The sequence below is a fragment of the Stegodyphus dumicola genome, chromosome 4 (assembly GCF_044657685.1).
Source record: "Stegodyphus dumicola isolate Sdum_Otavi_A_Nest chromosome 4, ASM4465768v1".
Lineage (NCBI taxonomy): Eukaryota > Metazoa > Arthropoda > Arachnida > Araneae > Eresidae > Stegodyphus > Stegodyphus dumicola.
In genome coordinates, this window is record NC_140771.1 from 261,371,635 (window position 1) to 261,443,723 (window position 72,089).

The 72,089-nt window shown below is 32.8% G+C and overlaps 1 long non-coding RNA gene across 1 annotated transcript; it reads right to left on the bottom strand.

Moving 5' to 3' along the window:
• Window positions 1–18,381: 18,381 nt before the first annotated feature.
• On the bottom strand, window positions 18,382–29,642 carry LOC146997875 (uncharacterized). The gene is made up of 4 exons (XR_015040557.1): window positions 29,628–29,642; window positions 28,433–28,542; window positions 20,564–20,606; window positions 18,382–18,453 (listed from the first exon to the last, which is right to left on the bottom strand). It is a non-coding gene; the product is annotated as an uncharacterized LOC146997875 (long non-coding RNA).
• Between the last annotated feature and the right edge of the window lie 42,447 nt (window positions 29,643–72,089).

Genomic DNA, 72,089 nt, shown 5'->3' on the forward strand with positions numbered 1-72,089 from the left:
TAATTAAATTCAAAAACACTACTTAAAATATAAATGAGCACATACATTAAATTAATACAGACATAAATACCCATTTCGAATTCACTTTAGTTACGGCCATGGGATCCAAAAATTCACGAACACTGTTTCACACAACACAGAATAAAGCCAAATACAAAATTTCCAGATTTTTTGCCGATTTCCCCCCTTTTCCGATTAAAGAACCGTAATTCGTCCATGTCCCATGATCTCTCATTTCCCTCACACAAAATAATGCGTAATCGGAACTGAGTACTGCTCACATTATTACCAAAGTGCCAGGTTACCTTTATCGCCTCCAAAATGTCGCCAAACTACCAGTTACCATATTGTAAAGATCAATCCAAAACTCTAGCTAAAACCCTACTTTTATTTTATTTCTAAGGTCCGCCTACTTCTTAAAACATATGCGGAGCATTTGAAACAGAGAAATCTAAAATAGATTAAAACTTTTAGAGCGATATTAAGATGATTTCTTTAACCACATTGTTAAATTTGTAATAATTATTAATTATGAAATCAAATGCGGAGAAAACGTATATGAAATTCTGAAATAAGAAAAATTTAATATGTCCCAGTAGATTTCACCGAAAATAGTTTTAAAGGTTCAAAATAATTAAACTACTTTGTACTTTTTATTTAGATTAAAGAAACACAATATAAACGCAAAGCATGTTTTTGAAATGGAGCGATAGCGTTTATGAAATGACAGAGAATTTCGCAATTTATGTAGTTATTTAAAGCAAGGGTTTTTCACGTAATGACATCTTAGCTTTGAACTATGTTTCAAAGTGATAGCCGAAGGAGGAACCTACTTGTATTTTTCCTCCTGAGTTATCCTGCAACATATTTATTTAAGACTTGTGAAAACAAATATTTCTATATATATTTAAAAATGTACTAAACAACGCATTCATTTTTCAAAAAGAAGGAGAAGTAATTGCTTTAAAATCTGCGAAAGTTCAACGCGAAACGCAAAATTTCGCTCTAGAATGAGGATTATAATAAAACTTTTATATAAATCTCATTGAAAATATATATTTCCGCTCTTTGCGATGCCAAATGAATTTTCGTTTGTTCTTGAAATGAAGATGTTTGCGAAAATTCGCAAACACCTTCATTTTCACATTTTTCCTTCACTTAATTGGCTTTATTATAATTTAATTATCATAACAAGAATTTTGAGAACTTTTAAGATTTTACTGGTTTCAAGTCCACTTTTATATAGTTCGACCGTCTCAAGCGCAACCCTGGTTGGCATTCTGCTAAAACACATAGACTCGTCCAAAAGGGACGGTATTACTTGCTGCAACGTGATATGTCTTCTCTTCTCCGGAAAGAGCTATGCTGGAGGGAAAGAAAGTTCCCTTCCTTCCACTCTATTTTGAGAATAATTCGGTCCGAATGGCGCATGCGTGTTTGCGCTGATGGTCGCGGATGAGGGGGTCGAACTATATCATTTTGATTATATTAAAAAACGAAAATGAGTGACTTTTCTGAAAGTCTACAAACTCTGATATAAATCTTATTGAAAGATATGAAGTTACAGTCTTGATCATTCATATGACTTTGCATTACAATCATTGTTAGTATATCTTACTTTCGTAATTTTGCTTTACCTATATTGCAGCTTGTATAATGATGAATCGAGTCCCAAAATTTAGGAGAAAATCTGTAGTAACAAAATGCAGATCAAGATTTCGCAATTTTACTTGAGTCTCGTAAATTATATCAGGCATGCGTAGATTAATACAAAGAAATCTCAAAAATATTTCGTTTCAGTTTCTAAAAAAAAATGCATGACATTCTTGTTCATTGCTACCGATGAATATTAGCATTTTGTTCATTGCTATTAGTTCATTGCAATATTAGCATTTACCTCTGATAACGCTTTTAGAAAATCTGTCAGAACATTTTATTAGTTCTAAACAATTAAATACGTAGGTTCGACTGTCAAAATACTAGGGAAACGTACTTCTCCAAATTCCAATATTGTTTTAAATACTTTTCGTAAAATGAATCTGCCATGAAAACTGGGCTCGATTTGAGGATAGTGTAAATTTTTAAAATTGTAATTGCAGTTTGAGATACTTATTATTAAAAAACAGTTTCCAAATTATTACTTGCTAGTTTTTTCACATACTCTTACGGTATATACATTTTAAAATGCGAAAAGAGCAATTTATAACGATCGCTTGCTTACAGTATGTTTGTTCTCTTGTCGTTTTAATCTTTTTGCTTTTAAGTTGTAAAATTCATACCTGAATACAAGTGATACCAAAGAAAACTGCTCGCCTATTTTAGGCTGAGTGGTGGCTTTGGAATAAATTTTAGTTCTCTTGCTTTTACTTAAATTCTGTCTTCCATTTGGTGCGTACCGCAAAGACGGTTTTAATTTATCCCTTTAAAGCCCGGTGATCTACTTATAGATTAGCTATTAGAACATGAGAATACTATCTTTTAATTACATCTTATGATTGGCTCATTTCTTTACGCATGAGGCCACACCCCCAAAAGCGTTTTGAAACATTCTTTTCCAAATCTGTCCAGCAAATAACATGCGCCGGAGTGAAGAAGGCAGTTGAGTGTTCCGCCCATAGTGCGTGTGATGACATCTTGGCCTTCACGATACAAAAATTCGACGATTGAGGGGTAGCGAAGTATGTTTAGATTTCTGACTGTAAAAGAAGTTAAACCGACGGATATTCGCGGCAGGAGCCGAATTTGCAGTCCAATTTCTCGCTGACATGTCTAATTTAGAAAATAAAAAGATCGAGAACGTGTCTTGAATGCAAGCAAAAACTAAACAAAGACAGCAGGTCATCAAACTCTGGCTGCACCTAATTTTTACAACTAATTTCTAAACCCCACCTATTAACTGAAATGAATAGGCGGGATTTGGAGAGTTATACAGAGTATTTGTAATAAACATATCTAAAAGTGTGTGAAACATCAGTATTGATATTAAGATAATTCCCTTAACCACGCTGGCAGATATGCGACGAAGAGTAAACGGTAATAGCTCGTAATTCATTTAATTTTCAGTACTAACTTCTTGTTTGTTTAAAGACATATTATTACTCTTCTTTAGTGCATTTACCATTCCTGATTAGGGTACAGGATCTGGATATAGATATGTGTGTGTGTGTGTGTGTATTTAATTATGGCAAAGCACACGAGGGCTATCTATTGAAAGATAGGTACTTAAACTAGGAATGAAATTACTCGAAGTTAATAGTATTAATAAAAAAAAAAAAGAAAAGAGCTAATTCACTACAATATGGTTTTATTAACTTTTATTTGCTTAGACAGGAAAAGTCATTATGCGACATTCTTTATCAAAAATCTTCTTGATTTGAACTCTAAAATCCAAGTCACTTCGAAATTTGAAACTGGCATATCACTACCATTGGCAATCAATTACCTTTTTTAGTTTTAGATTAGCCATCCATTTCCTGTCAATTAAAATGCAGTGACTCTTGAAGCGAACAATTCTGAAAGCGAGAAGCAAAAATTCCACCTTACACCTTCAGTGACTAAAAGTTATTTTTTTTATTGGAATCACCGGTTAATGTGGTTACATTATATTTGCTTTCCATTTTAAGCAATTTTACTGCGTCGTACTGGTAATTTTCCCTGCGACAAAGAACTTCTCCAATATTAGTAGCTAAGAGAAGCAAAAGGTCTCAGTTCTTGAAATTTCGAGTTCAAGTTCCGAATCAGCTACGTCTTCAGTGTTACGCAAGCCATATGATATGGATTCATTCACAAATGACGCAGCCTAAAAAATTATTACGTATTTTAGAATAGAGAGAGGTGGTGTGGTGTGGTGTGGTGTATTTAATTACGGCAAAGCACACTAAGGCTATCTGCCAAAGGGGAGGGATGCCTTTCGTGGAGGACTTTCTAAGGGAAACTGGCTCGTATACACGTTATACATGGGGAAAACCACGAAAACACCCATGCAGCCAGCCCGTTCGCGGGATTCGAACCTCGGACCGAACTAACAGTGTTCAGCGACTTTACTGCTCGGCCGCTGGTGGGCCAGAATAGAGAGAGGAAATTTAAAATTATTGCTAATTATAATTATGATTTTCATTTATATATTTTTATCTCATAATTTTTATTTACATATTTTTTTAATCTTACACATGAAACCTCCTTGTTACTGCATTAATGCTTTCGGTAAAAAGTATTTTCTGTTGCCAAGTCTGTTTCTCTTTGAAGGGTGGATATGTAAGAGTCAACTCATACTACTGAGATATCTCAGGGCTATGTTTCATAGCTCATTCAAAGTGCATGAGATGGATACTTCGCATAGCTTTTAAAGAAACCGCTATTCTCGGTGACTGTCGATTTTATGTTAAATGAGCTTTGCATTACATTGTGTTTAACATTCTTAGTTTAAATACTGATTATACTCTGTGATACCGTGAAGAGTTGTACAACTATGTTTTTTGGAAACTTAAAGGATACTGAGGTGTTTCTTTTGGTAAAATAAATTTTTTCAACCTATTATCAGACCTGTGTGCATTCAATCTATTACGAACCAACAACAACATTATATTATCAGAAACAATATATACAACAACGAAAATATATATCACGCAACAATATATTATTAGAAGAAAACAATATGTAAAACATAGTTGAATGCTTTTGAGCAATATTATGCTTTAACTAAATTATATTTGAATCGTGAGATCAATATGTTAATCAGCTGTTAATTATATTTGAATTGTGATTTCACTGTATTAATCATGTGTGAGTTATGTGTTAATTATGTTTGAAATGTAAGATAAAATAATGCTTCTTTGTTCTTGTGCAATATTTTATGAAATGACTGCGATTTCGAAATAAAAGTTAATTTTATCTTTTGGAGTGTTCAAAATGTCTGAAAAAATTTATTTAACGTTACACGCGTTCATCTCTATTACATCAGTATCACGTCTCTATTATTTTACTATTGATACCTCAAAATTCCTTTCTCAGGATTTATGGGTACGTGTTGCTGCTCGAACAGAGGATATTTGTGTACATGCTAACCATTCCCCCCCCTCTCTCTCCTTCTCTCTTGCTCTCTACATATGTATATATAATGACAACATATATATGTAATAAAAAAGGACTTTCCCATACTGATGGTATTGAACGTCGAAAATTGAATTCGTAAAGAAGAGCAAAAATTTTAATTGTGTGAAATGCTTATCTATAATGAATAGAAAACTGGCAGCCGAGGCAGATTACATCTTCATTTTATTTTCAGTAAATATATTACGGCCGCAAACAACTTGGAACATTATTTGTGCCTATTTAAAAATATTTGTATTTTTGATAGATTTGCAATTAGAAGAGAGCAGCAGATAGCAAACCAGCTACGCGGAAGAGTAGAAAGCGAGTGTCTTATGTTTAGGATGAAATCGTAATTCAGACTGAGTTGCATATTTAATTGCTACATTGAGAATGATTTTTTTAGCTTAATACAAAATGAATCCACTTGATCTTTACAGAATGAAATACTTTATATTGGTTCTAAATATCTTCAACGGAGTTGCAGAAATACAGTATAAAAGCAATTTGTTGATACTTTTTTGCAGGGAATTTAGAAAAAAGGTTAGTAGTCATTATGCAGATTTTTGCAAAAAGCATATAAAACCATAAAAATGACGTGCGGTCTCGAAACGCAAATCTCAATTTACATTAGAAGACTTACGAAACCTGTAAAACATTATGAGACGATTATGTTTTATAGCTCATCCAACATGCATGAGATGGATGCTTCGCATAGCTTTTAAATAAACCGTTATGCTCAGTGACTGTCGACTTTAAGTGAATGTTGTAATGTGTTTGAGTAAAAAGTGGTGTTCCAGATCTAATCGACGGAACTACAACACCTACCAGAACAAATTCAAAGAAAACTCTGCAAGAAAAAATTTGCGAGAAATTTTCTCGTATAAGAAAAATATTAATGCATTTTCTTCTTAGAAGTGTTACACGTTACATTTTTGTAACAATGAAATACGAATTGATGTATTGATTTCCGTCTGTTGTAATGCACTTACAAATTAAGCGCTTACAAATTGCCTAGAAAATCCAAGCGGCGGTGATGACTGGCTCTCATCTGTCTCTTTTTAATCTGATTTTAATCTATTGTTATATTTTCTAAGAACAATATTTTCAATAAAGATATCGATTGAGTGAAATCAGAAGATTAAAGGAGCACATCTCAAGGTGAAATGCATGTAAGTGAAGAAAGGAAAGTTTCAAATTTGCATTTTATTGCGGAAGAAATTCTTGCCCCGAAACAGATCATGCATCGTTGACCTGGCTCTTAAATTTCAAGAATCCCGAATCTAATAGCCAAGTAGCCATGTGCATGTGGAGAATCCAAGAGTATGACATAAATATCCATCATCGGAAGGGATCATCACATGGAAAGGTCGATGCCTTGTCTAGAAGACCCTGCCCAGAAAACGGCCGATGTTTTTCGAGGGTCGAAGCGAAATAGGAGCTGCTTAATCCGGTTGTACGTCAAGTTACAAATTTAAAATCACGTGACCGAGACCAATGGAGGGATGAAGAAGTCAAGAAAGACAAGCTGGAAGCAGGCGGCATTAAACTCATAATCGATTTAATGGAATCTTTAAATATAATACCTATCGGGCAGCACATTTCTATCTAAAAACCTTTTAAAAAATCTATTATTCAGAGTACTTATTGTTTTATTTCTCATTTTGCAGTTTGTTTTCCCCCTTTGAACGAAAAAAAAAAAAGGAATATGTGCAAAATAGAGGTTTTTTTTAAATGATTTTTAATAATATATATATATATATAATAAAACGATATTCCGCTCTCTGGGACTCACTCCATATTGAAAATGGTGTTTTGTACCGGAAATTTGAGTTAGATGATGGGAAGGCATACCGATGTGGCTGATGCTTCCAAGATCCTGGATCACTAACGTGTTTAAAAATTGCATAGCAGTCCAACAGGAGGTCACTTCGGAATAATGAAAACTTTGTACATAGTTCGAAAACCGTTCTATTGGAGTAATGCAAGGGCTGACGAGCAAAATGGGTGTCTATCATGCAATATGCGCGCAGGTCGGAAAGGACCATTGAAACGCAGCCGAGGGAAGCGGCAACGTTATAGTGTAGTAGCGCCTTTTGAACACATTTGTTTCTGACATCCTGGGAACTCTGCCACGAATAGCTGATGACAACAAATGCATCATCTTTGTCATTGATTTCCTCTCCAAGTGGCCTGGAGTGTATCGAATTCCTTATCAAAAGGCTGCCACTGTAGTTTCAAGTGACGACTGACTCCACTCTGTAATGCTGGGAAAACGTGGTACGACTATTTTTGTGGAATATTCCAGAAATCTGAAGTTTTTCTTTTGATAACATAAACTTATATGTAGAACTATAAATGTCCGTTTCACTTTTCAAATTGTTGCCGCCAAATATTATTGCCATGAATTATATTTGAAGAAATTAAATAAGGAAGGGCCTGCATGAATTTCTGTATGTTCTGACACTGAAAAAACAAAGGTATCTAGAACCATCGAATTTTGAATAGCGTAGACTTTCCTCTGAATATAGACACGTGGAAGCCCGAATTTAGAAATTGTTTTATTGTCAATTTCACATTTTGTAATTTATTCTTTGAAATTTAAGTCGAGATATGCGTTTTTAGTTTAGTTCAAAAATTTGAAATCGAACTTTTGGAAGCAAGCTTTGCTTCAAAGAAGTAATAAATTTAAATTCAAATATAATCCAATCACGTACCTAATATGAACTACTAATTCAAAATTGATGATCACCAGTTTTTTCATCCCCTTCCGTAGTATAAATTCTGAAAATTTTAGGAACTTTCGCTACTTACCCCAATGCTTCATTATCTTTAAATGAAACTGCATTGTCTCATTGAGGCTTAGCGGTGGTTGTAAACATATATTTAAGATCACATTTTCCTTAGCTGCTGAGCTGCCATTGTTGTTTGATATTTGCGTTCCCAATGAGTTCCGGAACTTTGTAATTAGAGTGAATTTTAAAAGTTTAGTTAATTTAATTTTGCGAGTTCAATTAATTTTAAAACTTTTACTCAGTTTGATCGGTTTGTAGAAGATAAAGCTACTATAGTAGACATTTTCAAATGGCATTGTCAAACATCAAATTGAAGCCATGCACAGTCAAAAAGAAGTTTTAACACAGCACCCCGAAATAGGAGTAGCAAAGGTTTCATAATTAGTGACTGTTGTTGCATTTTCCTGTTTTAAAGATGAAAGTCTTTCAACGATGTGTTTAGCACTGAAATAAATTTAGGGACTTAATAAAAGCTGTTATTATTTTAAGTAGCTGGCTGCTGTATATCGCCTATTGCCTTTAGAGTGGTCAAGCTTTTATAAACTGTGGGAATGAATATTGTTCTCGTAAAAATATGTGAATCGAATATTGCGTCTTCAGAATTTCTTTATTCAACAATAAAAATATGTTGAACCCGGCCACGTCTGTTTGGAAATTCATCAATCCATTTACGCAATAAAGCCTTCACGGTTATTACAATGGAAAGAACCATTGCCAACGCATTGCAGCTATTCCTAAATTATTAATGGATATTTTCTCACATACCTATTTCCAAACGGACATTATATCACATTCCCAAACCTGTATTTTATCTAATATCCGCCTATTAAATTTAACAACGGGTTCCGCTTCAAATTCAGAAAGAAAGTCGGAAATAATAAAATAGAGTTTTTCTCTTTATATCTCAAATGAAATCATTTCCATTATAGTGATGATTTCAGAAGATTTCATATATTTTCGCATTTAGAATAAAGGGCTAAAGCGATGCATTATAATTACAATTTTTCTCGAATTAATAATCCTACCCGGTTTAGAATAAATATTTCCTAATTATGTGAAGCTATTATTAAAAAATGATAAGATATTTTCTGGTTATAGAAAATTATATTTATAATCACGGTTTTCAAAGAAAAGAGTATGATCAAATATTTCAAATTTCCCATGCTTTTGAAGAGAAACATCCAGCGGAATTAAAATTTCCGTTATACTACCACAAAGAGATGCAGAATGTCAATTTACAAAGGTGTCAAGCAAGAGAAATACTACTTAAGTATAAAGTACTCCCTAAAGTACTGAAAGGAAATAAATTAATACCGTATTTAATTTATGTGCAGATAAATTCACAAAGATGCATTTATAATTAGGTCATCTATCGGGATCGATCGACATTTATTATGGAATTTTTAAAATTTCAAAGAAAGAATTAAACACATTATTAGGACTTTACATGAGATGAATCTTTTTTCTACACTGTGAGCAACAAGTTAAAATTGACATACATTTTATTTTTTAATAGATAAGGTTATAATTGGAGTCTATTGTTTTGTTACTACATTTCGGAAAAGAACTAAATATACACCTCATACATAAAAAATATAATTCTTTTCTATGCCTCCAAGCGTTTCACAAATTCGATATGCGCCATAATATGCATAGCAACTTACTCGAAAACAATTTTTTTTGAGTTTCTCAGATGAAAGATCTTAGATAATGAATCGAATATTCAGATATATGACAGATCTGAATAATGTCCTATTGCTCGAGACATGAAACATACAAAATAGATCGCATAACAAGATGATGTTGTGCTACGTTCTGTGAACTCAAGTGAAGATCAAACTAATCTCTCGGCCATTAAATAAATATTTGTGTAGAGTAAAATGTTTAGTAACAGTTGGTTTAGGTTCTGAATACACTACACGGAATTCCAACCATTTGGTAACCAACACCATTTCCTCCGGAGTAAAATATATTTATAGAGGTGGAAGTAAAGATCTAGACTGTGAAATATTTATTGGATCGCTTAAAATTTCAGATGCCTAATTATTCTCCCTGATAAATGTGTGAAACGTAAGTCATTTAATTTTTTTGCTCTAAATTGTACTTTAATTTCATCCTCCGAAAGAATAATCACAAGTGTGAAAGAGGTGGCTAAACATAGAAGTACTCCTTCGCTCCATAATGTAACTGATAAGACTTTTGTTTGCAGAACACGATAACTAAGAACCTGTTAACTGCATTTAGTTAACTGAGAATCTTTCATTTTTTGGCTGCGGAGTATATGATTCCTTAAATACTGTTTTGTTCTAAGATGAACTGAGTATCTACGCATTCCTCTGTAAAGGAGAATTTCACCTTCTCTTTTTTTCCTTTTCGACTGCAGGGTTTGATCTTGTTATATGAGTTGATATTTTTTGAATAAAATTTAAAGTCTTCCTTTCAACCTAAAATAGATATTTAAGTATAATAATAAACTTGATATTTCGATTAAAGTAACCGGTTCTGCACTCAGATTTATGATTCCTTTAAGATAATTTCACAAACTTTTTAAAATACACTCGGTGCAAAAGCAGCTGCGGACGTCTTATGATATCCTAGTAATAGCCTGCTTCATTTCTCTTTTCGACCTTTAAACGTTCAAGCACTGCGTTTTGTGATGGGATTAGTCCTTTATTGTGATAGTACAGACGATTTAAAAGATTACTTTATTCCCCTTATGAAATATCTTATCGCCTTGGTATTTTCAATTGAAGAACTGCTGAGGACTGTAATGAGGGGATAGTAATCGAGGTTATAATTATTTTTCAACTTCTCGCAGTATATACCTCAGTGAAAAGAAACTTTTCCAAGTGTGGAGAAGAAACAAAATGAAAGGAAAAGTATCAGTTTGTTTCTTATGTCCACTAAAAGTGTGCAGATACGAGAATTTTTTCCTTTGATGGTAAAAGTCCCTCCCGAATGACCGCAAATCTTTTGCTTGGATTGGAACTAAATTTAGGCGTAGGAAAAGTATGTAGATGAAAGTATGTAGATGTAAGTATGCAGATGTGATTTAAAGTATGCAGTATGTAGATGACACAATAATTGTTATGTCATGAATCCACAAATTGAACCTAAGGAACCAAAACGAGCCTAAGAAAATCCCACGCCAAATTTCATTTCTACCGTCACCAACACCAAAATAACCAAAACTAAAAAAAACACACACACAAAAAAAGAAAAAAATGAAAGGTTTTCAGATTTTAAATTACGTCCAAACATGAGTTTTTTTCAACATTTTGCGTGTTACCTTTATTTTTTAAATTCCATGTCTCTTCGCACTTAAACCATAAAATTCAGTTCATAAATAATGATATGATAATATGATAAAATAATTTTACATTGACCATATCTTTAGAATTCCCTACGCAGTCTCAAGCGCTGGAGATAAAAAATGCTTTTTTCGGTAAGCGTTGCCATTTCTCGCTTTGAACTCGTTTAGTTTTTTAATCAAAAATTCGTTAAATTGTTACAAAGTATGAAATCGATAACAAAAAAAATTCAAATTCCAATTAGGTCTTCCACATGCCCATACTCTGTGGAAGATTACGTTATTCAAATTTTGATGGCTCTAGGTACCGGTGTTTTATCACAACGCAAGAAACATACATTTATTTATGCAGATTCTTCATTATTTAATTTCTTCAAATATAATACAGGGCGATAATATTTGGTGGTAACGATTTGAAACGTGATACAGGCTTTTAAAGGTTTCGACTCAAAATCTGAAAACGAAAACAATAGTCCTTCAGGGAAAATTCGCCATTTGGACTTAAAGACATCAATAATAACCGCAGACCAGCCGCAGCTCTTAACGCTAGTAATATACCTTCCGGAGTCTCAAATCCAATGTTTTAACAGGGGAACAACATGTTGCTCTCCCCTCTCTTATAAATTTATCGGTACCCAAAGAACGAAATTTTATTCTAAATTGTAACGATATTCTTTCGGGAATCATACAAATTTCTAATCAGTCTGGTTTTGACCAGAAAGTGCTGCTGTAACTCTCAAAGCTGCTCCTCCACATCTTAGAGTGGCTCACTCTGGTGCTGACACAGCCTACTATAACTCTAAGAACCATATTACGCTCCAATTTTCCGATTCCGCTCAATATGAAAATTCAATACTTTTAACGACTTCACAAAACTTTGTTTATGGAATACCAATGATATCATACCTAAGCTTCCCGAATTCAGAGAAAATCTGTATGAAAAGCGTTTTCACCTTATTCTTATGCAAAAGACCAAACTCCAGCCAGCTCTCTAACGGCCAGTGGCAACAGTCTTTCGCGTGAATCTGCCGGATAACGCAAAACAGAAAACACTGATTCCGTTCTTTTTGTAGTTGTAGTGACAGCTCACACAGACACGAAGAAAGCTGAGCTTATTGTTAACAGTCTCCAAACCCAATTAGCACTCCGTAGCGAAGATACTATATTCGCCAACAACACTGATACCTCCCCACAAGATGTTGAAAGTTTCTTAAACCCATCTTTCAAGGGGACTAGTAGTTAATTTCACTCTTTTGAGGTTAGCACTTATATTGCTAAACCACAAGCCTAAATATGCAACTTGAGTGAACTCTACCTCCAATCGTATGATCAAAAACGTTCAGTCCAAATTTGTTTTTTCCTAGAATAATGGTAATTGCTAATTAACTTTATGTGCACATTAGCAATGAACATTATTATTGCCATAATAATGTTCATTGCTAATTAACTACATCGCTATATTTAAAGAAAACAAGAAACGTGAATTAATATTGCCTATTCGAAACCTGACCAGTACCATTCAAACCCTCAAAATTAACTAACTCTTATCGTCGTTATCAAATGCAGTCAGAATTTATGTTTCCTGAACACATGAATGTTTTCCTCCGAAACGAAAATACCAATATTAATAAAAATGTTGGTTTCGAAAAAAAATACTGTGCAACTCACCAGCTTCTACGAACAGTGGAGTACATTCACGTAGGCTTCAGCAATAAAATGCTTTAAGTTTCAATTTTTGTATATACTATATATACATAAGATTTAAAAAATATAATTTATTTATTAATATATAACGAAAGAGAAGCCAGCTAGCTCTGTTTGGTGAATGAAAAACTGGCAAAATTATTTTTAATTTATGCTTCCTTACTTTGAATGAGTAATGTAAAATTGAATTTTTCCGACCAAGTTTTAATTCAAAGAATTCAACAATTTCATAATCAAATTTAATCCAAGTTTGCTGACCACCAGTTTTTTTATACTATCTTGCGTTATAAGAATTTTAAAATTAACTTTTGATGACATGTGTGGATTCTGATGATTTTTTTTTAATAAAACTGCTTTGTTTCTTTGAATCAAAGTGGTGGTTTGGAAAATATATTAGCTCATAGTTTGCTTTCTAGCTAGGTTGTTTTTAGAATGATTTTGTCTGCCAAACGTATTCACGTTGCGTTTTGTAACTTTGGTTTGCAACGTGAGTGCCAACAATTTCATTAATATAAAATTGACGAAAATTGTAAGAAAAACAAAAAATTCTAACCTTAACATTTTTCTGAAGAAATATGCTTAAACCAGCACGGTTCTTCAATTGACAAACAATAAGCAATTTGAGAGTTTGGAAGCTTTAGCGAAAAATGAAGTTAGGCCAGATACAATAACGGGTTGCATTTTATTCTATGATTTACACAACGCCTTTTAGCATTAAATAAATTCCTGAATAAAATGGTATAGTTATTAAAATATCTCTTGTTATCTATGTAAAGTACTCTTTTTTTTATTATTGCTCAATACATAATGTGTAAAAACGACCCACCAGCGGCCGAGTGGTAAAGTCGCTGAACACTGGTAGTTCGGTCCGAGGTTCGAATCCCGCGAACGGGCTGGTTGCATGGTTGTTTTCGTGGTTTTCCCCATGTGTAACGTGTATACGAGCCAGTTTCCCTTAAATAGCCCTCCGCGAAGGCATCCCTCCCCTTAGGCAGATAGTCCTAGTGTGCTTTGCCATAATTGAATACACCACCACACACCACCATAATATGTAACATACTTTCATATTTTATGCTTCCATTTCACTTAAATCATTATTCGCACATCATACGGAAAGCCTGTATTATTGCCAGCAAACTTTCGATGCTCGTAAGAATTTTTTTTTTCAAACACGAGTTAAGGATACATGCATTTTAAGGCCAACTCTATGTTACGCTTCTGTGACTTTGCGTATAATTACTATGAATCAACGATTCACCTGAAGTTGCTTTTCAAAATTGCTTCTACGGACTTTATGTAAAATTGCTATGGTTTAAGTAAGTGCCTGACTCAGTTGTGCAGGCAAGCCTCCGCATTATTTAGGCATCGTTTTTGTTAATCGCGACCGTACGAAGACAACGCCTGAAGGGATGCAACAACCGGTTTCTCCCTCTATTTTTTTTTTCTGCTGCTGGAGCATGGGGGTGACGGACGGTCTTCTGGCCTGTTTCTTCTTCCCTGCCGACGTCATATGATATTTTTCTTGTCATCGAATGCTGCCCGAAAAAACCATGCAAATTTTAGTGAGATTAATTCAACTTGCAGGTAAATCGTAAGATGACTGATACTCCTAATACGTATAAGATTGCTGCTGATATGTTTTCTACCGTCTAGCAACATATAGACACGAATTACACATCCACTGGTACTTCCTTGTTCATCGGCCTCGTGAATCCTCATTTTCAGTTCAGCGTGAACGCGCTTCCTCTCTGGTTCATAAAATAAGTTTCCTACCCTTTATGCTGATCGACTACAAAAATTTCTCACGATTGAGTTTTTTCAGAACTTTTAATTTGGACAGATGGACAATGATTTACTTGTGCCGATGAGTTCAGCAGTTTTTCGCGATATTCATAAGTCACGTGTAATGTAGATCTGGTGTCAATGACGTATAAGTACCATTTTGTTCAGTTTAGTTTGTCTTGCGAACACCATATTTAAAATTCCTTAATGCTTATTCTGAAGAAGTGATGCTAAAAAATAAGAAATAATTGATTCTCTTGTGAAATATTTTAGTTATCGTCATTCTGGGTAAATTTTTCTAATCATATTTTTTCCCTTCATAGAACATACATTTGTATTCTAACATTATATATGTATCTATGGATTGTTATGGCTACAAAACAAACTAATTAACCATTTAAGAATTTTTATTGCAACATAAGTCAAGAATGATTCTCTCCTCCGAGTGTTAGTTTTATTACACCATTTCTTATTTTACTACCGCAAAAGGCCTAGGGAAGCTAAAGACATTTACTGGTTAAGATTCTCAGAGAGACCAGCAGAAAAATGAGGTTCAAAGTTCAAACGCTTCTGCAGCCTAGCCGTCAGACTCAAATGCAGAATTCCACAAACTTCATGTAGTACAGAATAAGATTCTGAGAGAAAAAAACTGATAAATGCTGATTTACAATTCGACTCTATAGTGGAACACAATAAATGAGCGTTTATTCAAAACAGGACTAGCTGTAATGATGCAAATGTTTCAGAATACCTTAGTTACCAAGTCATTCCAGAAGATGATTGGATCAGAATTCCTACTAACACAATAACTTAACGACTGGAACTTCGTAACCTAGCTTTGACTGCCGATTTTCATTTAACTTTCTTCGCTGCGTTACTTTTATCTCTCGTGGCTTTTAATCTGATTGGCACATATGCAGTGCAGGAGAAAACGGTGTCCCCACTTTTACCTCACATTCTCGATAAATGTTTTATCCAGAAATGTTTTTATTAATGATTGTACGATTTGCTTCGTTCATCGAACCTGGCGAGCAATTTCGCTCGTTCAAAGAAGTTTTGTTAGTGCTACGTTTTGATAGTTTTGGATTGTGGACGTTTATTTAATTTTATTTTATAGCTTATAATTTCTAATTGTAAATACATTATTAGTTTATTTTTTCACATTTTTAATTATTTTCCAAATGTATCGGAGAGGTTTGACCATTTCTTTTGTTGTGTTTTTTCAAAGGTGGTGTCACTCTCTTTGAAAAGTTCCACCATGAAAAAATAGACGAAATTGTAAATATGAAATGCAGATAATAAAAATATCCTATACCCATGTTACCTTTTTTTCATTTATACGCATGTAATCATCATATAACCAAGACGAACGTTTTAGGGCGGCGTAGACCCAGGCAGCAAGCATTCGTAAATTGAAGGAGAAAAATACGCGCAATTTACGAATGGCCTTTTGTATAAAAAACGTTCAAGTTGAACGTAAAAATATCATAAAAAGTCTCCAGTGGCAATTACTAGATATTTACGTATATTTTTACGTTATACTATATGTAACTTTTACGAAACATTTAGGTATATTTAAGCGAGAGACTGCTGTTCATTCGCAACTTTTACGTATAATATAGGTAAATTTCAGGGATTTACGTATATTTTTAGTAAAAATTTACGTATATTTATCGCATATACGTAAATCTCAATTTTTTGCTTCACGTATGCGTATATATTTAGTAAAAATTTACGTAAGTTTCCCCGATTTTTTGCTGTATATAAACGTATATATTAGGTAAAAATTAAGGTAGATATTCCCCGTACTTTACAGTACAAAAACGTATATATTTCCCATATTTTACGGTACAAAAACGTATATATTTGATAGTAATCGACCTAAATCTTCCCTATGTTTTCTTTGCATATGCGAATGACTGGTAAAAATTTAATCCGATGTCTTCTCCACTTTACTGTGTATAAATGCACATTTTTTGGTAAAAAATTTGCATAAATCTCCAGTTACCTTTTCACTGCATTTTTCGTAAAATGTACTTATTTTAATCGCATATTTTTTATAAAAATCTATGCAAAAACTTTCTGCATACTATGATTAAAAGGTAAAATATAATTTTTATATCAAATTCTTACATATCTGCCTTTTAGTTATGTACAGCAATATGGAAAATATATAACTGGAAAATTTAAATGCACTAGTAAATGAAAAAAAAAATTCTATTAAAAAATTACGTAACACTTAAAGGCTGAAAATCACTTTTAATATTTCATTTCAAAGTGACTACAAAATATGCAATACATTTCGCAAAAATCAATTCTGTGTTTTAAATCAATTAATTCTATCGTTCATTTGCATTTTTGTTTACTAAATTCATTTCATAAATTTAAATTTAGTAAACAACTGTAGCAAACAGTTGTTTACTAAATTCATTATTACTAAATAACACTTTAAATAAATTATTTGCTTTTCCGAAGGACATTTTCTTATGCCATGTGAATGAACGATAGCATTAATTGATTTAAAACATAGAACTCAGGTTTACAAAATTTATTGCATATTTTGTAGTCACTTTGAAATGAAATATTAAAAGTGATTTTCAGCCTTTAAGTGTTACGTAATTTTAAAATAGAAATTAATTTTGTTGCTTTTAAATTTTCCTGCTATATATATTCCATATTGCTGTACATACCTAAAAGGTGGATATGCAAAAATTTGATATCAAATTAACATTTTATCTTTTTCTTTTTTATATGCAGAACATTTTTGCATAGATTTATGTAGAAAATATGTGATTAAAATAAGCACATTTTATGAAAAATGCAGTAAATAGGTAATTGGAGATGTATGCAATTTTTTTACCAAAAATGTGCACTGATACACAGTAAAGAAGAGACATCGGGCAAAATTTTTACCAAAGTCATTCGCATATGCAAAGAAAACATAGGGGGGATTTAGGTCAATTATTATCAAATATAACGTAAGTTTTTGTACCGTAAAATACGGGGAATATCTACGTTAATTTCTATCTAAAGTACAATATAGTTAATTACGAAATTCAGTAAACGACTGTAGCGCAAAAGAAAACATCATACATTTAGATTATTTGGATGAGGTTGCTAAATTTAAAATTGTTAAATATAGACCAGGAAATTGTAGAAAACTTACCTTTTCCAATAATTACGAAGTTGACTTTTTGTTATTTTCTTTGAAGATGAATGTTTAATGTCACAAATATTGCGTTCATGTCTTCAGATAATACACAAATATATACATATGTGGACATACAAATTATTTTTTTCATCAAATAGCTTAATGTATTAAATGATTTAAAAGCAGCTGGATAAAAGAAAGAAATTAGAAGTTGGCTAATTTTTTATTAATTTGTTGTCAAATGCTGTGCATTTTATATTACGCTCATATGACGACATTGAGTTATTTAAATTATAAAATTATTATGAACATATCCCACATAAATTAACAAGTATCAAATTTCAAGTTGTTTGAAGTATTATGTACTATAATACTTGCAAAAGAAATACACATGAAATTAATTTACGAATTAGGTTTATTTTACAGATATTCGAAAATTGCAATAACTGCTAAACAATAAAAACTAACATTAAATCTGAAGAGCATAATTTTTTTCAATAATAAAATTCAACATAGATTTCATTCAGCTTCGCCATATTTGCTCTATATTTTGCTGTCTTTAATATCCTGCTCGATTTTTGTAAAAGTGAATTCTTTGTCACCCAATGTTTTGAGAACAGCTCCTAAACAAGAGAAAGAAAAATTTGTAATAATTTCACACTTTAGATGTTTTCAATTTTTAAATATAGTTGAAGTATTAAAAGATGCATATAAAATGTACTGAGTATTTCATATTTAAAAATTTACATTTCAGTAATTAAAAATTTAAGTTCACACTATCACACAGTAAACTTCAATTATATACCTTACACAATGCCTATAATTTCAAGTAAAAAATACCTAAAGATTTGTTTAGAACTGCAAGGTTAAGAAAGTCTTTAATGGCTATGTTTGTATTTAAGTACACGAGAAAAAACTTAATTTTGTATTAATTATATTGCATTAGCCTTTCCAATTTTACTCCTACATATAGTAAAGAATATTCGCTTTCTTACAGATATCTTTTTCTTAAATAAAGAGTAAGCAGAAAACTAATCACAACACTATATACATATAACAGAATACTTCATAAACATAAAGATGTTATTAACGTATGTATATGCATTGACAGGCTATTTTACACATTTCAATAAACCAATACACAATTAAAAGTATTATCAGTAAATTCCTCCAAAATCAGAACACAAATCTTTAATTATGATAACAATGGCATCTCAGTTTGCAATATAAAATATTTTAAGTCTACATTCATGTGCATTCTAAGCAAACAGAAAGCTGAATAACAATAAAATTATAAATACCATAAAAAAGTTAAAAGCCACGTAGAATGATAGCAAGACTAAATGAAGTCTTCCTTCAAAAATCAATTTAAATTCAAAAATTTGCCTTCCTATTTAACATCCCAAAATAGGGTTACTGCTTTCACTAACTAAATTTCCTGTCTTGGCAAAATAAAAATTGTCACTTCTGTTGCAGGAAATATTTGCTGCAAACTTTGTATGCAAATAATCCAGTGAAAAACATTTAATTGTGGCTTGAATATTTTCTTTATTAAATAAATGAAAAATTCCCACGTAATATTAATTTATGATCCACATGAAGCTTTTTACCTCTACCGTATCATGCAGTTATTTTAAAATATATACTGTCATATAAAAGCCACAGAAATTTTTTTACCAATATTAATATGGTATAAATCATTAATAACTCTTCTAAAACAGCTCAAAAATTTCTAAATTTGATACCCAAAACATAATTCTACGTAACTGTTAATGTATGCATTTGCTTGCACATACTTAAAATGAATTATATACACAAAAACTTAACATATTAACTTTAATAAATTCTTAATTAGCAGGTTGACTCAATTAAGGCAAAATATGAAAACAATCTACCTGATGGAATAGTTGTAAAAGATATATTTAAATAAAGCTAATAATTTTTATGGCAGAAATTGAGTAAACTGTATGCAGCTGGATTATTTATTAGGAATAGAAGTTAGATCAAAGTACCAGTTCTGGAAGGCTTTAACCATTTGGGTGCAAAGAAGCCTCTCAATTTAAAAAAGAATAAAAGCTAATAGAATTTTATAACTTTTACAATCTAGTACAAATATTAGACACATAAACAACACTAAATGCCATTATTTACTTGCATATTTTCCTTCTTTGTGTACTTTACTCCTTAATTTTTCAGGATATGATTTAGAAACAGAGTTATGGTAAAAATGTATACTGGTAAAAAAAATATTGCTGAAACTGATAAGTCCTTTGAATTATATACTATAGTGCAGAGGGATGGAATATGTGACTAAATATGATAAATCAGATTACAATAACATTAAACAAATAACATGAAAAACTGAAAAAAGAAATTTTATTTGAAATTATTTTTTAACTCATGGAAAGACAGACAGTATTTCCAACTTATTAAATTCAATTATATTTTACCTTCGTCAAACCAATATTGGTAAGAGAGTTGTATTTAAAATCGGTGCTAAGCTAAAGCTGCTTTCTTGCCTAATTTTATACTATTGAAAATACCGGTAATTGTCAAAGTTATTCGTACTCAATATGTGTAAGATTATTAATGAGCTGCCAAACCGCAGTTAACCATCTAATATACTACATTCAACGTTATTATTTTTCTTTTTGAATGTCAGGTTTTCATTATTTCTGCCAATATATCTGTAACAGGACATAAAGATTGAGTTAATGTAGAATAGAAAATTACCTTGCAAGTTAGCACCTTTACCTTAGTGGCAGTACTTCATTCTCTAGAAAAACCATTTTAAATTATTATACTTAAACAAAAAATTCATATTTGTTACAGCAAAACATCATTAACACAATAAACCAGAGTTGAATGCAAATCTAGTTTAACTCCATTCTTGAAAACTAGTTTATTACTTTCAATTTAATTTAAAAATAATAAAAAATAAGGTACGCATTATGATAACTACCGAGATATCTCGCCTAAACTGGTAATCCTTGTAGGTTATACAGGTTAACCCTAACATAGGTTATAGAGGGCACTAAGAGAGTATTAATCCCACACTAGGGACTCTAACATTTGGTAGGAACAGTTTGAAAAGTGAAACATATTTATAGTGAACCAATGCAAAACAAAAACAATAGTCCTTTAGGGACAAAGCCCTTTTGGACTAATAAATAAGAGTAAATTAACAGCTTTTAGCTATTTTTTCTTCTTGTAAAAAATAGACATACAGAATATTTTTAGAAAATAACAGTACTTTAAGCATGCATTTTCCACATATTTAACACAATAATTCATTCTAGCTCTGTTGCAATACTGGCAAAGGTACTCCTCTGTTATTAGGACGGGATTCAGAAATGTACAATGAAACCTCGAGATACGAGGAAAGTATGAGCAAAATACGAGCATTAATTCGAGTAACGAGCCAGGCTGTTGGTACGGGTGGCGCCATTTCCCTATCCGGCTCAACTCAGGGAATCCCCTCGACAGATCACTCAGTGTTCTTTTATATACGTGTTTGTGCACTTGTAAGTTAATTGTTTTGACATTTAACGTGAAAATAATTATTTCAAGATGCCTCGTAAGAAGATTGTTGCCTCAGATAGTGCTGCAAAGAAAAATAAGGAGGCCATGGCCATCGATATCAAGAAAGAAATCATAGATAAACATAAGCATGGTGACGGAATTGGCGAAGACTTGCGGCCTTTCAACATCGAAAATCTATACTATTCTGAAGAAGCAGGAAGAAATTAAGAAACCTGATGTAGCCAAAGGAATTATCGTTTCTTCCAGGCACCATAAAAGTACTCCTAAATGTTGAGAAGCTGTTGTTGGTGTGGATTAATGAGAAGGAGTTAAAATGTTGGTAACAAAGTTAAACTATTGTTATATTATTTACCAGTGTTATTTATTAGGAAAAATTGACTTGATATTAAAATGTTGATATTTTTTGGGGTGTGGAACGGGTTAACTGAATTTCCATTATTTTCAATGGGGAAGCTTGTTTCTAGATACGAGAAATTCGCTATACCAGTTGAATGCTGGAACGAATTAAACTCGTATCTCGGGGTTCCACTATAGATATGTAAGCATGTGTATATGCATGTATGCGCATATATGTGTAAAGTATACACATACATACATTGTGATATCTGGCGACTGTTTGGCGATCAACAGAGCATGCTTGGCGCAGGTAGCTCTTCTTCGAGAAGGGTTAATGTATTTATTAGGAGTTGCATGTTAGCCTCGGAAGAGGAAGGTAGTAGATTGTACTATGCGGTAGGAGCGACGTACTGCTCTGAGTAACTATTATATTATGCTTTGAATTATATATTTAATAAATGTTTGTTTCGTCTTGCTAAATGGTGCCTTATTAAACCATGAAGTCATCACAACACGCTCTCTTTCGAGAAAACCAGAGAGGTTAGAAGCTTAGAGCGTTGAAAACGGAAGAGGCGTAAAGTTAAGCCTAACTAACGAAAGAAGTGTTCATTTGCAAAAGAGAGTAGAAACGTGAGAATTATTTAATCGAAAGTTTGAAAGGCTTGATTCTAAAGGAAAATAGAAGAAAATGTTCAAAAACGCAAAGAAAGAGGATTTAGTAACAGTTCTATTGGAAATTGGCGAAGAAGCATCCCCAGATTTGAAGCTGGTAGAACTGAAACACAAACTCCAGAATAGCAAGGAATACATCGAAGATGCTGATTTCGTGAAAGAAATTCTGATTACTACAGTGGAGAATAGAAAAAGAAAAGAAGAAATGGAAAGAATGCAAATGGAAGAAGAAAGAATAAGAACAGAAAGAGAACACGAAATAGAACTAGCGAAGATTCGAGCAACTCAAAATGAAGGAAGTAGAAGTCCAACACCTTTAATACAAAACACAGAACGAGAAACCGAAATTTCCCTGGACAAGCTGATCAAAGGAGTAGAAACACTGACTATACCAGTACCGAAGAGAGCAGAAGAATGGAATATATTTTTCGATTCTATCGAAAGAGCATTTAAGCACAAGAAGGTTCCTGAAGAATACAAATCAGAAATATTATTGAAATTAATTGGAGAAAAAGCTTCAAATGTTCTTGTTTATATAAAGGAGGAAGATCTGCAAAATTACGAAAAAGTGAAAACTCTTGTTCTGAAGGAATATCAACCTACTCCTCAAACCTGTTTAGAAAACTTCAGAAAAACTAAACGTTATTCCGGCGAAACGCATATCCAGTTCGCTTCAAGACTAACAGCTACATGGGACTATTACTGCAAGTCAAGAGAAGTAAAGGATTTCGAAACACTCAAGGAGTTAATTATTTCCGATAAATTATTCCAAGCATTAGATGAAGAAACAGCTGCACACGTCGCAATACGCCAAGGAAATAAATGGCTGAAGCCTCAAGAATTAGCTACAGAATGTGATATTTATTTCACGGCCAAAGGAAAATCTTTCGACGAAGTTCGAAATGGAATTAAGCGATCACCGAGATTCCTGGATACAACATGTGCACACGACAAATATATTCCACCACCCATGAGAAAAGAATATCCAAAACACGAAAGATTTCACGCGAGAAGAAAAGAATATTATATTTGTGGAAATTATCAACACATCGCGAGAGATTGCCCAGACAAAAGAAGAAAGAACGAAACTGCAGTAAATAAGAAGGGAAAGGATGATTCCAAAACTCAAAAAAATTCAAACAGAACATCAAAAGAAGAAGCCATCGTAGCTAAAGTAGACTCATCCCATCTACGATCTGAATTCGCAGAACGCATCGTTCAACCACTGCAAAAAGTAGATATTTTTATTAACTCTGAGAAAATCGAAGCTATCGTAGACTCTGGAACGCAGATAACGATCGTACATTCATCGCTCATTCCAAATTTAGAGGAGAGAGAAGGAGGTAAAATATTGCTAACACCTGCTTTCGGACAACCAATTGAAGCAAAAGTTTGCCGTGTACCTATTTACCATAAAGATCATGGAAGCAATATATTTAATTTTGTGGATACATTAATTGCAGTGACTGATAAGCTAAATGTGCCTTGCCTAATAACTCCAGAAATATACGAACTGTTGATTAATCCTGCGGCAGAAGAACCAAACGCAGAAAGAAATAATTACGGAAGTGAAAACTTACAAACTTTTTTCGCCAATGCACAGTCAAACGACAGCGTCGATTCCCCCCCCGCTAATGCTTATGGAGGAGAAAAACGAAGAGGAGGAAGGGAAGAAGGCAGTGTTTATGTAAACACAGACTTATCGTCTGCTGAACGCCTACGCGAAGAGCAAGTTAACTGTCCCTCGCTGAGAGAAGCATGGAAGCTAGCAATAGAAAAAAAAGGAAATTATTTATTTATTGATCATCTTTTACATCACCAAGAAAAAATATTAGGACAGAATGTTTTTCAGTTAGTGCTTCCACTTAGTAGAAGAGCACAAGTGTTGGAATTAGCACATAGTTCCATTTTCGGTGCACATCTTGGGATAAGAAAAACAAAGGAGCGAATACGATATTCATTTTATTGGCCTGGATTAGCACAAGATGTTGAAACCTTTTGTAAAACGTGCAAAGATTGTCAGTTGAAAAGTCCAGAAAAGCGATCTGACAAGATTCCCATCACACCGGTCAGAAGGCCAGGATTACCTTTCGAAACAGTTAACATCGACATTATTGGACCTATTGAACCTCCCTCTGCTAGGAAACATAAATATGTGTTATGTCTGGTAGATCAACATTCCCGATGGCCAGAAGCCATTCCACTGAGAAGCTTGACAGCAAAAGCCACTTGCGACGCGCTTTTGGAGATTTTCATGAGAACAGGAATCCCTAATACAATAGCTAGTGACAACGGAAGTAACTTCGTTTCAAAATTAACTAAAGAATTCCAGAAAAGACTAGGTTCTCACCCTAGGTTCTCTACACCTGCTTACAGTGCTTCAAATGGATTAGTAGAAAGATGGAACAAGTCCTTCAAGCAAATGTTACATCATGTCATCAGGACTGATCCTTCGAATTGGGATAAGCACATCCCATACCTGCTCTTTGCATACAGAGAAGTACCAAACTGCACCACGGGTGTCTCACCATTTCAGCTGATGTATGGAAGACAACCAAGAGGTCCTTTAGCAGTACTGAAGTCTTCATGGTCAGGAGCAATACCTATACCACCTAATCTAAGTGAATCGGCAGTGGATTACTTACAACTTTTAAAAATAAGGTTAGAACAAGCAGCCGAACAAGCCAATTTAATTGCAAGTGATAAACAACAAAAATATGCTGAGTACTTTAATCGGAGAACAATACCAAAAAATTTCAAAATCGGAGAACAAGTTTATTTACTCATAGCAGATTCAAATAACAAACTCTATGCACGATGGACTGGTCCAGGAGAAATCGTGAATCATTGCCCACCTCATTCCTATAAAGTAAAACTACCTGATGGAAAGATCAAACATGTTCATGCAAATAAAATTAGAAAATTCCAAGCTAGTGTCAATGCAGTTGGAGTGATATTTGAAAATGAAGAAGAATTTGGAGAAATTATAACTTTACCAGGAAAAGATCTCTCGACCCCCCTGGAAGATTTTAAAATAGATGCAAATCTGAATTTAGAAAATTTGAATCCGCAGCAGAGAAGAAAATTGATAGCTCTTATCAACAAACACCGAGCACTATTCACCGGAAAGCTGAAAATAGCTAAAGTTGAAGCTCATAAAATTAGATTAATACCCAATATGGAGAGGAAGAAACCTTACATTTATAGGATTCCTGAAGCATTGAAACCCAAGGTCGATGAAGAAGTAGAAGAATTATTGAAATCGGGACTAACAGAAGAAAGTAATGCAGAAATAGCTCATCCAGTAGTTTGTGTAAGCAAAAAAAATGGAGATATCAGATTGTGCTTAGATTATCGAGCTTTGAATGCAGTGACGAAGCCAGATGACTTTCCTATGCAAAATGCCATTGATTTAATGTACAGTATAGGAAGAGCCAACGTCATAACAACTTTAGATTTGCTGAAAGGATATTGGGCAATTCCCATGGAGGAACAAAGTAAAGAGTACACATCGTTCAAAACTCATCGAGGTCAATATCAGTTTAAAGTGCTACCCTTTGGATTAAGGAACGCAGCAGCAACTTTTCAGAGAGTAATGAATAACGCACTGAAAGAATTTCAACAATTTTCAAGAGCCTATATTGATGACATAGCTATATTTTCCACGGATTTCGACACTCATCTCCGACATCTGGATAAAGTTTTTACCAAACTAGAGTCACTTGGATTTACTATCAATTCGAAGAAATGCTCGTTTGCAAAACCTCAAATTAAATATTTAGGACACATCATTGGATCAGGAAAACATCAACCAGATCCCGAGAAAATAGAGGCAATCAAGAAGCTGGAAACGCCGAAAACGAAAAGAGATCTTAAAAGTCTGTTAGGACTATGTAATTATTATCGCGATTATATCCCAGGGTATGCAGAGATCGCCTACCCACTCGCAGAACTCACGAAAAACAAACAACCGGAAATACTCGAATGGAAAGAAATTCATGAGTCAACATTTCAACAACTGAAGGAACGATTAGCGATGTCAACGGAGCTGATCACCCCAACACTGCAGGATCCGTTTGTCATTCATTCTGATGCATCCCAAATCGGAATAGGTGCATGTTTGTCACAGCAAAGGGGAGAGAAGCAATTTCCCATCTGCTACGCGAGCAAGAAATTATCGAAACCTCAACAGAGCTGGCCGACTATAGAGCGAGAAGCTTATGCTATAGTATGGGCATTGAAGAAGTTTGAACCTTGGATATTCGGTTCATCGGTGAAAATTGTGACTGATCATAATCCTCTAGCCTTTATAGTGAGAAATGCTCCGCAATCGTCCAAATTACAACGATGGGCCATAGCTTTGCAGAAATATAATCTCGAAATAGAACATTGCCCTGGAAAAAAACTGTCAAACGCGGATGCATTATCCAGACTTCCCACTTGTGAACTTTGAACATTAATTTACTGTTCATCTTCACGAACATTTTGTATAGTTAATAATTATATAGTTTTCTTTGCTTTTCATAATCATTTTACAATTTTGTGCAAATAAGATGTTTATGTAATTTGAAATAGATAGAGAAATTATTGGATAACAAATATTCGAGGTAAGTGGTAAATTTAGATATTTGTCTCCCAAGGATTTAAATTATGCTGCAGCATCATTAATTAAAAGGAATGTTAAGAATATAATTATATATATATATAAGAAACTTAATAATTTTACTGTCATCATTGGAATAATACTAGGGTATATTTTAACATGTTTATAAAAGAAAATATCAACTTGGTTTCTTTGAATTAAGAATTGATAAATTGTTACAATAATAATAAGGTTCGGAACAAGTGAAGTTAAAAATGATTTATCTATGTTTATATATAAAAATGTGTTATCTATGTTTATGTAGTAAATTGAGGTATGTCTATAGTAATTGAGATTTGAAAAAAAGGATAGAATGTATAAAAGTATATGTAGTTTTTTTTTTCTTTTTCACGTTGATCGCAAACAGTTGCTAGATTTTAGTTTCCAAATTGCTGATTGATTTGTAAATAATATCAACAACAATCTTACGACGGGGGTGTGATATCTGGCGACTGTTTGGCGATCAACAGAGCATGCTTGGCGCAGGTAGCTCTTCTTTGAGAAGGGTTAATGTATTTATTAGGAGTTGCATGTTAGCCTCGGAAGAGGAAGGTAGTAGATTGTACTATGCGGTAGGAGCGACGTACTGCTCTGAGTAACTATTATATTATGCTTTGAATTATATATTTAATAAATGTTTGTTTCGTCTTGCTAAATGGTGCCTTATTAAACCATGAAGTCATCACATACATAAAGAATATACACATGCACACACGAGCACCTACATTTAAAAATTTATGCATACAAACACACATTTCTGAATCTGGTCCTGATAACAGAAAAATACCTACATGAATCATAGGATTTACATTAATCAGTTTTATTAGAATTTTTAAATACAGAGGATTTAAATTAATCAGTTTTATTAGAATTCTTAAATGAAATCTTCACTATCCGAAAATTCTGTTTCATTTCCAGCTGAAACTGTATCAGGACAATCTCATTTATATTATTTCCCTCTAACAACTGAACATTTTGAAAACCTTTTCTATTCCATGGAAAAATAATGGTAAATTAAACATACATTTTCTAAATCTGAAAATTTTAAGTTAGCTTAGGAACTGTAATCATTCTTAAAAAAGTTTGATTAATGCAGATGTTAGATCAATAAAATTACTTTCCTGTGAAAAAGTAATATGGCATTGAACAACACGATTTTACACATCAAGATATACTGAGTGAAAATTCCTGAAATGTTTTATTTCTGAAGAATCTCTGCAAGGTATCTCTGCAAGAATTGTATAAATAAGACTACCTCCCTTTTTTTAAAAAAAATGTTTAGTAAATACTATGAAGAAAATTGGTTACATTATTTACAGTTCATAATTAATAGAAAATAAATCATTTCTTAGCTTATCAGAATTTATTTTTATCACATTCATAAACAGTACTAATTTAAACAAACATACCATTATGATTTCAATAACTATGAAATAGAAAATCCAAATCTGCATCTTTGATGGTCTAGTAGATTGGACGTCTCGTTTACTACAATTCAGCAGGGTGCTGACTCCCCAGACTGTAATATATATATAATTAATTTACAAGGGAAAAAGCAATAAAAATATAAACAATTTCTTGGTTTTATATAAGCATTTCTGCACATTTACAATTTTAATTTTTTTAACTATCTAGTTATATCGAAATACATGATTTATTAAAATATAATTCAAATAATTTAAGGTATTTTAGATCAAATACTAATTTTTTCATGCAAGTCTAATAATCAACATAACTATCAAGTTTTGACTTCGAAAATTACATTTAGAGAAACTTGAAGCTGCAGTAAATAGTAATAAATTTATTCAAAACTGAAAGTAAAGCATTCTTACTTTATTTTCTTTCTTTAACTATGGCAGATCTTTTAAAACAACAAAATCAAACAAACAAAAAAGAAATGCATTCATGAAAGGACTTAGGACTTACTTATTATTCATGAAAGGATATATTTCAGTAATTACAAGTACATATGAAAATTCAGTATATATAAAATAAAATGAACAAAGTACCTGTGTTTCTATCGCATAAAATTTCCTGTTTTAATAGCACAATATCTTTGAGGTTAAAGATTATATATTAAAGTAAATTTATAAAACTAAATTCAAAAATAAGAAATTAAATTATTTTTAGGGAAAACACTAAGCAAATAAAAAAATTTTGAATTTCATAAATAAATGAAAGTTACATGCTTTATTTTTTGGCATAAGGTAGATAATATTTCCAGAACAGATTTCTGAACAATTAGTTATGTTAATATTGCCTTCCTTTTTCCATTAAAAGCTATTTCCTGCTTAATTACAGTATGCTTTAAAATAAATATTAAAACGTTTGAGTAAAAATAATATAACTATAAAAAGGTGAGACACATACAAACAGGAGTGACACAAACAGTAAGAAACAGACTAGTGCAACATTTTTTCAATTTATTGATTTGGTATTCTATGTCATTAACAGTACCAAATCCTGAAAATGAATCATTAGGCACGTACACAAAAGAACAACACATATAAAATCACATTTCCTACACAGACGCTATCTATAAAATTTTATATAGGTGAAGAAAGTACGAGTATTAAACACTGAAAATATAAAATATTCACTTACTTTCTTCAAATAATTTGTAACATCAATGGATTCAGTCACAAACGCCAATCCACGAACAAACAGTATTCTTTGCGACTTTAACCATTCTTTTCGACCGCCATTGCTGACTTCACAAATATCCCGCCACAACCGGAAGTAGAAAGTGTCTGCTTTGCTATTGATCAGTGAACAAGAATTGCAACGCTTTTTTTTTCTTTATAATTAAACATATTAAGAAAGCCTCTAAATTAGGATATGGAATACACTTACTTTTGCATTATATAAATTTATATTCACAGCATCTCTCTTTAAGGTAATAATTAAATTTTTCTACGAAAAATAGAAATGTCTGTGTATGCGCATGCTCAGTGTATAATCGTAAATCCGGTTAATTTTTATAAGTTAGCGTAAAATTAACTATGCAAATTTTGAGTTCATTTAACTGGACCCTTGTACTTATTCTGTAGATCTCCATACTAAGAATGTCTTTAACTGTTTCAGGAAAAATATAAAATATAATATAATTATTTATTTACATTATTTATTTATTTTTCCCTCATATAAAAATTATTAAAATCGCTATATCATTTTCCCCGTACATTAAACAAAATTAAAAAATGTTAGCCTCATGTGATTTTTATAACAAAGATTAAAGGAATTGAAATATATGCAAAATATCAGGATTCAGCTTGCAATTTCGTAGATTATTATTATTAAATAAAAATTTATTATTATTAAATTTTTATTTAATAATAATAATCTACGAAATAATAATAATAATCTTTAATAATAATAATCTTCCATTTATTATTATTAAATAAAAATATTATTATATCTGTGATTATAATTAATGATCCTTTGGTCTACATTAAACTATTGTTAAAGAAGTTAAACATTTCCAAGCATCGTCTGCTCTATTTATTATTCTATTCCTCGACATGAAAGATTTGCTAGTCTTATTCCAATTTAATTGCCCACATTTGATAAATTAAATAAGGCGAGAATTGTACCAAACTCAGTAAGTACACAAATTTAATATACAGGTTATTCCAGTTAAATGGGTAATAGGATTTTCATAAAAGAAATTAAATTGTGGAAATTAATGTAAGTGTTGATATGAATAAAAATAACAAATTTGATATAAGGAAATAAATAAGTTATTTTGAAATCTTTAAATTAAGAAAATACAATTTTTTGAAAAAATGCACGTAAAGATTTAGCTCACACGTTAAAATTCATAGAAAAATTTTAGCCTCATATATGAATGTCCCTTTTTTCATGTTCGTGGAAAAGGAAAACAAAGTAAAATGCCAAAAATGCACTAAATATTTTCAATTAATAAACTTCATTTTCAATCTTTTTAGACTTCGTATAATATCCCTAAAAGTGACGAATGAAATATACCATAAAGGCAGTAGTTTCTTTCAGAACATTCGGATTCGTATAATATGCGTAAAAGTGACGAATAAAATATACCATTATGGCGGTAGTTTTTTTAGTACATTCAGATTCGTTTAATTTTCGTAAAAATAACGTGTGGAAAATAACGATAAAGAGTCAACAGTAACTTCAGCCTTTTCATTCGTATAAATTTCGTAAAAGTAACGTGCAAAAAATACCATACCCTTATTTCACCAAAATTATACGTATATTTTTGGAGACGCGCTGCCCCTGGGTAGCTATCACCACCAAACTTTCTACAATTCTTTTCTCGGTTCCGGAATAGTTCGACGTCACTTTTCTCCAAAAAAAAAAAAAAAAAAAAAAAAAGTACCTAAAATCAGAGCTATAAATTAAAAACTCAGAAAAACATAATTTTCTTCCTCATTTTCCGAGTGGCAACAGTCTCGCAAGCTGGAGACGAAAATCTGCTTTATTTCGAAAGTTGTTACCATTGCTTTCTTTCAAATCCTAGAGTTTGTTAAAATACGAAAATAGATAAAAGATGAAATAAAAATAACATTGCCAAACATTAAATACGTTATTCCCGATTCCGAAAATTCGAGGGAAGCCATTTCGACTATTCTCATCTTTACCACTTTCATGAGCCAAAATACTAATTAAAAGTTCTGAAAGTTCTAATTTGTTCTAATTTTCTAGTTTAAATTTAATTTTTCCTAGTGGTAACAGTCTCGGGCGTTGGAGATAGAAATGCTTTATTTCGAAAGGTGTTGCTCTTGCTCGTTTGCAAATCGTACATTTTGTTAATAAAAAATTTGTAAGTTTTACATAACCTATACATATAAAGAAGAATGTCTGTTTGTGTGTTTGTTTGTTTGTTTGCGTTATTGATTTCTGATCAATTATGATAAATGTTTTGCGACATTGAATCGACTAAAGTTGAATATAGGTGAAATATTGGATGGAACTTGAGCTGTTATGACCATTTGATTAAAAAGACGAAAATCACTAAAAGCTGAGTGGCATTGCTTCTGATACAATGAGAGAGAATTATATTTTTCTATCGAAATTTTTTATGTGGGGTTGCATATCGCACCAGACTGAAAAATGTATAACTATGAATCGTATTTTTTACATCGTTAGAGAAGGATTACAACGGTATCGTTCTCTCAGTTGTTAGATACATTGCTTTCAATCTAACTTAATTGACATCGGATACTTCCGCTAATAAAGAAATAAAATTAGAAAAAATTCATAAACGCACGACCAAAATTGTGCAGTATACGTAATTTCAAAATCAGCAACTTTCTTTTAGGAATCGGGTATTCAAGTTTGAAAGAGCAATTCGAAGAAATAAATTTAAATGATCAGCAGCAAAAAGTGTGTATAATTTAATAGGCCTTATAAGGAAGTTCACATAACTTATAAGAAAAAGGCCTTATGTGTTGTTCGTCTGAGATTTTTAACTTTAGTAAGCATTTAATTTTTCGATTTTTTTCATTCGAAAAATATGCGTCTGTTTCTCGTACTTTTCTAATATATAGTGAATTATTTCATAAGGGCATTACGGGGAAGTTTCTAATAATTAGTTTATATATAGTATATAGACATTGTCAAACATTCGTTTCCTCCAGATGTAAACCACCTGTTTCTCGACCGGGCCCAAACAGCTTTTTACATATTGTTAACTGCAAACAATCATTCGAGTTACTGCATAGTTAAATGGAATGTATTCCGAGAGCTGAAAAATGTCATCTAAGCAATTTGCAATTTGATTCATTTTTAGTAAATCTGAAATCAGTTTCGTTATTTTAACAAGAAAGGGCATTTTTATGCCTAGTGCTGGAAATAGATTAAAGATTTAATAAAAATTAAATTTTAAGTTCGAGTTCCATTTGACGAATATCAAAATGTTTACCTTGAAAAATGAATAAAAGTATCTTGAAAATAGGAATGTAATTTTTAATTCTTTTAAAACTATTTACTCTAAAGCAAAATGCCGTTACATTAAATATCAGAGGCACAAGTAGAAGATATAGAACTGGATATAGATGGCTAGAAGTAGTAAACAAACAAAAAAGAAAGAGAGAGATCAGAGTAAAATTATTCCTGTTAAATTCAAATGGAAAGAGATTTAAAATGCTATATTTCAACAGCCTAGATTTAGTTAACTCTAACAGGGAGAAGTACCTCATTATGGGCATAGTATACATCATAAGTGAAGTAGTAAAAGCATACGGTATCGTGTTTTTACTATTTGGCACACTTTTCGAAGATCTGAATGATGAGTTTATATCAGTCAAATAGTCTATTAATTACTTATCTATATCTATCTGTAATTATACACGTACTGTCCAGTAATGAATGTTCGATGTATAGGTCACAGCCACTATCCCACCAAAAGAGAAAACTTTCATTTATGAAACTTCCTAGTACGTCTGCCAGAGAAACGAAAACAGGCTTTACATCTAACATTATCCTGCACATTTTTATGAAACATTAACATTTTGATTCGACCCTTTTGTTTTATTTTGTTTTGAGTTTTGTTCAAGCAAACGTTTCGGAAATCATTCCTACTTGTAAATACCTGTTTGTTTCTTGTATGTTTGGGGCACCTTTGGTCATGTAGTTAAGACTGCAGAATACTGGTACTTTTATGGAACTCATCATCCCAATTGTAATTTCCATTATTTATATAAAAAGACATTTTAGTAGCATAAAAAATACCAATACGGATGGTTTAAAAGTCGAATCTTCAGCTCGTAAGTAATGATAAAAAACAATGTACAATAATTAAATGTTACTGTATGGTGTTTATTATAGCTCAAATAAACAATATTCTGTTTTTGCTCAAACACAGCGTTAAAAATACCAAGTGGTTGACAGTAAGCCACCTAAATTTCATTTGAATAATTATTAATATATAATTGTATCATAATATTAGTTAACAGTGGTAAATCTAGGTATTTAAAAAAACAAAAAACCGTAAACACGATCTTTTGAAAATTTTAATATTTCTCCTTTGGCCACGTTTGAATTATCCATTTGAAATTAGGCATCAAGAAGGTGGCAAGGGGCCTTCATTTTCAAGGAATGATTTCTACTGGCAGTAATTTTACAATAATATTATAAGATAAGACCTATTAAATCTGACAGCATGAATGCATTATATGAAAAAAGCACGGAATTTGCATTATTTTGCTGTAGAATGTTATACTATATTCTCGATTATCCGTGTGTGGAATACCCGTCTTGCAATTCGGAACTAGATACCGTTGAAGCAATCTTAAGCGACCAGCGAATATATTTTTCATTTAGTCAATTTGTCGAAATTTTAATCTTTTTAATTGCAGTTTTACATTATTTTGATTACCATTAAAAACGAACGTGAGTAACTAACTCATCTGAAAATCTATAAGCTGTGAGAGAAATCATATTGAATGATCTGAGCATACAGAGGAGACTAATTATATGCTCTTGGCTTTACAATCCTTGTTAGAATATTTTATTTTCAGAGTTGTGTTTTTGCGTTTATTGCAGCTTGTATGATGATGAGTGAAATCGCTAGGAGCTCCGTGCATTAAATAAGTGCAAACATTGATTACAGACCTTGTTAATTAAAAAAAAATTAAACTTTACAAAAAATAATGTTACAGATTACATATATATTTTTTTTACTTTCCGATGCAATTTTCCGTACCTAGTTGAGTCACATAAATTATGACAAACTTTGAGAAATTAATTTAAAAGAATTAAATCTGAAAAAAAGAATGTAACAAAACAATTATAACTTGGTTGTGCAAGAAATCTCACAAATACTACGTTTATGTTTCTGAACAGATGCATAATATTCCCTTCATTTCTATCCATCAATTTTCTCATTTATCTCTCACACTCTTTTTTATGAAAATCTGTGATAACACTTTACAAGCATTTAAGCAAATAAATGAAGCTTATACAGATTGGACTGTCAAATACCTCGAAAAATTAGTTGTTAAATTTCTAAAATTTCAGATTTCTTTACGAGATATATCTGATAACCAGGTCCCAACTCGATGATGTCAGGGATTTTTAGAATTATGTTTACAGTTTGAAAATATACTTATTATATGAAAAATATTAAATAAATTTGTTAATCACTAGTTTCCTTGTACACTCTTGGGCTATATGTACTTTAACGTACAAAGAACGTTATAGAATAATGTTATCAAGAGTTATTTAAATCAAACTGTTCTGCATTTTTAAGCCCGATCGGTGGCTTTCCAAGTAACACTTTGATTTCGGCGCCGAATTTGCTGTCGTATTAGCTAAACCTTAAACCTAAGTCGTATTTTTATTTAGAATGCCGTTGGATTTACAATCCTTGTTAGAATATTTTATTTTTTGATTTAAGCCGTATTTTTGTTAGAAACTTAGCTAAATTTGATCATATTTCATTGAGACTATATTTATTTTTAACTTATACTGTCTGTCCCGTGGAACGACGCCAGGCAAACAAAAACTCCAGTGCCGGTCCCCAGGGACCGACGCCGGCCATACGGAAAGTTCACTGTCGGTCCCCAGAGACCGGTGCCGCGCTCAACGTGTTAAGAAAGTTTCGGGCCGGTAAATAAATATGTATTTAATTCAAATATATGAATTGATATGTAATCTATATAGATGATTGATTGCATTTGAGTTCCATTTCAAATACTCAAAATTTAAACACAAAGAACTAGAGCCAGCAGATACATAAATCAGTTTATTGAACGCAATTTAACAGAATCGTTACAGGTGATGAGATGTGGGTCGCTCATTTCACCACAGAAACCAGCAACTCACGATTGATTGGCGTCACAGTGATCCACGAGCCGGACGGTCTTCAGTCAGTCTATGCACGGAAATTGATGTACACGGTATTCTGGGGTAGTAAAGGCATTCTGCTCATTGACGTATTGGCGAGTGGTGCTCCGGTGAAAGCTGATCTTTATTGCGCTTTACTAGAGAACATCTGAAGAGCCATTCAGAACAAATGGTTTAGGATGCTCAGAGCTGGTGTTGTGGTGTCCTACGACAACATCTGACGCATACGGGGAATTCCACAAAATATATATTGCAGACGTTTCCCTGGGTGATGTCTGACCATCCATCCTATGGCTCCGATCTTGCTGTCAAGTATTTCCACGTGTTATTGAACTAGAAGACGTTCTTGTCTGGTCACACTTTCCCACAGGTGAAATGTTGCAGACAACTGTGACGGGCTGCCTTCCTTCCCAGGCGACAGACTTCTACGACACTCTAATGGAAATAGGTAACCGAGGCTATGACAATTGGTACGGTTCCGACGTTTCTTATGCTGAGTAGCAGCAAAAATATAGCTGTATCTTTTGCAATAGGGTCTTTCCAGGTAATAAGGCTTTGTTTTTTATGGTTTGCGGCAAAGCAATTTTTGCGGACGACCCTTGTATTGTTTAAATAATCATGATCAAATGAATTAACCTTCATCTAAATCAATATCTAACTCATTGAAATCATCGTCTATATAAATTTCCTTCTAAATCCAATCAACGTCATTTGCTAAATTTAAATCATCATCTAAGACATCTAACTAAGCATAACTACCCAGAACACATCTTCATGTTAAACCATCATATATATATTATCATCATCATCGTCATTGAAAACATCGCCAAATTAAGATAAATCATCATCGCTCAAATCAACTAAATAAAAAGCAGTATCATCTAAATCACCACCATCAACAATATAATTCTCATTTGATCATCGTCTTCATCACCTCAACCGTCTAAATCACCATCAAAATTGTTATCTGAATAACCAAGAAAGAAGTTATAAAATTATCACCAGATAATTCAAAACTATCATTTTTATAATCATCATCATCGTCGAGATAGATAAATCATAATCCTCCAAATCACCTAAATAGAAAGCAATATCAACCAAATCATCATCTTCTTCATCCTCATTTAATCATCGTCTTCATTGCCTAACTCCTCTAAATTAATTTATAAATCACTCACATCATCTATAATATCGTCATCAGTCAAAACTATGTCACCATCAAATTCATATAAATATTTATTATCACTTAATACACATCGTCATTTTAACCATCATGTATATCGCGTCACCATGATCATCGTCAGAATAAAATAAACCATCATCACCCAAATCACATAGTCATTTTAAACCATCCTATGTATCATCTTCATCATCATCATTGAAGTCGTCGTCAAAATAAAAGAACTTCACCTAAATACAAAGCCCAATCACCTAAAGTTTTATTATCATCCTACTAAATTATTCATACTCTTCATCACTAAACCATATACTCACGATCACCTAAATAAAAATCATCAGCAGTTAATCTAAATCCTCGTCCTTAAAATACCAGTTAAATTATTTAAATCATCATCGTTTAAATCATGATTTTTTAGTGTTTCGCTAGTGTGCCGTCAAAAAGAGCCAGTTTCATTCAGGTACAGACAAAATGATATCACCGGAAGTTCACTATCGTTGGTACAGGTGTAGTAACCAACTGCCCTCAGGAGATGCCAGAGGCTTGGGTACGTAGCCGAAACCTATGCCATCTTAGTTAACGTGACACTCGGAGGTGACGTAAGAGTTTGAATAACGTAATGTTCCAAAAAGTTTTCTTTTTGTGACAACGAAAATATTTTTTAAAGTTTCATTTCTTCCGAAAACGACGAATTGTTTTCTTTTTTTTAGGCAACGGCCTCTTGAACCTCTTGAAATCTTGTTTGTAATGACATTAAAAATTTCCCTTTTATCATTAAATCTGTATTTGTTTTTAATTGAGCATCTCATTATTTAATATTTGTTCATTTTGCATAATTTTAATATAATAATAATAAGCAAAATGCAAAATATTAATAGTTAAAGAAAAATGCGACAAGAGATATAAAATTAAAAATTAAAAGTCAAAGAATTAAATTTATGTGTCAAGTTTTACCAGAAAAAAAAAGGGAAAGGACTTTAAAGAATAGAATAGTTGAAGGGGTGTTGAAAGCCTTAATTTGTCATTCATTGCTTTGATAATTTAGAATTTTTACATAAAAACGCGTTTTTCTCCGATCGTGATTTTTTTATACTCGATGTAGTACCTGTTCTCAAGAACTACTGCTCAGAGGTATCCGACATTTTTATACCTTATTTACTACGTTTCCAAATATTTGCCGAAATGAGCTTTTGATTATAATCAGTGCTAAATTTTACTATGCGTAACGAAATATTCTTTAAAACACTCTAAAATTTAAAATGATTAAAAAGCTCGTTTCAGGATACTCAGATATTTATTGTGATGTTCCTTCCCTTAGCGAAAGACGTTTCCAGAACGTTTTATCCGCGAGGGGCGAAAGACGGTTAAAGGAAGGGACGTAGTTACGCCGGAAAACAGAGTGGAGGCAAGCTGGTGGGAAGAATACGAGACTTGTGACTTTTGTGGTTGAACCGGCAGTCATGCCGTGTGCAAAGAGATAACTTAAGCTAAATGTATAGTAGTGGTATTTGTTTTATTGTGTAATAAATTAGTGGATAAAATTTTAAAGCTGATGGAGATTATTTTCCTATTATGGCGAGTGCATGAGAAATCGACGATCCCGCCTCGGAATTGAAACGGCGCGAGGTGCAAATCAGCGCAGTCGATAGGATAAGATTGTGAAAAAGGAAATCACTAAATAGTGAAAATAATAAATAAATATGGTCGTAAAAAGTTACCGAAAGTTATAAAATGAAATTCGGTGATAGTTCACGAATGGATCTACGATGTGAGAAGAATTTTATGACGAAAGAAAATGGCGCGTTTAAGGCCATGTGTGCGAATAAATTCATCAGATTTGTGAAAGCGTGATATGCTAAAACGTTAACAGCCAGAGAGTGGTAAAATGTGATCATCAGTGTTCATCATCCTAGTGAAATCGTGAAAAGTTATATCAGGGGTAACGTGAATTACCGTGTTGTAATCATGTCAAGATATTGATTGTTAAATGAAAGTTAAAATAGTTCGAAAATATGATATCAGAAGTGATTCTGAAGCATTTGATTGTTTACTCAGTTTAATAAGCAAGGTCGAACGGACTTGTTTGTTGTCTTGTTTTACCAAAATGTTTTAGTCACTGAAGTTAATAAGTTGATTAAAAATTAATTCGTTTAACCATTTAAAACAGTACGTTTAATATATGTGTCAATACAGGAATGCGTAAATGCGTTACGGCGCAATGCCGCAGTATTCAAAACATTTTATTTTCAGGCTAATTTAAAAGATTAGCATATTTCTTTATGTATTTATGTGTTTAACAATATATGGTTAAATATATGTTAAAAGTTTAATATGAGAATCTATTATTCATTATTGTGTTCCCTAATGATATTGTATGCTAAGTGTATAATGGTAGTATTCAGTAATAATGAAATATGTATGTTTGACTGTAAAATCAAGTGCTATTATTGTATTGCATGTGTAAAGCTGTAAAACGGAAATATCACAGATTAATAAGCATCTTAAAAGGAGAAATAGGGTGTCAGAAGAATCAGACAAAGTCATAAAAACCATGCAGACTTAAATTAAGTTAAAGGAAATGGGGCTACAGCCAGAAAAGTGTAAGTTGGAGGCAGATGCGGCTAAAAACCGGTTAGAGATGGGATTTAGGGAAACACAATTAGAGAGAGAGCGAGATAAAAATTAAAGAAATAGAGCGTAGGAAAATAGATAAAGAAGGAAGCGTATCGGAATCAGAGGAGGATGGGGTTTCAGATTCTAAGAGCAAGGGAAGCGATTATTGAAACATTTGAAAATAATGAAAGGAGTTATGATTGACCCACCATCGAAAGCTGAGAAATGGCCGTTCTTTTTACATCATGTTGAAGTGATTCTTAATCTCTATAAAATTTCTGAAGAAGGGAAAATTATTTTGCAGAGTTTAAAAACAAAAGTTAAAAGTTTGATCGCGACTCTCGATGAAATGGATTGAAATAACTATATTATGATTAAAGACACAGTATTAAAAGAATTCCAGATTCCTCGGAAAAACCGATCGAGGCAGGCTGGTGGGGTGAATACGAGACTTGGTACTTTAGCGATTGGTCCGGCAGCCATGCCGTGTGGAAAGAGATTACTTAAAACATGTTTTGCGCGCCTTATATTATGTATATAATTAAATGTATACTATACTAGTGATATTTGTTTTATTGTGTATTGTGTAATAAATTAGAGGATAAAATTTCAAAGATAGAGATTATTTTCCTACTATGGCGAGTTCATAGACAAACCTGCCTCGTGGTTGAAAGGGCGCGAGGTGTTAGATGTACTTTAATTACGTAAAAACCTTCAAGCCTGTAAGAACAGTAGATTTTTCAGAAAAGGTAATCCAAGAATGTCCAATTTAACATTGTTGCTATAGGGTTTCCAGCACCCCTTAATAAAAAGGAGTAAAATATTTTTAAAAAATGTCATTTATGGAAATACGAAAAGGAAATATGTTTAGCTTATAAGAGTATATAATATTTCTGTAAAATAAATAAAGTGAGCATTTAAAAACAATTTTTTTTAAATAAAAAGCAAAACGAAATATTTATAGTTTTTAAAATAAGTATTACTTTTGTAAAATGAAAGAAGTTAAAATCTTTTTAAAGTAAAAATAGCGAAAAGAAAAATTTAAATTAAAGTTTCACGTTATTAAAGTTAAATACTGAAGAGAAAAACATTTTTGACACGAGAAAGGGAAAATAAAAGAATTTTAAATTCAAAATTGCATTTACACAAGTTGCAACTTTGATAGAGATTCGCGTTCCTTTAAGCCTCGGGCGTCTCCCTATGACGGTCGGTTACTATTAAGCTTGTTATTGTAAACTGGCTATTCAAATTACAGTCGGTATGCGCAAAGGGGGCCTGAATCTTCATCCTGAAAAATAAACAAAATTATTGTTACACATCACATAAAAATATCAGTTAAAATAATAATTCAATTCTGAGTCACAAGCATGAGAATATTTGAGAAGGTTACATGGCATACGCAAATAACCAAAATGAAAGGTACTCGAAACGGATGACTGTGCACTGTCTGCAAAAGTTTAGACCGGATCTTGGTCGTTTGTGGTAGGCATTGACTTCCAAGTACAAAAGTGTTTTGAAAAACGTAAATGTTTGCGCTTTGGTACTTTTAAATTTAAAGTCATATGTTTTGTAAAAATTACGAAGCCTAGCTCTTCATATGTTTCTCCGACACTCATAATTTTATGAGGAAAAAGTTTGCACTCGTTATGAAATAATTTTGAACATAAGTATCTCCGTCTGATTTCGATGGACATCAGTCAATTGTTTTGAGATTTATTTCTTATAACCAAAACGAAAGTTTCCGAAACAGAAGTCTAGGTATTGGAGGAAAGAATAATTAGTAGGATTTCGTACTGTGTGCAATATTAACCGTTTAATATTCGAAAAGATAAAACTTTGCATCACTTAAAACAGTTTATTAATTGAAGTATATCCACGGTTGCACAAATAAAGAGCGAGTGAATATTTTGTGGACAGAGAGTGTACTATTTGACGAAATGCATATTCAGTAGAAAAGTGCTCAAAATGGTGTAAATGGATAAGATGGATTTTGTGGGAGTAAAATCTTGTTTCTGGTTAAATTTCAAATTAGTAAATTATTTATTATGATTTAAAATGTAGAAACTGATACTTTTATTTTCAGCTTTTTTGGAATGAACTCATTATGCGGCGTGCCAAAAAAAATAAAAAGACTTCTCTCAAAATTTAATTTTCAACGTTCTATTTTGGAAATGAAAATACCAATTAACAATAGACAGAACTCTTCCTTGACTTTGTAAATTATTCTAGAAATCCTTGATTTCCTTTAGCTGGTAAAAACCTGAAATCTCTTACTAAATTTGGCATGGAATATGAAAGTAAATTTCAAACGTAAAAATGTGCGCCATTTGTTTTTACATAAAAATTTCTCATATAAATAATTCTTGGATTAGACGTTTTTTGAAAGGTATCTTGACCCAAAACGTTTAAAATGTTTTCTTGAAACATTCATTTGCTATTGCAAATTTTATAAATATAACTAGGTTGAGTTTTGAATAAATGAAATTACAACGCATAACCACATTTTTGGAACATTTTATAACGGAAAACAGGGAAAGAATAAACCAAGTTGTTATATCGCTTAATTACAATGCATCAGGTCTTTAGTAAATAAAGAAAGCAATAAAATGCATATGATGGTTTGGCAATACCAAAAACATCATATCCCGCAACAGCTCTTCTTGATTATTTCATACCTTAGGAAACATGAGCAAATATGACAATTGCGGAAACATTGCAGGTTGGCAAGCGATAAGGTGTTGCGCAGGAGAAATGATATTCGGGGAAATATTTCGGCAAGGTAGGAGGTGATTTCTATTCATTGTGGATGTGGAAGAGAATGTTATTCTAGGGTTTCGAGAAATAAGGAACATGATTTGGATAAGAGTGCACTTTCGACCAGAGTGAATTTGCGGAATTAGGAGTCATATGTTTTTTCTTTCTGTAGTGATTTGAAGTCGTGGTTCTGATGTGAACATCAAACACTTAACGATATCACATTTGATTTTAGTGAAGTGCAGTTCATCCAGTGATTTCTTCAGCAGTAGTTATGGCTTTCGTCGAGCGAAACAAACACAATGCAAGTTTCAAATGCCAAGTCATTCAGTTTGCGAAAGAAAATGGAAATCATGCAGGTTGGTTTTCGAGAATGCTTCGTACACGAGTGGAAGAGACATGAAATTTTACAATGATTATTGCGCCAAAGAATAAATGTGTATTGCATAAAGAAGTAATGAAATAGCTTACCGTCGGCGAAAGTGTTGGAAACTGCATTGTAGAAAATCCCCATCATCACTAGAATGGATTAATTGTAACAAGAAACAGCGTACGTTTCTTTGCCTTCAAAATAGAAAAAATGAGTGAAAATGGAAGTGAAAACTCTAAAGCAAACTGAGTTTGTGTATTCGATTTACTTCACGGAATAATTCAGTTCTCCGAGAAAAAAAAGCAAAATTTTTTCAAAGGCTTCGGAAATATAGAGATAAAACTTTGATGAGTTTTTAAAAATATGGAAAAATTTAATTACTATCAGGTGTTGCAAATATTGATGTCATTCCAGTAGTTTTGATACGGTAGGAGATAAATAAACAATGATATGAAAGAAAAATAACGGTTAACATAGAAACAATAGGCCAACGAGAAATCTCAACTCACCGTACTGATCTCCTGCTTAGCCGACCATACGAAATGTGCAGTTTCACGAAAGTGTTTTCACCCGTATTCACGAGAAATGATCGGCGGAGAAAAATGTTGTGAAACTATGGATAAGAAATATTTGGAAAAGCTTCCTTTTGTATCAGATAATCAAGAAAGTCCAATACTTTGGGACATGTTCCGCCTCCATCTAACGGATAACACAAATATGTTGTTGAAAGAGTGTTATGCAGATATGACAGTTTATCCAGGCGGATTATTGCCATTAGTTCAGATATTAGACATATATGTCAATAAATCATCGATAGAATATTTTAAACGTTAGTGGAAAACTGGAACAAACATGAAGATGAAAAAAACAATTACAAATGGAGACCAAATACGTCATGCCAGTCCATAAATAGAGTGTCAGTAAATAATAAAAGCACGGAATAAAATTAAACCCATTTAATATATGGGGTATATCTGACTGTCTAGATGAAACGGAAGATGATTATTTATCTGTGAATCAGAGAAAAAGTGACGGCGAAAATGAAACAGAATTCGTTGATGTGCTTGAAGGTATAACTTAAGCCGAATAGGAGAAACTTGGATCTATGGAAGTATGGATCAGATGTGAAGGTGAAAATGAAACAGAATCCGATAACGAAAATTTTTAAGTACATAAACTGTGTTATTTCTTTTAAAGAAAAAGAATTTAATTACACGCAGAAATCTAATTTTCGTATGCTCACTTTTTCTATATTTCTAAACATAACATTTTTATAGCTGGCGTACAGCGTACAGTTTATGTACAGTTTATGGGTACAGCGCACCCATAAACTTCCATCTTACATTTTGTTTTAAGAGTGCGTCTTATACGCCTGAATATACGGTAATAAACAGAGTTGAAACTTTAGTGATATGGATATTTATATGTTTGCTGAACCATTATATTCTGTTTTTTTTCCCTTCTATTAGTTTACAAATGTTTTCAAAATTTCCATGTTACGTTTTCGATCTTTGTGTTGAGAAAAGAGATAATGAATTCAAATTTTTATCTCGGAAAACAAAATTCCAAATCAGATTTCTAATGAAGAAGTGAAATTTTCTATAGCTTTACTTTCCGGATTATTTTAAATTAAGAAAAAGAAGAGAGGAAAAAAAAGAACTGATTTGGGTAACCAGAATATTTAGCCATTCAGTATCTATTGATGGGAATGTATATAACTCTAATGAATAGTACAGAAATAAGATAAAATTACGTTTCGGTTTGTAGGCCTTACATTTCAAAATGGTTTTATATATCTTAAAGCGCATAGAAAAAGATTAGGCTCTCAACCGCTTTTTGAGTAATAACGTCAGAGAATAATTCTTACAGTTACAAGGTTTTCAAATAATCCATTCCTTCAAAAGTAATCTATTGTGTTAAGATAATGTGTGTTTTCGAGGGCAGAAAATGAAACAGAACGGCGAGATCCTTCAGAGTATGATCCTGTAATGCTTTAACAAATCTTTCGCGGTCTTAAGTAATAGAAAAATGTGGTAGAGCTTCATCTTACACTATGGTAATGTAGTCAGATTATTTATATTATGTGACTATGTGTCTCTATTCGATGTGTGGGAAAAAAACGTCTCCTTCAGGTTTATATATACGATACCATTAAGATAAGCGCAAAGAAAACCAACATTTCCATCTAATAATTTTTATTTTATTTTAATTATACCATTTTCTAGTTAGATAACCAATTTGCGAGCAAGAATTTGTATCGTAACATTGAATCATATTGCTGCCAAATTCCAAATATACATTCATGTCCATAAATTAAGGATAATTCGGAGTCACGCGGAAATCGAACTCAAAAATATATATATCACCTGTAAAATCACTACACACAATCTACAAGAATCATATGCAAATTTCAGGAAGTAACCAGATGACACCGATGGTACGTCACAATGACGAGAGTGTAAGAAATAATATATAAGGAATACAGGCAAAGAAGTAAAATTGGTCGCAGGAGCTTTATATGCATTTCAGTGCAATAACCGAATAGTTATGACACAAAGGACGCATTTGGATGATTTTTTACGTGGTAGAATTATCGGCCGTCTGGAATGTGGGCGTACCCAACTGGAAGTATCAGACGAACTTGGAATTGCCCAGTGTCATCTCCAGGCTTTGGCAACGATTCCAAGATGATGGTAATGTGAGTAAAATTTACAGCACAGGTCGCCCCAGAGTTATAACGCTGAATGAGGGCCGGTATTTGGCAGTTACTGCCAAAAAAAAAACAGGCGGAGCACAGCCTCAGACCTGCCTCGTCAGCTCTCTTCAGCCACTGGTACGACAATTTCAAGGCAGATCGTGTACAGACGCTTAGGGCAGATTGGTCTATATGCTCTTAGACCTGTCAGATGCATTCCACTTACTGCAACTCACTGTCGCCTGCGGTTAGCCTGGAGTAGAGAGCATGCATTGTGGACACCGCAACAGTGGGCTTGTGTGATGTTTTCCGACGAGTCTAGGTTTAGCTTGCAGTCTGAGTCTCGCCGAATTTTCATATGGAGAGTTCCAGGTACCCGTTACCACCAAGAAAACATCAATGAATGACACCGTTACTGTGGTGCAGGAGTGCTCGTTTGGGGTGGAATTATTCTGAATTCCAGAACTGACCTGCATGTTCAAATTGGAACCATGACAAGCCAAATCTATCGGGACGATATTCTGGAACAACATGTACGTTTGTTTCGGGGCGCCATGGGCGCACATTTGTGTTTATGGATGACAACACCCATCCTCACAGTGCAAACATTGTCAGGGAATGCCTTCAATCATAGGATATCACCCGTATAGACTGGCGAGCATTCTCACCGGACTTGAATCCAGTAGAGCACGTGTGGAACATGCTTGGCCGACGAGTTGCAGCCCTTCAACCTCCTCCTACATGTCTACCGGAACTTCGAGAGCATTGTTTTTTGAGTGGTGTAATATCCCTCAAGATCAGATCGATAATTTGATACTCAGCATGCCTAGGCGTTGTACGGACTGTATTGCATCGTCTGGGAGACATACAATGTATTAACGATCATACCAACCATGTAATATTGGTTTTTTTAAATAGGTTTCTTTTTTTTTTGTAATTTGCTCCAGGGAGAAAAAATCGCTAATTTTTTAATAATATCAAACATAAAGCATATTTTTTGGCTCTTTACCTTTTGTTTAATAAATAAGCTTTACAAATAAGTCAAATTTGTTTTGCTTCTAACTCTTCCTTTGCCTGATTTTGCATCATCTTTAATTTATGGACATGAGTGTAAAAACCTAAAGCTCACGAATCACAAACCTAGATTTTCTGTGAGATTTGTGAGGTGCGAAGGAATCTCTATTTTCAAAGAAATCGAAATTGATATAAATTCGCTTTATAACATATTATTCAGTTTATTTATCTAATTATATTATGATTCTGATTTAATGTATACACACATTTTAAAAGTTATTTCTTTCGCTCATTTCAATATTTAATCTTGAATTTTTACACTAGAAAAGTCTTGAGTAGACACGGAAACTGTGGTGTGTCAAACTACATTTAAACAAGGTGAAAGCAAATTAAAAGCTAATGTACATACTACAATAGCTTTTAATTTGTTTAGAATTACAATCTTAGTAATGCAACTCAAGCTGATTAACACATAATTGAAAACGGATAAACATTCCTTTTCGAACGTTTCTTTGAATCTTGATGTAAAGTTCTATAAATACCTTCAGTTGGATAATACAGCTCAGGGTCAAACAAATTTTAAAAGAATGATTATTTAGAATATCACTAGTGGGTGTATGAATGAAATTTTTATAAATTAATTTCATGAGTTCAATTATGAAATATAAGCCCTGCAATATTTGCACAATTTAAAGCCAGTAGCACAACATAAATGTATTGTTGAAAAACACTTTCAGGTGTAAAGCTATGAGTTAAAAACGTCAATAAACTGGGACTTTTCAGGTTAAACCGAAAGATCTGGCAGCCATGAAAGGAACTGAAAACATAGATCTAAACTACGAAAGAGTGTACTTAATTGCTGCTAAAATAATGCTGATATCTTAAAGTTAGCATGACTAATTACTAGCTAATAATATATCAGTAGCTACACTTACCGAGCAAAATATTATCAAATGCCGTCCATATACTAAGAATTCCATAAAGTTCTTGATAATAAAAATGTTATTGATAAGAAATTTTGGTAAAATGAAGCAGGTATATGATTTATTTGTTCTATTTTTCTTTTCCTAGTCTTGCTTCGTTTGGTCATTAAATCAATCGTTCTACAGTCGTTATCGAGTTCTGGCTCTTTTCGCAGTTCATCTGGTTTCCTTTTCGGGTTTGACAGTTCTTTTCCGGTTCCAGCTTGTTTTTCAGATTAGGATTCTTTTCCGTTTTTTGCTTCTTTTCCAGGTATTGCGTCTTTTCTGACTCGTCTATATTTTCCAGTTCTGGCATCTTTACCGGCTCTTGCTTCTTTTCCAGTTTTTGCATTTTTTCCAGTTTCTTCTTCTTTTTCAGTTCTTCTTTGTTTGTTGTTTTTTGCATTTTTTCCACTTTCTTCTTCTTTTTCAGTTCTTCTTTGTTTTTTAGTTTTTGCATTTTTTCCAGTTCCTTCTGCCTTTTCAGTTCTTGTTTGTTTACTAGTTTTGTATCTCTTTCAGTTGTTTCTCCATTTTCAGTTCTTCTTTCTTTTCTAGTTTTTGAATCCATTCCAGTGTTTACTTCTTTTTCAGTTCTTGCTTCTTTTCTAGTTTCTGTTGCTTTTCCAGTTTTTGTTTGTTTTTCAGTTCTTCCTTCTTTTCCAATTTTTGCTTCTTTTCCTGCTCTTGCTTCTTTTTCAGTTCTAGCTTCTTTTCCAATTCTTGTATCTTTTCTGGTTCTTGCTTCTTTTCTAGTTTTTGTATCTTTTCCAGCTTTTGCTTCTTTTCCAATTCTTGTATCTTTTCTGGTTCTTGCTTCTTTTCTAGTTTTTGTATCTTTTCCAGCTTTTGCTTCTTTTTCAGTTCTTGCTTCTTTTCTAGTTTTTGTTTTTTTTCTTGTTTTTCAGTTCTTGCTACTGTTCCAGTTTCTCTTTCTTTTCCTGCTCTTCCTTTTTATTCATTTCCTTATTCTTTTCCAGTTCTTGCATCTTTTCCAGTTCTCGCTTCTTTTCTAGTTCTTTCTCGTTCTCTAGTTTTTGCTCCTTTTCATGATCACAAGGAGGGTTTTCCAATCTACAAAATAATCAGTATATCTTTATTTCAGTAGTGAAAAAGTGAAAGTAATGCAACGACGATCACGTTTAACATGTACAACACTTCCATATTTAGATACTATATAACACTTTTGGCTCAGTTTCATAGCGAAAAATCTCCCCGTAGACTTATTGCCTGACAGAATGTTTTTCTACAAAGGGCGAATTTGTTGCTTTCGTTGTTCTGACCTAAAGCCAAGCAGAGAAGTTAAAGCATTTGGTATGATTTGTATGCAATAAGCGACCTCCATGAATCTCACGTAGAGTGTAATAATTTGCAAAGTTTCAGTGCCTTACTTTTCCTTACTTAATTTTTACATAAGTTGAAATAATAATAATAGTAATAATAAACAGGTGGCTTATAACAGAGGGAAACAATGGTTAAAATTGCAAAATAGGAGGAAAAATGAAACTGAAATGAAAAATGAAACAACTACAAACAAAGGATGGTAAAAGCATTTTAGAAGATATACACGTAACGTTCTTTCGGAATCAGCAAAACCTGTATTTAAACGAGTATAAGTTTGAGAGCTTTGGATTCATTTATTTTTTGAATCAATTACTATTTCTTACGCATGCCAGATATTTTAAATTTCTTCAATTTTTGTATATTTTACTTACGTATTTTGTATTTTAACATTTTCTTATTATTATCCCACTAGAGGTAACCTTACACATCATTAAATTATCTCCGAGTTTCCTCATTTAAGTCATCTTTTTCGCAGATCAATCTCTTTGCATCGCTGGCTGCACAGGTTTCAAATTTTCTCTCGTTATTCCGAATTCGGAACAATTCTGAATTGCTGGTCTATTTCGTCGTCCAGCAGAGCAGCACTAGGATTTTTGCCACCATTTGTTTTCAAATGAAAATTTTATTCTCATTCTTCAGTTGCATTCTTAAAGTTTTAATTATTTATACAGGAAGAAAGAAAGAAATCAAACAAAGCAAAACAAATTAGGATGAGAAATATCTGTTTTCTCCTATATTTATTGTTCCCTGTAATTTCTTTTGCCTGTTCCATTAAATTTATTGAAGGAAAATCTGCTAAGTCTTTCAAAATGTATTTCCTAAATCCTTATGCGAATTAAGCCTTTCTGAGCGTTTCGGCTACACTTTAATGGCTTTTACAATTTAATGTTTGAATATTGGCAGCTGCCCATACTGAAATATTTTCTCCGTTGACCTCGAAAAAAGAAGAATTAAAGTTCCAGGAGATTTTACAATGAAGGACACATATTTCTTATTTGAAGGGCAAGAGGAAAATAAAAGATATTTTAGGATGGGAATATGTAGCATTTTAAACATCGTGTTTGTAAATTTCATCATCTAGTAGCAACACTTGAGTCATAAGTAATTATGCACATATATGATAGAGACGACGACGACGAAAAATGAAATGGCAAAACATGGCCGAAAAGAACGGACACTAGTTATGCTTAGCACAAGAGAAATTAAAAAATAGGAACAAAATTAGACACTTATGGATCTCAATGAAGGTGTTCGAAATTACGACCTGCACCCTGATGCAGGTATCACATCTCTAGCACATCGAACATAATATGTTCTGGAAAATACCGTGCACCCCCAGGACTTTCCCAGCAGCTGCCACGATATGTGCCACAAGTTCCTATGTGACTTCTAACAGGAGTCTCGTGCACTAATGTTTTGACGTACCCTGAGAGGAAGTGTAATGCAAGTGAGTTCTCGTGATCTTGCTGAACAATGCACTGGACTACCCCTGCCAAACCCATGTTTAGGATACTTTCCGAAGGAACTTTCGATTACTTTCTTTGATGACGATCCCCTGTTTTTGTTCTTATTTCTTAGTTTCCTCTGCGCTAAGAATAATAAACAAATACCTTTACACTGTTCGTAACCTATTTTTCTTCTGTTGTCTCTCGTCACTATGGCGCCAGGAAAGCGTTTCCGACCATGCATTGCAATAAACGATTATATATATATATATATATATATATATATATATATATATATATATATAATCGTATATTTTCTTTCACGGTACGTTACCGTGAAAGACCGAAATTGGAGAACGTCGACTTTCACCGGAGAATGTCAACATTCACCAAATACGTCGGTGAAAGATCGAATATTGCATTACATTCTTGTACATTCGGACCCTCACCGGTGTATGTCGACAATCACAGATATGTTCTGGTGTAGGTCGAAAAGAGAGGAGTATATGTACACGTTGTCATTGCAAAAGGAAATGTTCCACAAATAAATGCAGTTGTAAAAGCAAGGCCCTCTTGTGCAATTGAAAGTGTCCTAATAGTTTAAGTTGTTGCAATAAATAAGATTTGAATCACGTAATTTAGTAAGTTTTTAACTTCTATTATTTTCCTTTCTCATTTCGAATGTACAGTGTGTTTCAAGTTCTTATATTCTTGAGTTCTTATTTTAAGTCTCAAGTGCGTTTTTTCGCAACCGAATTACGGAGAAGAAAATATAATATTCTTATGTGTTCAACATTCACCATTAGTAGATGGTGAATGTCGACATTTACCGGTGTAAGTCAGAAATACGAGTATTTGGAAAATATTTCGGACATACAACAAGCGACTACGTGAATGTTGACATTCACCGGTGAAAGCCGGCATTCCCCAGATTTCGGTGTTTCACCGTAACATATATACGATAAACGTATATATATATATAGACATATATGTATATTTGTGTGTGAATTAATGTTAGGTATTCTGATCGCACATATTGATCAATACAGAGCAAATTTGGCAGATGAATAAGATAAAATATTCAGATTTATTTCAATTCACATTTGCGGCCCCAATTCATTTGAAATTCTAAACTTACCTATTTCTAGAATATTTATATTTCTCATATTGTTGGAATAGAAATAAAGTAGCACGACGCCGTGTCAGCGGTGACAGAGATAGAAAAAATGTGCATAGTTCTACAATATTGTGGTTTAGTAAGAGAAATATTTGATTCAGGAAATTTTATATTCCCAATTAGCTACGTCATCATATTTAACTGAAATCATGTAATGGGGATATATATATATATGAACATATATTTTAATTAATTAATTTTTAATTTTTAATTTGTTATTAATTTAAAATTATTTAATATTACATATTAAAAAAATAATTGCGATGAAAAGTTAGAATCTCAAAATTTTTATTATGTTGGATGAGTACATTCTCAAAACTCGAGCTAAATAATATCATAAATCGCTGTAAATCTAGAAATATGTATTCTAACAGAAACAGGCGAAGAGAACAATTTATATTAGTTTTTTTCCGAATAGAGTATGGGATGGATTTCAGTGTTTACTTAATTTGTTTTACATACATATATATATGCATATTATTTATAAACATAAAGTCCTTTTTGTCTTTGTTACTCTAATTATATCAACTATTTGACACTTACTTCTCATTCACAAATTTTGCAAACTCGCCGTTTAAACACGGGTATTTTGTATATTAGTTTTCTGTTTAGACATTTCATTAGTTAATGCAATAAAGTTTCCTCATAATCAAAAGGTATTACAATAAATTTGAATTCTTCACAATGTGATTTTCCAACTTAAACATTTTTAATCTATTTTTGTAATGAAGGAATGAAAAAAACATTACGCATTATAAATCTGAAAACGTATTATTTTCCAGACCAGCGTTTTTGTCAAAAAATTATTAAATGTATAATTAAACTGGACCTGAAACATTATGTTTTGTTTTATTATTTTTTTCGAAATAACTTACGTCTCCGACACGTATTGCAATCTTAAACACTGGGGATCCAATTCTTCGAGTAATTGTTCGCTGTAGTATATTTCTGCTTCTCCATCTTCTTCTTCAAATATACGTCGATAATTATTTGCGCTGAAATATTTTTATTTTATTAAATATATATGTTTATATGTTTGAAGTCATTAATTTAATAAATGATTATTTATACGTTTTTTGTCAAAAGTAATAAGTTACAGTTTGCGAGCATTTTTACACATTGTCAAAGATTTTTAAAAGCGCTATGTTCCACGAAGAAAATATCTTTACTTATTCAAAATCTTCAAAAAACAATAAATATGGAAATGAATATTCGTCTTATTAGCCTAAATTCCATTATGAGGATATACAGGTATAACAGGAAATGAAGCTGCTGGCACCAGCAGCTCAGGATGCCATATTAAAAGGTCTGATTGACATCTATCATCTCAAATGAAACCTTGCAATAAGGAAAAAAATTTCCAAACACGTTTTAATAAAATAACAAACAGGATGGGACGAAGAAGATACAACAAGATCGCTCCACGGTTACTTCCCGGAAGTATCCCTATAAAGAATACATTTATTTCTCCACTTAGATTGGCAACAAATCATGGAAAGTTTCCATTTTATTTCCAGAGATTCTTAAGTAGGCACTTAAAATGCGAGCGCGAAAAACCTGCAAATCCAGCAAAACCTAAGCTTTATAAATGGCACTCTCCATTACTTTCCATTCTTAGAAAAAATAACCAGGATTTGCATAAAAAAATTCCAGAGAAACTTTTTTCTACAATATGAAGTGTGTGTCTGCACTTCAACATTTTATGAAATATATTATTGAAAGTGAAGGAACTGACATTATAAGTATCTAAACATATTACAAGAGTGAATAAGCAAGTATTTAAGAACAAGCAAAATTTTTAAACGGTGGCCCCCGTTGACCAGGCTGATCAAATTTCCAGTCGAGCGCAATTAATCAATGTTTGGGCTCTCAACCTGATGGCTACGTATGCTGAGTCGATGACTGATCAATCGTTTGCACAATTTCTGCACAGGATTAAAAATTGCCTTCCCACAAACTTCTTCACTTAACGGGCCATGCGTTCAAAACATAGATTTACACGTTAACTCAAATGTATAAAAAATTAGCGAAAACAAAAAGAAGTATTAAACGCACAATATCTCTTCGGATCTTCCTATGTTTCTGATTATTGCATCTGCTGAAAACAATTTAATACGTTTAAATGCAATTACATTTCACTGAAGTAATCTATTAATTGTTTAACACTTTCATGCTGTTGACTTCAATAAATTTATGATGTTTGGTATTTCATTTGTTTCCAGCAACACCTAGTCTCCTTTGCAAAGAAAAATAATATGAACTTTTCTAGTTAAGAAATGATTTAGATGAAAAATTAAATTGGACTGAAGATAATGTCTCGGTTGTTTCCGTTAAAAGAAATTGGCGCTTTCCTAATTCAAAAACATATCTCCATATGTATACATAACATACATGTAATTAATTTACATAGTAAAAAAAAAGGTTCTTCTCATGGTATCTTGAAATGGGTAGACACGATAGCTGAAAAACAAGTGTCGGACAAAAGCGGAGCTGCAAAGAGTGATTTGTTGTACTGATATTTCCTTTTAAGTAATTCTGTTATTCGATGCATGTAATTTTGTTGAAATTCGTGTTACAAATTGCTTTATTCTCTGATGTAAAAGGAATTATCCCAAATTTTATTCAGAAGATTTAAATAACGGTTTCGATCACAATACGCAGCAGTTACTAGTAAAATATCTGGAGCAGTGACTTTTTTGACGTCATTTAAAACGCTTAATTACAGGACCGTAGTACAATACCCAACCTCCCCAACCCCAGAAGTATAGCGATATACAATAGTGACGTGATCGAAAATTCTTTGGAAATAATCGCTGTCATCGAATGACATGCATATTCTATTTAAGTAATCATAGTCATCAGCTTTTAATATTCGTTGCAAATAATCATTGTCATCGAATAATCATTGTAAAGAATCATTCTCATCGGATAATAATTGAAAATAATCATTGTCATTACATAAAGGGGCATAGTAGCTGATGTATAAAGAATTGTACTCAAATTCTAATCAAAAGAATCGAATATGTATTGCAGTTTATCATATGATCATTATTTACAGCAATGATTTTTAAATGTTTTCGACCTACGGCTCCTAATGAAGCCGCTGAAAACTTGCTCAACAGTGACAAAAAGAATATTTAAAAATACAATAAAAGCTTTAAAGCTAGGGAAAATGTCTGAATTTAATTTCCTTTTATTTAAATAACGCTTAATTTTTTAAAGGAAATTGAATATTTTAAACAGGAATTAACAGTATAAATATATGTGGGATTTTACCTGTTTTTTTTTTCTTCGTAACATCATATCCTCTGGAAGGGGGGGTTGAGTTTGGAAGGAGGTACCCTCGGATTTCAAAAATTCTTGGTAAAACTTTTCGACTATTGTTATCTTCCTACGACTATCACTCGAGATATTATATAAAATTTCTTAAAACGGTAATTTTTCGCATTCATTTCTCCAAGTGTCCGAAGTCTAGCGCGCTGGAGGTCAAACTGCTGTATTTGGAAATATGTTGGCCCTTCTCACTTTCAAATCGTAGAGTTTGTTTAAGAGAAATTTTTAAGTTAAACAAATATGAAATAAATAGCATTGACAAACGTGAAACTTATTGTTATTATTATTTACGGTTATATTCTGAGTTGAAGAAAGCACGTGATTCCATATAGCGTCATCGTACGTCGAAAATCTTTCGTTAATGTAAGTAATTTAAATGAATAGCTGCTTTTGGCAACTTTTATGTTTCACCTTTAGATACGTGATACGATATGCTATCGCTACGTTAATTCTTTTATTGAGATTTTGAAAATTTGTTATATGAAAATAAATTTAAATCATAACCTCAAATTTATTACCTGAAGTGTCAAAGGTCTTTGTTTCCTGACGTGGCAAGAAACATTTATTTAAGAATCATTTTTGCTTGGAAAGAATGAATACATTTTCTTCATAATGAAATGTTTTATGGTTTTATGCATATTATGCTATTTTATATTTATTTATAAAAATTTAATTTCTTTTATTGTACAGTTCCTTTCTGAGTAGAAGTTTAAACTTTTGTAAGTATTTAACGTTTTAGATGCAATGTTACTTTACTACAGTTACATAATTTTTTTTTCAATTTACGAAAATGTCTGAACGCAAGAAGACTCCACAAATGTTACAGCGAGCTACAGAAAAATGAAGTAATAAACACTAGGAGACTCAGCAGGCAAGTACAGGAAAACTTGCGTGCTTCAAAAATGAATGAAGATACAACTAGAAACTCAGCAGGCAAGCATAGTGGCAAGAAAGCTTACGCATTCAAGAAACTGAAGAAGAAACGAATAGGAGTTCCAGCAGACAAGCAGCAACTCAAGAAACTTCGCGTGCTCAAACTGTATCAGAAATTAGTAGAAGACAAAAAAGACATTCAGAAAACCAAGAAACACTGCGTGCTCTGGAAAGGGAAGCAGAAGCGAAACGGATGCCCATTAAGCAAGTGGAACGCAACAGAATATGCGCGATGAAGAGAAGAAGTTGCAAGTAAACGAAGGATACAAGACTCTCCGCCTCATCGTCAGATTCGACAGCAAATACCAAAACAGCTCATGAACCTGCATAAACAACTCAAGGCGCTGCTGATTACGGACAATTTCGGTTCGAAGAGGCAGAGCTTTATACGAGAAAAGAAGCTTCGCATGAACGCATCACGACGTACGCGTAGTACTCTTCACAATGCAGGAAGTTTACTATAAGCAAAACACTGTATACATACAGCTCGTAGACATATATAGCAAAGATTTTGGTTTGGCAACAGCCCGCTAGTAAAATGTATGACGTTGATATTGACATCTCACAATACCTGAACGAGATTTTTCTATTTACCTTTTCATTTACTATTTTCTAAAATTTTTTATCAGTAATCCTGTCTATATATTATAGATATCAAAATCAGAAAAATTTAATTAATTATCTTTAAATGTATATAAATGATGAATACTTCGCCCCTGTTCCTACCGAAACAACACGATGTAATTGTAGATAGCTAGAAAGTAAAATGTATTCAGCAGGCTGTACAGCAAGCGACATCTATAAATGTTGATAACACAACAATGTTATATAATGTTATATAGTGGCAGAGTTTTAAAATAAGAACATATACATCAGTGTTTTAAAAATACGAATTTTGCATCAAATTGCAAAACACATATCTTAAAATCTACCTTTCCATGCATAAGAGTTCAGCATTCAAAAATTATGTTTTCGTAAACGGTTTAGCAAAAATAACAAAAATTATTGCCTTGAGAAATGGATAATCTTGGTATGAATCCGACTTACGCCAAGTCTACCCGTCTATAGTTTTTTTGAACACGCCCTTAATGTATATATATAACCCTTAAAAAACGTAAAGTGAGTGAATCTACTATCCGACTGTGTCTTTGTATCTTGAGTATTTAAGAAATAAGAAATGCATTTATTTATCTCGATAAAGCTAACGCTATTGCCCGAATAACAACGTTTATTTAACACTTGATATAACCAACTTCATATATATCTTGAAATAAAACAAAAATTTCCTAATCAGATACTACCAATTGCAGAAAAAATACAAAAATAATTGAATTTCTAATAACACTACAGGTAACATACCGAGGAATAAATTGCGCTGCAAAACTGATGCAATCTACAATATGTAAACCAAAAAAGTTATGTACTGCTATAGAAATGCAATAGAATGAGAAATAAAACTATGATGAGATTTATAATGAAACATTTACGATAAACTATTAATATATGACATTAGTAAATATATGCTTTTAATACTATTTATTTAAATATGCTGAAACTTTCATAATATTCATTACTTACAAACGCTTTCTCATCCATCGAAGCATAGCACAAGCCATTCTCAATTCAGTGCTGGTGCACGTCAATAAAATAAGGATAAATCCAAATTTTTACAAAAAATCAATCGCTTTGACTCGTTTCTCAAAAAACGTATATCTACAAATGCAGTATTAATATATCACATCAATATAAATCGGGATCATAAAATCTCCAAACAAGGCATTAAACGCAAAAAATCGCATTAAGGCAGAATGAAGAATTTTCACTCTTACAATGACTTTTACAACAATATAAAATATAATCGAATTTCTAAACTAAGTGTTCATTGTTACACCATATTTCATTCTTGGGGAATCTTTCATGGTTGTTCAGTAATTCAAACTGTTAACTGGTTTAAATAGAATTATGATTTCATATATATGCACAGACTTATATATGTATATATTAATACGTATATGTAGTAACATACATCATCTTATTATATGTAGGCGCATAATTCTAAATTAATTATACTAGTCAACATGATTTATATATTGATAGCAGCAGACTTTTAAAATTATTTATTACTATCTGCTTGCTAACGATTATATAATTAAGTACAGTGGTACCTCGACATACGATTTTAATTCGTTTCGTAACCTTGCTCGTATGTCAAATTGCTCGTATCTCAAAGCAATTTTCCCCATTGAAATTAATCGAAATGCCATTAATCCGTTCCAGCTTCCAAAACACTACCTCAGTTGTTTTTGTTAAGTGTTTTTGAATAAGAAAAATGTATTTTCTTATTCGAAAACAAGAAGAAACATTTATTTATAAATAACAAATACATAATCTATAAAAACATAATTAAAAGAAAAAGTGAAGTGCCTACGGAAGCGCTTAATTTTTGTCACTGGTCTTCGCTTTTTTCGTCATGCTCTGCTCATTTTCACCCGCAGATCGTTTAAGAAAACTGTCCAAGGAGGTTTGTATCTTCCTCCCTGTCAAGGTATTGCGGAAATTAGTTAGGCTAGTTTCGTTAACCAACTCCGATGCACGACTAGTTGCAACTTTTTCGCGGTGATTTTTATCCAGGAACTCTACAACATTCTCCCACATTTCCAAGATCTGTTTTATATCTCTTGTAGGGATAACCTCCTCCATCTCTGGCTCCTCTTCAAAACTAATTTTTCGTTGAACCACCGTATGCTGTTGCAAATGCAGATCGTGTAACTCCTCGGTTGTCAGCTCCTGAGACTCTTCCTCGACGAGTTCGTTCACATCTCTCTCATCCACTTCCAGACTCATGGATTTTCCCAGAGAAACAAGCTCCTCTACCACTGACACTTTGGGTTCCAATCCTTCGAATGCCCTTTCAGCTACAACCTCAGGCCACAGCTTCTTCCATGCAGACGTTAAGTTCCTCGTTGTAACACCCAGACAGGCCTGATCAATAATTCTTAGGCATATCACGATGTTAAAGTGGTTTTTCCAGAACTCTCGAATGGTAAGGTTTGTGTTCTCCGTCACCTCTAAGCAGCGGCGAAAAATGTGCTTGGTGTACAACTTCTTAAAATTAGAAATCACCTGCTGATCCATGGGCTGCAGGATAGGAGTGGTGTTGGGTGGTAGGTAAGGAACTTGAACTTGAACTTGAACTATAAACTTGAACTCTTCGAGTAAATCATCTTCGAGATTTGGTGGGTGAGTAGGGGCATTGTCGAGGAAGAGAAGGGCTTGCATGGGTAGTTGTTTTTCTGTAGATATTTCACGGTAGATTTTCTGTAGATATTCTGTATATATTTCTGTAGATCAAAGAACTTCTGATAAAAGAACTCATGAAGATGCTTGTAAAGCTAAGAAATTAAAAATACATTCAGAATCTACGCACACGTCAGAAAACTTAACAAAGAGGCACAAACATGATGAAGGATACTCAAAGTTGCCACATTCAATGAGATTGCAAGTAGCAGATAAGAACAAAGATTCATCTCGCAAAGGACAAAAACTATCTGTAAAGGAAGAATTGACAAAATTAAACGATTCTCACTTACAAGTTCCAGGTGAATTGATAAGTTCTGGAGTTGAGATGCAAGTCAAGGAGAAGTTTTTAAAGAAACTAAACAGACAAGAGCAAGTTGTTGAAGAAGAAAAACTGCCACAAAAGCCTCTGTCACACTCACCTGATTTCAATAAGGAGTTTATTTTGCAAACTGATGTTTCAGACTCTGGTATGGGTGTCATTTTAGCTCAAAACGATGAACGAGACAATGAACATCCAGTATTATACCTCAGTAAGAAGTTTACAGAAATTGAAAAAAAGTACTCTACCACAGAAAAGGTATGCGCCGCCATAATATTTGCTGTAAAGAAACTTCAATCTTATTTAGACGGGCATACTAAATTCCTCATCATGACCGATCATAACAACTTAGTTTGGCTCAAAAATAATGTGAGTCTAAATCCACGACTTATGAGATGGGCACTAGTACTACAACCCTACAATTACACTATCGTTCATCGAAGTGGTAAAAACCATAAAAATGTAGACGCATTAAGTCGTACTCCCTGGCCTGATTAAATAATTTGTTTTTCTATATAGATAAAAAAAAATATTTTGTTCCTTCCTCTCTTCTTCAGTGTATGTTATTATGTTATTTCTTGTTTAATTCTCCTTTAAATGCTTATATTTTAATTCTGTGTTGTGCTGATATTATTGTTTTAAAAACTGTAAACTTTAATTTATAAAAATATAAATTAAAGTTTATCTGGAGGGGGGAGAGGTTGTAATATCTTGTTATTTAATAAATAAATATAATTATTGTTGAAGTGGCAACGCCATATTTGCATCAAACCGTTACTCAGCAACGAGAGATATTGTTTTAAAAGATTAGTATTCGGAAGATTTTGCCAGCTAGGAGTAGTATTAAAATTTTGCCACTTAAGAATTGTATAAAATTTGTCTTTCACCGAGAACTAGAAATAAAATTTATGTTCTGCTAAGAAGATTGTCTGTTTTGTAAATTACTGCAAAATACATTACACCCTAAATGAGGCTGACTTCTATGTTATTATACAACGAAATTATATCTTTCTTTTTATTCAAAGTTATTTCATATTGTTTCGAAATGCCCAGCCGCGGTAAGATAGCTTCCCCACAAGGCGCGTTTAGGGTTGCTAGAAAATGGTAAGAAAAGGCAAGGTTGGCATATTTGGTGGGAAATCGCCCATTTAGCGACAAAAACCGGGGATATGTCATAGACGGATAGAGAACATTCTAGAAGGAATTCATACCGGTTTCGCCCAGAATGTTCTCGAAGAGAGACCAAAAGCTATGTAAACCCTCTCTAGTTAGTGTTTCGCCGTGAAGTTGTCTGCCGTTGTAACCTGAAAGCTGTGTTTCTGATTGTTTCAGCGTGTTCGTAGTGTTTTTTCGACGACTGTAAACCTGGGATTGGAACTGCCCTGTGAAATACTGGCGAGTAAATTGTCTTTTAATTCTTCATCAAATATTGTCGTCAGTCATTCCAAATCCAGGAACCCGTACAACGCAACAATATATAGCTGTATCCGTTATCACAAATAGATTATGAACTCAATCAATTTTTTTATATCTAAATTTAGGAAGTAATGAATAATTCTCTTCTCCGCTGTCAAATGGTCAACAAAAATTTTATGAATAGTTTTAAAAGAGTCTTTTAGAACTGACTCAAACTTTTCCAAATTACCTTTTCGTGCTTCGTTCTTCTATAAAATTATTTTTTGGAATACCACCAGTTTATCTGTTGAGTTAAAATACTTTCTTTCGGTCCCTGCATACATGAATTTATGTTATTAAAAGTAAAAAAAAATATCAGTAGATAAGTAAGCTAGTTTAGCACACCATATTTTATCTTCCAACAAACGATAAATACCACCATTTTTATCATGTTTAAAAAATATTTCCATCTTGATTCTTAGTTCAAGCACACAAGAGATAAAATTCTTATTTGGACAACAACCTTACTATCGTATGCAGTATCAAGGATTAGTAGTTAGCTTCTATAGCTTGGCATAAATTACTGAATTCCTAATGGTGACAAATGGTTTAAATTCTAAGCGACTTTACTAATGGTTTTAATTTCATATAATTAACCGTTTTAACACATTGTTCCAGCATTATTCCGAATTCTGATGGTACATATTTTGTAATAAGCGCTTCCCGATGCAAAAAATAATGGGTAGCTGATATATCTGAATTCATTTTTTTCACAATATGCCGCAAATCCTTTCATATGTTCAGTCATATGTCATAACTGGAGCACCATCTGTGCAAATGCCAATACATAAATTCCAGGAAACTTGAATTTCTTGTAAATAGGAGTTCATTACATCAAAAATATAGTTACGAAATGTACAGACGCGGAAAGATGGCTTCCCCGCAAAGCAGTTTTAGGATTGCCATAAAATGGCAAGTGAAGATGGCACATTTGGGAAAAATCGCCCATTTGGCGACAAAATTGGCGATATACCATGGACGAATGGAGAACCTTCTAAGACGAATTCTTACCGGTTTAGCCCAGAAGGTTCTGGAACACAAGCCGAAAGCTATATAAACCCTGCTGGTCCGCAGTCAGTCAGTGAGTGTGTGTCTCGTCTAGCGAGCTGATAGTCAGTCATTGAACGAGTGTCTCGAAGTCTAGCGCCGAGGTGGTTGTCGAGTGTATCGAGAGTATTTTCAGTGCATCGCGATTTAGTGCATCGTCGAGTTTTGTCTTAGACTGTGCTGAGTCGAGAGTGTACTCTTGTGTATCGTCGAGTGCATCGCGTGAAGAGTCTCGAGAGTACGTGAAGTTCCGAGAACAACCAAGCAGAGTTGAGAACTGTACTCGGGTGCTCTGCAGTGAAGTTGTCTCCACCGTGATAGCCTGATAACATGAAGGCTGTGTCGCTGATCGTGTCAGCGTGTTAATAGTAGTTCATCGACGACCGTAAAAACGTGTTTTGGAGATGTCCTGACAATACTGGCCATTAAAGTGTGTTTCGATACTTCATAAAGTGTCGTCGTTATTCACTCCAAATCCACACGAACCCCGTACTAACGTGAAGGAAGAAAATAAACTGGTGTCAGAAGAAGAAAAACGTAACAATATGTTTTCCATTTGTGCAATCATAACGCACTAAAAATTGAATAATTATATCATGTTCGTGAACGAATCGAACCAATTTGCAAGAGGTTTTGCAGTATTTTCTTCAATATTTCGCGACATTTATTTAATTCTATGCTAAATTGTGTCATTTGAAAGTGATATTTTAGAAATACCAATATTTGCTGTTCCACCAAACAATACTTTTACAATTTTGCGAAAAACTGGTACTATATAATTATATATATATAATATACTGATACTATATAATTATATATATATAATATACTGATACTATATAATTATATATATATATAATATACTGCTACTATATAATTTTGCGAAAAACTGGTACTATAAAACTTCAGCCAAATTACCAAGTTTTAATTTAACTGCAATTAATTCGGCTGTTTTATAAGAAGCTATCTGACCATTTTCAGACACACTAAAGTTGTTTTTCAAAAATTTTACTTGTTTTAATTTTCCAGGTAATGATTTTTTAAAGTAGCTTTTGTTTTTTCATGCAAGCAAACGATGGTTACCCAGAAAGTGACGTTGGAGTTTGTTCGGAACCATAGCATTATTTGATAACTTACAATCACGTACCAGACTCTCGGGAACTAATATATCCTTTTGCGTTCTCGATGGAAATCCAAATTTTAGAAAATCGTCGTTATATTTCCGATGAACAATATATATTATGCAGGAGGAAACATCTTTACTCGTACTGGTCGTCGGTTCATCAGCCTGATCGCTGACATCGCTAAGTTTTCTTCTTTTTAACCATTTATCCATTTCAGAAGTTTCCTTAAAGGTAAACACAATTTTGACAAAAAATTATTAAAAAAAGCTGAATCATGTATTACCTTTCAATAGGTTTTATTTACTTTTTAAAACACAATACTGTATAACAAATATATAAATTTATAAATTCAACCACACAAGTAACCATGTAAATAGTAAACTGAACTGGTATGTAGTTTTGTTTGGGTTTAATACAGAATTGTAGTAAAATAATACAAGCATCATATGTATATATATATACATATTTATAAAGCATTTGATTAAAAAATTATATATTTCAACTATATCAGTACAAAGCAATAAGATATATTAATTACATATTAAAGATGAATTATTTACTAACAATCTACCATACACGTTAGACTGCGCATACTAATCGAGTTTTCCTGATATTAAATATACTTATAAAATTATAGGATTTCAAAAATTCAATTTTTTTAAACTGTCTGTTATAATTAGAGATGTATTTTATAAATCTGCATTTATTATATTTTCTTTATTTATTATTCCTCTTTGGTTCCACTTTTTTAAACGGCTATATGGATTATTTAAAAACTCTTTTAAAACAAAAACAAATTGCAGATAACGAAAATATTGGTACAGTTAGAAATAAAATAACTGCATTACAAATGAGAAGTGTATTATTTAGCGTTACTGCTGCTCTTTACGCACCCTTTTTTTCTTTTGTTTTTTGCCTTCGTTACGCAGTTTTGTTTTACACTGACCTTTAAGATGATAAGGTTCCATCCTTAAGCATAATGCATTAGCAATTCATTTTAGACAGAGTCTATTTTAACTGTAACCCAATCTATACGGAGTTCATAGCACTACAAAGAAAAATTTTCTAGTGTATAATGTAGGCAAACTGTGCTATAGGGATTATGAATACAATATTAAACTATAGGTATTATAAATATACAATATTAATATCACTCTATAAAATTATTCTATAGGTAAAATGTTATGTGTGACACGGTTTTCGAAAACTTTCGTACGCGAATTCATTTACATTTACTTACTGTTACTTAATTCGAAAGATGAGTAGGAAATAAAACCATTCTCGAGGGATCCGTGACACGTTTAGCCGACAGGTCATTTAGCCGACAAGGAGACTTAGCCGACAGGACATTTAGCCGACGAGGACACTTAGCCGGCAGGACATTTGGACGACACAGAAAGTTAGCCGTCAGGATATTTAGCTACGAGACACTAAAGACATTTAGTCAACAGGACACTAAGCCGACGTTTAGCTAACACGTACCCAATAATTATTCAAACTTACTATGAATTACAAAATTTCTCTCCTGAATTCATAAGTTCAATATTTAAGTTATTTTTTCATCTATCAGTAAAATTCATTTTTCCAATTTAGCATTGTTTGATATGTATCGTGCTGTTTGATGTATATTGGCCAACTTGAAAAAGCTCTGAAATTTCTTCGAAAGGAAAAAAAAAAGATCTTTTTAGCTAATTACGGCGGTCACTTAATTGGGATCTTTAAAAATTATTCGTAAAGCTTCTTCATTTAATCAGCTGAGTTTCTTTGAAACACTTTCATATCATTAATTATTTTTCTTGTTTACTTAATGATATTAATTTCCGAATCTCGCTCTTCCAAATGCTTTCAAATTTTTAATACCTTTATTTTTGATTATTATTTTACTCAATTGATCGTGTTACATTCTTTCCCTTAAAAAATCGTTTCGCTCCTCACACTAATGAAATTTCCTTTCACTGTCATGAAAAATCTGAATAATGTAATAAAAATTGTTGTTATTCTTGAATTATACTTTTTATAGAAACTTATGGTCGTGAAGTGTTAGTTTCGAAATATATATTATTTTGTAATTAGAAACAATTAAAAAAAGTGAATTTTTACGACAAGCAAAGATCAAAATTATTGATCTCTAAAATGGGCTGTTCATGCCACCATACTTGAGATAAAAATTCTCAAACATATTATTGACCACGCCTCTCGCTGAAAATACTCACTTAGGTTAAACTGAACACATTTCCGTAAAAATTACATTCCTCACTCTTCATATATCGAAAATGTTGCTGATATGAAATTCCGGACGTGGAAAAATCTCCGAAGAGAAATCGGAAGAATCTGCAGAAGGAGAAGCACCAAGCATGGCGGAGCTAAATTAGACATCCTAAAAAATCACCGTAATCTGATGCTATCTATTCGATGCTAGATTATACGAGATCAGTCATGTAACTAGATAATATATTATTTACTCTATTTTGAAAGTCGCAATGTGTAATTTTCAATATAATATATTTTTTCATGTCAATTAAATCTTTATTACTTAGAATAAATATCCGTGATTGTCTTTGTCATGAAATTTTGTCTGAAAACCGATTGTTTATCTTTTTTGTAAAGAAGTTTAAAAAATATCTTTATGCTTGTTTTCACATGACTGAATTTTGCGTTTAATTTAAACTAAATCTTGTATTTTACATGAACTAAACAACTTGCAGTTGACGTATTATGATCAATTATAATTACATATTTACAGCTTTCAAAAGACTCCTTTTTCAAGCAAGTCGATTTCCTGCACATTAAAGAGTCAATTATTGCAATTTATAATGATTTTGCTTCCATGAAATTTGTCAAATTAGGGTATATTACTAATACTTACATTTGTTAATATAATTGGGAGTAATAATAATAATCTAACTTCTGCGATTACGAGATTTTAAACATTAAATTTCGATAAATGCATTGTATAATTAAATTAACGTGGTTTTTGCTTCGTTCTCACTTGGGTTTTATTACTCAATTCTAAATTTTTGTTAGAATTCCTACAGGTTTTATAATAAGTTCACCAGAGCTACGCGGTTAGGATAGGTGAATGCTGGTAATGCGATTCGCATCGAGCAAGCGATACGGCTACATGGGTGTTTTCTTGGCTTTAATCATACATAATATCAATATGAGACACTTTCCTTAAACGTTCTCTTAAATTGCAATATGTGTAAGAATATTTTGTTTTGCACTTTTAAGTGCTTCAAGGAATTATAATGAGTAGCTAAAATTGTTATTACTGAAATTTGTAAAAAGAAGTATTCTTTGATTGGCAACACATAAGCACAGGTGACTAATTTTGTTTTGTGAATATTTATATATAGATGTGCAATTAAGAGTATTTATATTGTTAAGTTTAAAACTTTACTTCCCAGTTTTCCAAGAAAGACAGCGTTAGGTCTATTTAGAAGTCTCACCGGACATGACTGTTTGCGAGACCACCTCTACAGAACTGGAGGGTTGTATTTCCCAAAATGCATTTTGTGAGACTCTAACTGGCCTATGATTTTTTAACATTTAAATAATTGCATTGCACTTTCTCGGACATTTTATAAAACTAATGGAGAGCCCGTAGCTAATGGCTTAAGCACTAATGTTTGACATTTGTAAAATGAATAAAAAATTCTTAAATATAATACCTCATTTTTTCATTAAAAATGCAAATGTATAGTTTGCGATGCTGTCGACGTTATGCTGCTTGATACTAGAAGATGTTACATTTCCATTTGCCCTGCTAAAATGAAAATGGCATATTTTCTCAAAATCATCGGGTGATCTTCAATTTCTTTCATTGCATTTCTGGCGTATTTTACAGTCTATGAAGACACTGTTATGATCTATGATTTATTTAGTAGCCTTTTGTAGGAACTGAAAATTTAATTGCTGATTTTTCTCTTAGATAAGCATCAAGACAATTTAATTATCTCTTCCCAAGGAGTTTTTTCAACATTATCCAGTGGACGATTGTCTATGAGAGCTGATAACTGATAGTTCCACCCTTCTTGAAATCCGGGTAATAGCTTGGTTTCATGGCAGCTTTCATTGGTTTCTTACACGTAACACGAACAGGAAATTTGTCCGTATAAACGTGCTCCACAAAAAGATCCATCTCTTCAGGATTTAGATTTCACCCTCTTGTTCTTTATTTGATGCGAATGCACATAATAAAACCTCATTTCTAATATTAGCAGGCTTATATGTCAGAATCCATAAATATACAATTAATATTTTTTGACGTTTGATCATGTTCTTACTGGAAATTTTACAAAATTTCTCCACCGTTACTTCCCCGTTCCTCCATCTTTACAAAAGGTCTGCAGTGTTGAGTTAAAATAGAAAAAAAAAATGCTTCCAAAAAATATAAAATCAAAAAGTGCAAAAAAAGTTTTAAATCATAAAACTTTCAAAAAAATCAAAACTTGAAATTTCCTATCCTTAAACTTTCTTCAGCTAATGTAGCACCCTCTAGTGTTCATCATGATAACCAATTATGCAATTTTCCTATTTCTGCTCCCTACTTAGATATTTTTCTAATGGTTTTGAACCATAGGCACTCCGTAACTTATAATCATGGGGCATTGGCATATATTGTTACGATTTATATCCTTTCTGTATACCGCTAGGGTTGTTTTTGAAGAAGCATTGGCCTTGGCGTCTCAAACAGTAGGTCAGCTGCGATTTAAATTACATCATTCTATAAATATTTAATACGGATTTTAAGATAACCCAGCTAAGAAAAAACAAAGCATAGGTAAAACTTTTCTAGTACGACAATAGGTATATTTAGCGGTTTCTAATGAATTCGTGGAAATTTCCCCGAATATCCAGAAAAATACATTTTCCAGGATTTTTCTTCAAGTTTTCAAAAGCGTTTCCTTCACTTTTGAGTAGATCGGATTTCCAGACATAATTAATCCGCCAACTCTTTTCTATGTTTGAACATAGGATAAAAAACAAGCAACAAACTTTCATATCCGCTTAACAGTTTTTATCTTGAGAAATTCTTTAACAAGGCGTCTATTAGCTGCACTCTTTTAGCTAGTTCAGAATGTCCGAATGATTTGCTGGACAGAACCTTATTCGTTATATAATGCTTTATCGCCTTGCCATTTGAGGGATTTTTATGATATGAGATATTGCTTCCTACGTAAGAGGAATTTGTGGCTTTTTCCCTCTGTAATTTATCTCATTTTACTAGTTAGATATTTGACCTTGTTATACGAGGTGTTACTTTTTTTCATAAATTTTTAAGTCTTCCAGCTCACATGACGCCATTTAATGAGATCTTTACGAACCCGTAGTACGTCGTGAACTTACGAACATGGAACTTCAGTCAACTTTCGATTAATTGGAGTGCGCCACAACGTATTCCACGTTTACTCAAAATCTCAGTTAATCTTTCTGCAATTAAAACAAACACAGAAAATAGGAATAACCGTTATTATATTTAACAGAAAAATAAATGTTATCAATTTAACGACACTTTAAGGCAGTTTAAAAAGGAGAATAATGTCATTTTATTGAGGATTAAATTAGTATTAAACAAATGAACACTAGGTAAATAACGGGAGTTTACGCTTCGCTTGAAATGGGGAAATTAAATTGTAAATAACCAATACATCATATATTACCACTTTTGGTATCACCCTCTTTTTTTTTTTTTTTTTTTTTTTTTTTTTTTTTTTTTTTCAAACCTTTTTGTTTTATTGTGACTATGGTTGATAGAAATGTTTCCTTCGATTCTAACAAGTCCTTCGATTCTACTAAACAAGTCCCATGTTTTGTACTTCAGGAACAACCCCGTTTATCAGATGATGATGAAACAAATGCTGGAGATATTCGTGTTTCGGACCTAACTTTCCTGATTTTCGTTTGCAAAATCTTTTATTTATTTGCAGTTATTTTCAAAGGAATTGAGATATCGAAAATGAAAATCCTGTGCAATTTTCAGAATAAAGAAAATATTCTAAAATAATCAAAGTTCTGTTTACTTTAAAAAAGTATCTCCCGCAAACTTCGTTAACACTCTTATCCAATTAACAATAAAAGCGAAATTTTCATGTACATAATTTCTCAAAATAATGCTACATCGGCAAAGGTCATTCCTGTCTTATTTCGGTATGAATATTTGCAGCCTTTTAACTACTTAAGTTCCTTGATAACAAAATATTAAGTTCCCTATATTTATAAATATTTTCTCGAATTATGAAGTTTCAGAACAAAAGATTGATCTCACGACTAGCTAGAAGAAAAAAAAACCTGAACAAAAAGTCACTGCATGTCTTCTTTCCATATTGTTTTCCATTTATTTATGGCTGCAATGTACACCCACTGTTACGAATTTTATACATAGATATGTAATTTTAGTGAGATTGTTGTATTTTTTCTGTAACATGAAAATCTAGAGCGCCGATGCGATACCTGAAAAATAAGAATACAGGGGCAAGTCTATTTAACATTGTGCAAACGACTACTTCGCTAATTTGTCGAGATGTTACCAAACGTGGCGAATATTTGGGGATGTTTTGGTCCCTGTAGCACCATAATAGGTATTGTAACTGGTTAACTGTAATTGATATCATACCTAACTGTAACCGTAATTGTGTGTGTGTGTGTGTGTGTGTGATTATGGCAAAGCCTCGAAAGCTATCTGCCTAAGGGGAGGGATGCCTTTCGTGGAGGACTTTCTAAGGGAAACTGGTTCGTATAGACGTTACACATGGGGAAAACCACGAAAACGCCCATGCAGCCAGCCCGTTCGCGGGATTCGAACCTCTGACAGAACTACCAGTGTTCAGCGACTTTACCGCTCGGCCACTGGTGGGCCCGTAACCGTAATTGACCCTAATACGGATTTTAGTTTCGAGAAGCAGAAAGTACTATAAATATCTCGGCGGTGAGGTGATAACAAGCAAGCTTTTCATAAAGCTGAGGATATAGCAAACATCTACGCTAGCGATTACGAAGACCAATTCACGTTAAATCAGTACCCCAACCCAAATCATGTTAACATCGAAAACCATGTAAAAGATTACATTGCTACTAATAGTCGCAGCGTAGGAAATCTCATCACCCCTCGACAAGTAAAAGATTGTCTTGATACTTTGAATCCAAAGAAAGCGGCCGGTTATGACGGGATTGGTAACAAAGCCATCAAGAACCTGAACAGGAAAGGGATAATCCTCATTACAAAAATTTTTAACGCCTGCTTAAATTTGAACTATTTTCCTCGTATCTGGAAACACGCTACCATTATCTTCATAAGAAAACCAGGAAAAGACGGGTCAACTACGAGCGGTTATAGACCAATCAGCTTGCTCCCTACTCTTGCTAAATTATTTGAACGTATTATTGTAAATCGAGTTAATAACTTCATTGAAAGTCACAACTTGCTAAAGAATTACCAGTTTGACTTCAGACTAGCTCATTCTACAGTACACCAAATCACAAGAATTACAGAAATTATCGGACAACATCTAAATAAGAAAGGGACTGTTGCTACCCTATTTTTGGACATCGAGAAAGCTTTTGACAAGGTTTGGTATGCTGGCCTCCTTGTCAAAATGATAAATTATCGATTTCCTCCGGACCATATAACAACAATATTCAGCTACCTAGACAGTAGAACTTTTCAGGTTAAATTTAAAGATACTTTATCCAATTCAGAAGTCAAACAACAAAAATCAGCGTTATACCTACAAAATTTTCACAGGACTAGTTTCGATGGTTTTACCGAACCATCATCTTCAGCTGCAAAACCGCAAATGAACAAGATAGGAAATAATGATTAGATAAGATAAGAAAGCCTGGACAAGAATAAGCAAGTGGCGCCATCTGTTGGCGAAACCAGAACTAAAACATAATTTCTCTAAAAGCCGAAGGCAAATTTGGATTGGAATTAGGATCGTTAACTAGAACAGAAAGATTTTTATGAATGTGAAATGCCTCTAGAAAATCCAGTTCTAAAATGGAAGATGTTTTTTGAATAATTTTGGCAGCAGAAAAATTGAAAGTGTGATTTTCGGACCAACAATGTTGAGCAACAACAACAATGTTTCTGTTGCTCAACATTGTTGGTCCGAAAATCACACTTTCAATTTTTCTGCTGCCAAAATTATTCAAAAAACATCTTCCATTGGAGAACTGGATTTTCTAGAGGCATTTCACATTCATAAAAATCTTTCTGTTCTAGTTAACGATCCTAATTCCAATCCAAATTTGCCTTCGGCTTTTAGAGAAATTATGTTTTAGTTCTGGTTTCGCCAACAGATGGCACCACTTGCTTATTCTTGTCCAGGCTTTCTTATCTTATCTAAACATTATTTTCTATCTTGTTCATTTGCGGTTTTGCAGCTGAAGATGATGGTTCGGTAAAACCATCGAAACTAGTCCTGTGAAAAAAAATTTTTTGTAGGTATAACGCTGATTTTTGTTGTTTGACTTCTGAATTAGTATTTATTCGGCGTGTTATTGTGTCTTAATACTTTATCCAGCAAAGAAAATTTTTCAGGCCGGTCTTCCGCAAGGAAGTTTACTTTCGCCAATATTATTTTGTCTATACAGCAATGATATGCCAAATGTCCCAGATACTACTTTTGCCTGCTATGCGGATGACACCGCAATCATGTGCAGTTCTATTATTCCCATCAAAGCAAGAGATAAGACTCAAAAAGCCGTTAATATCCTCAATAAGTGGTTTTACGCTTGGAAGATGAAAACCATTGCAACTAAGTCTCAAGTCATATTTTTTACATACAACCTCAAAGAAGTAAACAACATAACACTAGATGGCGCCACAGTACTCACAGTTAAAAATATTAAATACTTGCGTGTAATTCTTGACGATAAGCTTACATTCAGGCCGCATATTATGTATACTCGTGAAAAAGCTCACAAAGCTTTTAAGTCTATTTATGTCTTAATAGGGAGACATTCAAAATTACAACTAAGTACTAAGAGAATTCTATCTTCAAGCAATAAGACCGATTTTATTGTACCCAGCATCAGCATGGGCCGCTATAGCCAGATATTGCAAAGATTGCAAAATAAATTTCTTAGAACTATCACAGACTCACCGTGGTTTGTAGGAAACACTGCAATACATCGTGGAATGAAAATCAAAACATTATATAGCGAGATCTCAATT